The sequence below is a fragment of the Saccoglossus kowalevskii genome, chromosome 19 (assembly GCF_978046115.1).
Source record: "Saccoglossus kowalevskii chromosome 19, keSacKowa6.1, whole genome shotgun sequence".
Taxonomy (NCBI): Eukaryota; Metazoa; Hemichordata; class Enteropneusta; family Harrimaniidae; genus Saccoglossus; species Saccoglossus kowalevskii.
Window position 1 is genome coordinate 9,717,363 of NC_140659.1, and position 69,082 is coordinate 9,786,444.

General features: G+C 36.2%; 1 protein-coding gene across 3 annotated transcripts; it reads right to left on the reverse strand.

The window, feature by feature from the left end:
- Positions 1 to 11,111: 11,111 nt before the first annotated feature.
- Positions 11,112 to 60,698, reverse strand: LOC102809299 (uncharacterized). Of its 3 annotated transcripts, none has more exons than XM_085493621.1 (5): positions 60,568 to 60,698; positions 24,099 to 24,209; positions 18,655 to 19,171; positions 17,414 to 17,515; positions 11,112 to 15,852 (listed from the first exon to the last, which is right to left on the reverse strand). In XM_085493621.1, exons 3-5 carry the CDS (start codon positions 19,136 to 19,138, stop codon positions 14,627 to 14,629), a joined length of 1,812 nt encoding a protein of 603 aa, XP_085349747.1. In that variant the 5' UTR covers positions 19,139 to 19,171; positions 24,099 to 24,209; positions 60,568 to 60,698; the 3' UTR covers positions 11,112 to 14,626. The 3 variants fall into 3 exon arrangements, with proteins under 3 accessions (XP_085349747.1, XP_085349748.1, XP_006817372.3); XM_085493622.1 differs by lacking the exon at positions 60,568 to 60,698 and adding an exon at positions 51,697 to 51,729; XM_006817309.3 differs by lacking the exons at positions 24,099 to 24,209; positions 60,568 to 60,698 and adding an exon at positions 23,417 to 23,518.
- Between the last annotated feature and the right edge of the window lie 8,384 nt (positions 60,699 to 69,082).

Genomic DNA, 69,082 nt, shown 5'->3' on the forward strand with positions numbered 1-69,082 from the left:
AGACCGACTCAACCTAGAAAGCCACACCTGTTGCAACGTACGATCTGCTTTAACCCTACATGTTAGTAGCGTGTGTTTGTCCAAGGTTAACCTAAGTGTGTATCTAATTAGATGATTAGATCGGCCAACATATACACTGCCTGGACAGTATAGATTGATGGAGGTGACGGACGAGCTGTTAAGTATTATCTAGTGATCATGTTATATGTATAAGTTATGCTATCATAGTTAGTCCCTTGGAAAATAAAGTACGCTGAGCGGCTTTCAGAATTAACTTCCTAGTATAAGAGTGGCACAGCGGGAGATGTATTCAATGCCGTACAAAGAAACACGGGGAATCAGAATTGCTAGCGCTGTCTCCCATAATATAGGTGACAGGCAATCATTATCTGGTAATTATCATGCCCAACAGTTTGCTGAATGCGACGTGTGTTCTCACCTATCTATATATGTGTGACAGTGTATTACACAATGATGATGCAAATATATGTGTCTTAATAAAATAACAAAAACTATTTTCTTAAACAGGTATTTAATATTTTGTGTAAAATAATACTGTACATTATATTCAAGTATTATTTTGTTTACGTTAATGTCATAAGATACACCCCGTTCCCATCGTGTTCCAAGTGCAGTCGAAAAGGAATCCCTCGCTGACGTCAGTGCATGCTTTCAAGAATATAATTTGCCATTACAAGTGCTCGCATGATGTTTACACTAGAAGAAAAAAACTCGGTTAATGTATATTTATTTTGATAGCTGCTATCTGGTCATTTGTGACAAAAATATCCATGACGCAAATTGCACTGTACTGATCTCACCGACGGAGGAGCGAGATTAAAATCGTGGGGGTACCTAACTACGGGATCATTCGTGGAATAGTTGAAAATAGGATTTCCAGAAAAAAAGACGGAATTGCTAAAGGCATATGAAAATGACGGAGGTCAAATAAAATATGATAAAAGTGGAGACTATGTGTGTGACTGTTATAATAGCATATTTATCGACAAATAACGACTGAAGTATGAATAGGCGTGTGCTAGCTACTCAGAACAACCACGCGTAAGAGACTCGGTGCCGTCTTTTGTGTCAAAATACCAATCCATGTTTATTGTCAGTTCTGTGCAGTAGAATTACAAATAATTGAGTTAATAACATTTTATATGTGTGCTCAGGATGTAATGTTAGTCAAGGTAAAAGTTTACCTTTTCTATTTTAACGATGCGTGATGTCTGAAAAGTATTCTACGGTGTGTATTATTAAAATCTAATGTACATTGTCGAGTTCACGTATCCTTGAAAACGTTCTGTGAATTCGTGATAAAAATAAAAGAATAAGGGTAATATTAAAGGGTGGTGGTCGTCGCGGCAGATATGTGCGAGATATGGGTCTCATATGAACAAAGATGCCGACTTTGACTGTTGCGTAGACCGAGTACAAATTGATACGTTACCAAGTTGTAACTAGGTAATTACTTTCGTGATTGGATGGTACTGGCGCCCAGGTCAAAAATCGTATTTGTGATTTCCATTAGAAGGTGCATTGGATTGTGGGAAAAATCAATGTGTAACCTCCGCCCCTTTAACGTAGTGTACAGCTCATGTATGTGCGGGTTGTCTAATATATATTATCTGTGTGATGATAAGAATGCATTTAATGGTTCAGACGACTGTAACACACCATTAGGTTATCTACATTAATTACTCAACTTATTAAGAATTGTAGCCAGGGTAATTCACATCTAATACGAGAAAACACGTGTTGCATGTTGATGACAATATTGTTTTGCACATTGTAAAATATTTTTCCAGCATTACGTGCTAGGGTTTAATAGTTGAAAATGTCATAAACGCAGATCTAAGATATATCAACTTTGTAATAGTATGACAGGTGTTATCGACTGCGAAGGTGCCATATACGAAGTAGATTGCCAAAATATAATCTCTGCAGAGCTGGAAGTTCAGACGGCAAAACTCTTTTTTTCTGAATGCTTTGAACGATGTGTGTATATGATTAAACGAAAGGAATTAACACTGCTCAAAGTCGATGTCTTTGACGTGACGAATAAAAACATGAAAACATCCAACAATACGTTTGAAGAAGAAAATCAACACGATTATTTTATGAATTTCAATAATCAGTACTTGACGTTGTGCAAATCAAAACAAAATATGACCTTTTCGTGATGACATTTCAAAGCCATACATTAACATAAAAACGAAAATTACTGCACCATAAGACGAAGTACTTGCAAAACAAAATATTGAAAGAACCTTATGGGTTTTTTTTAATTATTTTAGAACGTTTTATCTTTTCCTTGAAGTTCGATGTGGTAAATGCGTAAACGAACGCGACAACGTGGTCACAGATGAGAATAAATCGTACTTACCTGTTTTGTATCTTTCTGTGTGTCAATTTATAAACTCAGTTCAGTTAAACGACCAGACTTAGAAAGTGATGCACATTGGTGACAAGGTCGTCGTTGCGTTGTCACGGTGTTGTCGACATGAAGTTGTTGTCGGGGTATGACGGATCTTGTAGTTTTATCAGAAACTTGTGATCCTGTAATTAGAAACTTTTCACATCATCTTTATTTGATTTAAATCTTAAATGTCAACCATGAAATTTAATTGTTTGATTACCTACTCAACAAACCACAAAACCACGAGAGCATTTTGAAACTAATCTAAGATCTGCCTTATGCAGCTATAAAAACGGGAGCTAAATATTCCGCAACAGGGATCTCAGATGAGATGAGATCATAGATCACTAATAAGTTGTGATGGTCATGAGGCAGCCAACCCACCATGGATTAAGTTAAGTTAAGACAGTGTATAACTAAGTAAATACAGAATGCCTGCTTATAAATAGATAACAAGGAATTGCTTATTTAACGTCAATCTTACACAACAGTAATTAGGAAAGGTTTATTCACAAGATACTTCTACTTATTTTTTTTTTTTGCCTTCGAATCTATCTTGGCTTTCAAGTAATCATTACACATTTGGAATTAAATATGTGCTATGAAATTATTTGTTGTAAAATGCCCTAAAAAAGTTTTCTAAATGTGTAGATTTACTAGATCTGTCATCAGAGATGTTGCCTGTACAATGATTGAAATTATTTGGATCATGGGGGCATGGGTGCTTAATGGAAACACGTCTAGTGCGCCTTCAATTTTTTAACCTAAGACACTAGGATTTGTGTTTATTTTAATCCTCTTTAATGTTGGTATTTGTACTCTCTAACATCTTACACACATCTATATTGTTCCCAAATTCCTAAAAATCAAACTAACGGTTTAGAAAACGACGAGCTGTTAAAATGAAAGAAAATAGCACGAACAGTCTGAAAACAAACCACGATTGTGAAGGAACAGTATGATTCCAGTCCAGAGTCATGGAGTCGTCATCTTCGCTTTAGGCGAATAGACTCCGAGGGAGTAATTGAAAGTAACATGTTTAGATCTCAAAAAATGATGCTTTAGTATTGAAGCGCGGTACACGTCGCACAGTGACTACATGTCTAGTAAATCTTAATAGCACACCGCGTCATCCCTATATACCGACAACCAATGCACACGTACAATATAAACTATTTTGCATGTCATCACGGTTACCGCAAAACATTTTTAACGATGAATAGCCACGGTGAGTCTGGTGAATATTCTGTAAAGTTACTTGCAGAAGGCAAGAATGACTACCGTATAAATCAATACATTCAGATACGTGCCTCCGGTGAGTGTCGAATATATGTGCAAAAGCCTCGAGGTAGGTTTCACGGAGAATAGTATAATCACGGTTAATGTAATGGGAATGACAGAAATGGTGAATGTAAATTTGATAGAACGTGAAATGACAGTGAAACTACAATTATTAAAAGCCGATATCATAGGATTTGTTCAGCCGAATGCTAGCGCGTACCGGCGTCTATATGGTTATCATTAGATAATGCAGTTTGGGAAAAATGAACATATACAAACATATGCACCACATCTTTTTAATTAAAATAGACTGTATTGCACGATAGAATAATACATATTATTCTCCCTGGCTGTCTCATAACTGGTTAACATGCCCGCACAGCATCAGACTGTCTGCCCAACTGTGAAAAACAAGAGTTCACAGAAAAACAGTTCACCCTAAATGATTGGCTCGCGTTGACAGATTACGCATGTCTGACAGGGACGTACAACCGACGGGCTTGAGCGCTGTTTATTGCTTCGATGAACGTACATTTATTTATCTTTGTTGCAATTAAAAGCGGATTTCCGAGTGATCACTAGAATGTTCTGTTATGGGGCTTGTAAATGATATGTGCTCCTGTTGTGTTTCTAACATCGTTGTGACTAGCGTTTGATTTTAATACCAAAGTATTCAAACAGACGCTGCATACGTTACAAGAGACTCATGTCGAACTCGACGCGGGACGACGACTGTGTCATTTTAACTAAAGCAAATACTGATAATGAGAAGGTGTTGTTTGAATTTACATTCATCCAAGTGTTAACAGTGTGAATGTGGAACCCGTCAGTGATACAACCTTGGTGGCGGTGCGCCACCTAAATATACCAAACCAATCTGCTAAATAAAGTCGTCAAAATAAAAAATACCTTTAGCCGACACACATCTATACACATGTACCCGTATTTGCAGTGGGGCAAAGATCGTAAAATGGTCGAAGGTCAATAACTTTTTACTTGGGTTGTCTGAACATGAGATTACTTGTGCGTATGAAACAAGTTAGGCCGGTTGCATAACAAAGAAATAATACGATTCACACGAATCCTTTCAATGTTTCACCTTGATCGTCAGAAGTAAAATAATAGTATCAAAAAATAAAACAAGTCTGAATAGTTCGACAACTGATTAATTATAATATTTGTATCATTTGATAAGGTGATGTTTGTGATATTCGTTTTATTAGCCTGAGTATTCTGGAACATCAGTAGATATTTAATAAACGTGTTGCTATGCCAACAAACAATCAACTCCACGTGAACCTAAAATTACCAAGTACAAGGTGATGATGACGTCACTATGTCTCAGAGCACAATATTCCAATGGTCGTCCATTGTTTCAATTCGTTTTAGCAGCAGAATGAGTTGTTAAATTTCTACAAAACCACCACACAATTCATACAAATAACTGACAACGGTCAGACTGTTGTCACTGCAATTTATACATTTATTTGTCAAATGCATAATAATCGTGAGATTCGCAAACCATTTTAAACAAACTTCTTATAAATTTACATACTTCGCTAACTCACTCACTCAATCAAACGTTACCAGTTTCAAGTATTGCGTGGTTACGTCCAGTCACTGACGGTGCGTACACAGCGTCGTGGATGATTACAATCTACACTACAGGGTGATCGATGTTATACTCAATAGCCATCCCGCAATGTAAACACACATGAAATGCCAAAGACCGAACTTCTTCCTTGGCCACAGGAATTACTTAATCTGTAAAAAATCTCTAGAGACTCTCAACGATAATCATCAGTAAGTATCAACATCGGCAAACACCGGAATTCTGTTCATAATACCGCCGCCATTTTGAAATTTAGGGATGGAAAAACCTCGTGGAAATTGTCAGGGAGGCAAATCGTGTCTCAACCCGAGTAAACAAATGCAAGAATAAAAGAATAGGACCAAATATAACCGACAATATATTCACGATGAAACTTATTTCTAGCTAAATTAGCAGTAGACAAAGTGAGATAGGTCATGTTATATTTTGTAAAAAAAATGAAAGTGATGATTAACGAGTTACAACTTATTTCAGACATATCAAAAGGTTACATAGCATGCTACTGTAACAACCAATATATATTCTGAAAGCTTAGATATAGGCGAATGCGGTGATTTATATGCTGTACCAAAGTTATTTGAAGTGACGGCCAATATCGCTATTGTCGTTTTTTTACTATTCCGTCGCGCGAATTGTTCGGTGAATTGCGTAACGTGCTCGTAACGCTGTCGGCTAGTGGACTACGTCTTGGTTTGCCTTGCCTGCATTTGTTTTCTACCTACAGCCAAATATCTACAGACATACTACCGACAATCCGTTGAACAGTTTTTGAAATGCTGTATTTGAAAAAAAATAAAACTTTTACATTGTCAAAAACAAATTCTCTCTAAAAATGCTCACTCCAGATTGAATATTGATCCGGAAACCTCGAAAATCGTAAAACCTTCTTTAACTTGTTTCATGGTAACGAATGTATTATCACCACGGAATGAAGATGTCATCTACATTTTCCAATCGTGTTTTTTTTTAGAATCTGATATTCTGATCTGATCTACTCAATGATGCGAATAATGAACGCAACTACGTGACTGTATATATGTCATGCACTACAGTACGTGTATACTACATAATACGTAACATTTTCTGCCTCTCTACGTTCTCTTGATTTCACCACACAGAATCTCTGTAATAACCATCCTACAGGCTAGTACTAATACTACACCTTACATGGTACTGACGCTCTCGTCTAATACTATTTCACCTTGGCGCATGTATCCCCTAAATTTCACCACTGTTATACCATGTAGTGTAGAAACAGAGCGTTTCAAAACATTGTTTCAAAACAACGATTAAGATACATAGGATCACTTAACAATGCAATTGTTTTATAACGCGCAATTATTTGGGCACTCAAGGAAATGAAATCTGCAGTTTCAATTTAATTTGCATCAACTGAGGGCGCCGTCTACTCCATCTGCAGTGACAACACTAGCTGTTAACTAGCGCTGCTTAGTCGTTGTTTAAGTCCACATATGAATAACATTCATTGCATTCATGAACAACATTCCATTATCAGAAGTTGTATTTATACTTCGCCATCGCGGAACTTTTGGATTGTATATTCTGACCATATTTATACAGGGTATAAAGTTAACAACGTCATTAGAGTTCTTAGAATTTGTTTACTGAAAATCAATTGACTCAAGATTTCATTGGTTGACGATACTCATCAAAATTGAACTGAAGTATACTGCAATTATTTGTAGCGTAACTCCATCTAGCAATATGCACTGTTCAAACTTGATTTAAGTGCTAGGTTTTCCTTGACCTCCTTCGTTAAATATGTCGCACGTTACAATAATATCGTTTATCGTATGTAATTAATAGCTTGTCATGTTTTTCTCGCAAATTCTATCGGCGAGTATGCCCAATATTCACTGCGTACTTTCCAATTTTTCCAATCAAATTCTTCCTTCTTTCACTTTGTGGACTTCCTCTTACAACTTTATAAATTAAATTGTCATTGACGTTGTTGAATAACATCACGGGCATTGCCGACAAAGGAAGATTGGACTACCGCTTACAGCGTGCCGTAATTTGCGGTGTTTTACGGGGTATGTTCATCCAACCATATTAGGAAATACGAATTCCAAATATTGAACGATTACGCGCGTAAGCGTCTTCTAATAATAAAAACAAACACCGTTGCCGCACAAAGAAGTTCGCTAATTCTGTTCTAAACTTTTTGGATTTCGGCATTCCCATGGCGTATCCTTGGAAGGATAATAATAAGGTTATTACGAGAATACCTCAAAATATGCACTCAGACACTGCGCGTTGGTCGACACTAATGGAATGACCATTTATTATTTCTAAGGGGGTCGGGCAATTCTCGGTACTCTTTCAAAAAAATCAATGGACCCCAATGTATATATGTATATGTATATATATTCATGTATTTTTATTGATCTTTTACATGTATATGAAGCAACAAAAATACTTGTGAAAATTATTTAGTGAGAGGATGAGTGGAGAACTTCCGTCTGTCTAATTTGTGGATAAAATGTTTTACTATAAAAAGTAGAGATAATACTGTCGCCTCGAAAAAGCATTTTGATAAATAAACACTACTACAAGCAATCCACTGTGCACTGCTTTTCGGCAGATTTCATTTCTGTGAAGTAAAAATATACAAATTGACATATTTTGAAATTTATAGTAACAGTTCTGCTCACTTGCCTGAATAAAGTCCATGTTATAAATTAGAACATTCTCTTCAATGAACAAGGTAGACTGGATACAGTCGGGAGATTATATTTATCCTGTCTCAAGTAAATTAAAGAAATACTTTTGCGAAATACCCCACTCACCGCGAACGGCGAGTGGGTAACATATTTGTTTTAATTAAAAATTACACCTCTGTTTGAAAAAACGCCCCGACTGTGGCCAGTCTATGAATAAGGTTATGCACTCAAGGCCAACAAATCTATCTTCATTTATTTTTTGATCTTTTGCTACATGGCCACCATCTTTTTTCAGGGTGAGCCATTTTAAGTATTTTTTCTGTCTGATTTGACAATACTGGACTAAGTGTTGGTTATTAGTTGTAAACAAAACTGAAAACTGAATTATAATTTGCGATGAGTTGCATGTTTCAATGAGCCTGCTTGTGAATGAATGGATGAATTTTTTATTTAATCAAAAACAAAAAACATTAAAGTTAGAAATTGTACAGGTAGTAAATATATATAAATATATAACGAATTATACTTAGAGTAATTTCCTTTTTTTGGTGTGGATTACAGATATACTAGTCGGTCCAAATTAAATATTGAAGAGATAGTTTTTAACTTTGCTTTGAATATATGTCTCTTAGTGATGGTTTTAATTGCATCAGGCAATGAGTTCCAATGTTTTGTTGCAGAGTATTTAAGACTGTGTTGGTTGAGTGTGAGATTCAGTTTTGGAGTATAATAATTCAAGCTACAGGCTAAGTGGGATGGATAATTATGGGATAATGGGTCTAAGTAATTGTAAATATCATGTACAAAATATTTATAACTGAGATCAAAGACAAATAAAAAAAAATTCTAGTATTCTTAGTTTTTGGAAAAGAGGAGCAGCATGAGAAAATGGTGAGGCGTACTATTTTTTTTCTGTAAGAGATATACCGGTATTGGTTGAAGTAGAGTTGCATATGTATTATCCCAGATTTCGAGGCAATATGTAATGTGTGGAAGAAGTAAGGAGTTGTATAAGAGAATAAGGATATGTCTAGATACAAAATGACGTAGTTGTGAAATCAAACCATTTTTTGGTGCAATAATTCAATGTCAATGTGAGCTTTCCATGACATATTTGTCGTCCAAACCTGGTTACTACAGTCTGTTCTAACATATCACTATCATCACTGTCACTACTTTCATCTTCTTCACTGCTGCTGCCTATTTCCTGGTCCACAATGTCATCATCATCCACAGAGTCATCAGATTCGGATGTCTGTAGAGTAGGTGGTAGTGATGATATTGGTACTAGCAACAGTAGTGGGTGCCACTTTTGTTGGTGGTAATGAAGATTTTGTTACTGGTGATAGCAGTGGGGCTGATGCTTGTGGTGTAGGTGGCAGTGATGATGTTGGTAGGTTCACATGTAGTAGCAGCAGGTCTGGTGTAGGTGACAGTGATGACGTTGGTAGTGGGTCAAATACCTCTTTTCAGTGGGACTGTGGTGTAGGTGGTAGTGATGATGTTGGTAGGTCCACATGTAGTGGCAGCAAATCTGGTGTAGGTGGCAGTGGTAACGATGGTAGTGGGTCAAATACCTCTTTTCAGTTGGGCAGTGGTGTAGGTGGTAGTGATGATATTGTCATCGTAGTGGGTCTAATACCACTTGTGTTGGTGGCAATGAGGATGTTGCTCCTGGTGATGGTCTGTTGCCAGTGGTTTAGGTGGCAGTGTAGATGGATTGTCAGTTTTAAATAGACCCGTTTTGCAATAATGGATACTTCTTTTAATTATATTTACACATATTTTAAACACAAGAGATTTGCATGTACTAACATTTCATGTTTACTTTTGTTATATATATTATTTTACAAATACTTTCTATATGTATATTTTTATTTTATTGCATTTAAATATATTTAGTTTATTTATTTTGTGTTCAATAAAATAAGTGTAAAGTAACAAAAATGTGTCTAAATCTTTAAGAGAAAAATATTCGCCCCCATTCAGCCTTGATCAAAATCACTGCCCCCCCCCCCGCTCTGTGGCTTTGGGAAATATGCTGGGAAACCCCCCTGTTTTTCCCGACCTCTCAAGAATAATAAATGGTCATTCCCTAATGTCGTTTTCATGTATGATTACAAATGATACCTTGTTATCTCAACGACCCATCGCTCTAATTAATCATTTTCACCCGCCAGAGCCAGTTTTTTTGCCCAAATTGTTTCCCGTAAAAGGGTCGTGGTTTGCGATGATGTGATTAGATTGCGGTCTCAAAGATCCACGAGACTTGCTTTCGTCCTTCAAATAGTGTTAAATCCCCTCCCGCCATCGCGTCCACGTAAGATAGTATTTGGAATAGAGGACGCGATGACAGGAAAAAATGAAACATCATCACAGGGTAAAAAGCTATGCTATCTGCAACTGTAAATATTTTTTGAATTAAAATATTGCCACAGATTTTACCGAAGTATTATCAAATATACTCAAGCTTATACAAGTGTCTACAATGATGACAATAGGTCATTGAACTTTTGTGTATTAAATGGTCATAATTTCTTTAATTAATTATTAAATTATCTGCCTAACTATAATTTGTGCCACCCGCATCATCAACACATTGAGTGCCCAGCTAGTTACAAAGAACTGTAAATTGTGCCCTCTACGACAGAGACGTCTTTGTAAGGATATGAAAGCCGTTCATGACGTCACTAATCCCAACCGCGGGATGGCGTCACATTTTTTTTCTATTTGCCACGGAAGAATATGGGCATTCAGCATTATTATTTTAACAAGGTAAGCATAATGGAACTAATGGGAGAAATAATACGAGTAGCTAGTATACGTTACTCTGTGCTAACTTTGTAAATCAAGTATGTGGGTTCAAATGAAATTGTGTCATAAACTGTTTATTGTCACCTCTATTAAAGCAGGGAAGTCGTCACCTGCGCATGCGTCAGTTGGTCATAGCGTGTCATTGTTTACAAACAAGCGTCTACCCATGAGTCTCTGTGTTTTTAGCGTGTGTTGTTATCGTCGCTTGGGACTCAATTCCCGCGCGTGCGCAGGTGACGACCCTCCCGCTGTAAGATGATCGAATAAAACAACATTAAAAAATACGAGTTCAATTCAGTTGTACATATCAACATTTCATTTAATCTTCGAATTGATTAAAAATGATTCAGAAAACAGTAGTATTGCATATAAGTGTGTGCTCTCTCTCAAATACAAATCCAAGAATACTTCTCCAGTGACACTTCGAGCAAAATTGTTTTAATTAACGTGTTAACTTCGTAAATTTAATACAATACTGATATTTTGTAAGTTTGTTAGGGTGAGTGTACGAATCACGACAAGGTAATGGAATCACTATGTAGTTAAATGAATTTACATTTGCTTGTTCTGGTACGTTTGCATCTTCTCATGATACCCAAATGGTTATATTGTGCACTTTTGAGACCGCCTCTCATAGCTATGAGAATGTCTTAAAGAAACATATCATTTCATTTGAGCAGTTTGGTTCTCTGTTGTTGTCATAAAACACGGAATAAAAGTTCAACACAACAAATAAAAACACTTCTGTTGAGAAGAATTCCCTATAATTCAACAGAAGAGGGCGTTGTAGTGCCTCCAGTCGTTTGTCAATATTATGAAAATACTTTTTAGTTACAATTTTTTGGTATCCCATCTTATGGCACATCGTTCATTGAAAAGAATACGGACCATTTCTCCAAAATGATTTTGTTTTATCAGAAAAAAAAATTATAAAACTGAACTTGATGTAAACCTATCTTGAATATAGCGCCATCTACTATAGAAATATGGAAAATAGTTGTCAAAAGGAGCAATTATTTGTTTATTATTATTGTATTTCTACACATAGTGTTTCACTATTATGTCGTATTATCTTTAATTGTGTTTTGTTTATTTAACGCATTGTTGTATCTGGGCCTGGGACCGTGTTTTACACATATGTTCTCAATTCCCGAAACAATACGTTCAGGACAATACCGCATTTCAGATTGTTAGTAATCTTTGATCATTCCCTATATTTTACGGAAAGTACAAAAAGTAACTTGCAATTGGCGTTCGTGAGTTTTCCGCGCTGGATTCTGCTGGATCGAGTAATTATGCGTATAGACAAGACAACCTATAAACCCATCATGCATCGCGGTTTCAAATAATGTGTTTTAGCTATGACGTAATATATAAAATATACGTTATATATGCGTACAAAACGTGACATGCTACAGGCAATACAGGAAGAAACACATGCTGTGTGTACGTCGCCGACAAATCTTAATGTTAATGTTTCGTATTGAATTCATATTTTCATAAGGAAGATCATCTTCAAATCATTGAATTATTAATCCGAATTCAGTGAGTTACGGCGCCAGAAGAAATCTCTATGGGCTTTCAGTTGCATCATGCAATGTAGACTGTCGCGTGGTGCATGTCATTGTACTATTTTGTTAACAAATTCACTGTAGTATCACGTTATTAAAAAACAATGTATTTTACGTGCATTGTATACGTCGCTATGGGACCATATCGAGCACGACGTTTCACGACGACCTTTGAGGCTGATCAGTACAGTTTCATCAACGCCATTTAGTGTATTTAATGGTATTCTATCGATTTTCAAAACAAATATTAACTACAATTCGAATGTATTGTCGTATAATGACAAATCCGAACGAGGACTAACAAGATCAAGTATAAAATAAATCTATTCTGTACTTGAATTCGAAGATAACCTTTGTGTACTAAAAATTACTTAAAATATGTTGCGAATGATATTAATAGAAGATCCCATTGGGTGTACTTATGTCAAGAACATAACACATAGCATAATTGGAAAATGGAAGTCATCGTCATGAACAAACAAATCAGTGGGAGAAGCACCCACGGCAAAATAACGGTTTTTAAGAAGACGAAAATGTAAAGCTGTATGTAGGTCATACGGTGACAATGAGTTAATGAACCACATCTTCGAAAAAAAAAACTTATTTTTATTTTATTCAGACTACATAATTAATTCACATGACTTCAAGGAAGAATAGTAAAAAAAAATTATGAACAATTTAAAACATTTTTTGAAACTCGGGGAAAATTAGACAATAGGCTGGGAACTAAATTATCATAAAATATAAAATGATAACTGATTTCTTCCCCTAAACACTTTCTGACAAGAACATGGGATTTTATACAAACTTAAAGTTGTGTTGTTGGATATGTTAAACTTAGCAATATAATAACATTTAATGCATTTTTTATCCCACCATTTAACTTATAAAACTGAGGCTAAACAGCACACAACGTACTACTTGCGTAAACAGCGAAAATGAAACTGTAATAATCAACCTAGGTACCGATGTTTTTGAAACTCAAGTTTACTAATTTGGCGAAAAAAATAAATAATACTGTTCGATCTCTTGGCCAGTCCTTGTAACGTTAAATATATTTAAATTGCTATAATAATCGCGTGTGTCTCACGTAATAATAGTAATTTTATCCCAATATGGGATGATTTCAAGACAGATCGTATAACAGACTAATTGCGTAGAGCGTGGACATTAGTCGCCGATTGTAGACGATTACTTGATTGTGTTACATTACTTTATAATGTGATAGGTTATCTTAAAATTACATCGGACAGAAAAAGAGTTGGGTTGGAAAGATATTGAGATAGAAATATTACCAGAGTGGATTATAGATTAGAATCTTACGTCGAAAGAAGTTGTTTTAGTAGGATTGTATATTTTTAAGAAGAAAAAAAATACAGTTATGCATTAGAGACCACCGGTATTGTTTGCAATGGCTCGTCATATAAAATTCTATCCAAGCATTGCTACCCGGGAAAGAGCATACTGATTATATGTCATTTGGAAATAAACAAGTTTTCAGTCGTACAATAATGTGCGGTAGGAATCTGACTGCGATACCAGGGGGCTCTAAGATAGGACTATATGCAGGCACATTTAATAGTATTCATGATTGACACGCTTTGCAGAATAATTATTCGAATGGTGACGCGTCAGTTCCTCTTATAGTCTATTTAAATGTATGTGCTAGTTATTGCCGATTGGATATTCAAGGATCTCACTTTGCCATATATGGGTTTACTTCCATATATGAATATGGTTATATAGATATAATACCATATATGGTCATAATCAGATATACCCCAGACCTTTTGTTCTGGTGATATCACCGAGAATATGGGTTCGTTGTAAATCAGACAAAGCGATGCATATTAAAGTGTAAATAAGGCGCGAATAACAAAGTATTATAAAAATGGTTTAACAAATATACCATTTGGCGTATCAACACAGTCCGCATCCAGATATTAACCGTCGTTATCGTCGTTATTGGTAAGAGGGAACAGCTAGCATGTGTGTTACAATAAACTACAATAAACGTTAGTACTGTAATTTTATGTGAATCACAGTCTCTGGGAGTACCCGGATGCATATGACGGATCAAAACGATTATTTTAAGTATTTTTTTATATTGCGAACGTATAAATACGTCGTTTTAGCGACGTAATGCAGTACCAACGTGATCCACAGGATACTAAAATTTCCGACAGTTAGAATACCTGCCCGAGTTTTTTCCCCAAACTCAGAAAAAAAACTACGTCATTCGCTATAGCTGTGGTGAACTGCTTGGCGTTTCCATTCGTACAATCGCAAATTTCCCAGGAAGCCGGAGAGAAGAACCTCGCTTCGGTGTACGCTTTGACGCTGCAAATTGGCCGGCCCTGCCTCGCCTTCGACTCGAAAACCTACGTCGTAGCGATCGCCCTCTAACATACAAAGACCTATAGACTTTGACGTTTTTCCATTGGCGCGTTTTGTAGTATTCAGTGAGTTGTCCAAGACGAGAAAGACTGTTTAAAATGGCAGTTGATGCTAATGAGATACACATGGATGTCAATGCCAGGCCTAATATGGCATAGGCGATCGATAATGTCAAAATTGTGCCTTTGTTTTCAGGTATGACATCCCCGAAGCCGATTGTACTTAGCGAAATAAAACAGAAATAAAAAGACTCGAAAAAAGACCAATTCTCAATCAGAGAAAAAACGAAGCCCCCGAGACAAAGATAGATAATTAATATTACAATTGCTAGCCATATCGGAAAATGAAACGTCGCAATCTCGCTCTCTTTAACCCCAGACTTGCCAGTCGACTCGTTTGCAACGATGACATCAGATTTTTTACCACGTGACATCGTTATTCTTTTTTGGTTCTGTGCAATTGGCTCTGGAACGAGGATGACATTTGTTCGTTGCGACGATTTGCTGCTTTCAGATATGTTATCCTGCGATTCGCCAATGGCGTTCCTGTCAACTACCTCGAGAAACTGTCCACTCGGACGCCTGGAACCGCAGTAACTTTCATTGACAGTGGAATTGCTATCTGCGTCCTTTTCAATGACATCCCGCGTGCCTTGTGGGTTATTCATATTGAGTTTCATTGCTGTTATTTGGGCATCTCTGTCGGATCTCAAGTCGGGCTCACTTCGGCTGATATCGGAAGTCACTGAACTTTTCATGAGTCGGTCCCAAACACGTGCTGATAACACGGTATCATTCATTTGCCGAATGTCTGGACCCCGACTGACGTCACGGCGTGGGACGTCATCATAGCTGCTTCCTGCCATCTTCTCGTCACGTGAGTCGGTGACGTCATTAGGTACTACTGAATATTTAGATGGGTATCGCTCCTTCGTCATTTTATTCCCCAAGTCCTCAACCATAATAGTGGGCATTCTTCGATTCCCCCTTTCTTTGCGTCTTTCTTTCCGCTTCTCTATTTTGCGTGTGACAATTATTGCTGCTATTTTGCCCCATCTTGCAAGTAAGCCACCTAAGAAAGAAAAATGATCATTTCTTTGGTTAGAATTAGAGTTAAAATTCTATGCAGTTTAGTGTGCCTGAGGGAGACGTCGGACATGCTGGCACCGCGCAATCCCTTGTGAACCGAACTGGGCATTGAGAACCGTTACTTTCACCGGAAACCGCGACAGATTTGAATGAGCTGAACAGCTCTCACCTACGTGATATTTTACCCTTTCAGGTAAAGTCACAAAATCTATTGAATTTACTCACAATGATTCCAAATTGGTTGAATGTAGTGCGTGAAATGAGGGCAAATGTGCCTGATTTTTGCAGTCATCAGTAACATGCGGTGTTACTACAATGAACTGGCGGAAGTGATGTCATGGGCACGAAAAACATGCAGCCATTATTGCCCAACTGCCCCGATCGCGATCAGGCTTTCGTTTTTGTGTTGTTTCCTGCTGGCGTAGATTGCGTCAACCAGCAGTAGCGACTGGAACACATATTTGGCTATACATGTAGACTGCGAAAAGGTACAGGATTTAAGTTCTAATATGTGTCCAATGCCGCGTTTCTTGCGTGTTTACGGGAAGAATTCAAAAAAGGGCGACGTGACATCTTCAAAGGTTTGAACTTTGAAGTGCATGTAAAACGCTTACTACGCGATGTGGATAGTTTACAAATATTGAGCACAAAATAAGAATTTTAATGAAAAGCTTTTGTCTCACAGTTTCTGTCTACTCTCATCGCATTTCATAACGAGGCTCCTCATTAATCCTAATTTGCATGTAACTATGATTGAAAAAAATAGCATAAATAAAAAACCAGGGATATATGATTTCAGTTGCATTTCGTGTTGCGACGATGAATCCTCATAGTCACAAACCAAGGCGCCGTGGACAAAATGGCCGATTGGAAGAACACCACTCGGTGGGGGGGGTGGCTGATAATGAAAAGCCTATGATTATTAAAGTTTGCAATGACTTTGAATTCACCAGTTGAAAGCTTGCATATCAAAAGTACAATGGGGGTATTTGAAATTGAGTTGTTCACACAATAATTAATTGTGTTCAAGTGTAGATATGATATTTTAGAAATTTATATTTTCTTGCCAGTTACGTGGGTAAATACGAAAAATTAAAAAAAAAAAGGTGTTCTGTAATTGGCAAGTGGCATTGGCATTCATGGTTGAAATTGTTGAAGTCAAAAACCGCACTAACAATCTTCAAAGCGATATTCAAAGGGGAAATGACAGGTAAATGACGGTCTTCGTGATCTGTTTATTTTAATGTCCGCTGCAAATCAAGTGATACCTGTTCAACAGTTTTCTTTTAAAGAGCAAATGAATATGTTGTGTTTTTGTTTATGTTAAAGCGGGGCAGTCGTCCGCAGCGCATGCGTCAAGTGGCCATAGCGTGTCATTGTTTACAAACAAGCGTCTAACCATGAGTCTTTGCGTTTTTAGCGTGTGTGTTGTTATCGTCGCGTGGGGCTCAATTCCCGCGCGTGCGCAGGTGACTCTCCCGCTTTAAATGTGTATTGTTAGTAATTAAGTAATGTCAAATAATACATTAGTTATTGTTACTCACCAACGTCACTCAGCACCAATAGAGTAATTGGAATGCCCATGAAGGCGTAACATATACATAGTATACGTCCAATGGTAGTCACAGGAGCAATATTACCGTAACCTGATATCAAAACAGGAAACAAACCATGAGCTGTGAATTACTAATATTCAATGGAATTCATTTCACATTCACATAAAATTATTTACATTAATAATATATGCATGAGGTCGTGATGTTGTATTTAGTGTGTCAATGGGCATATGAGAATTTCCATATTTTATAGGAAAAAAAAACCTGCTTCTGGTCCAAAGTTTCTTTTAAAATCTAAGCGTTGATGCGTTTTTTTCGGCAGGTACATTTCTTTCTGTTTTCCTTGTTTCATATAAAAATATAAAAATCCGAACGCGGCATTTGCAACTGATGCGTGACCACAAACATACCTATTTTTTTTTTTTTTTTTTTTTGAATACCAACAACTCAAAACATGCAACAAATTGCCAGTGGCTAATAAATAAACTACGTAACATGGCGTACTTTTCTATAAATAACTACCAGTTGCAGCAAGTGAATGAGAGCGCCGCCAGTGTTGATGTTTCGAAACGCGCTATGCACATGGCTTATTTGCATATTCGACGTTGTTCGAACTGTGGCCTAAAACCATTGTCGGTTAAGACATGTATGTTCAATTCGCCTGACCGTTCCTAATTTTAAAAGTTTACTATCATGCTTTCATGCCCTGCTACAAGATGATCGACACGCAGAAATAAACAATGTATTTTACACGCGTTGTGTACGTCGCTGTGGGACCCGTATCGAGCAGGACGCGACGCGATCCGTATCGAACAGAACGCGGTGCGACGCCTCGGACTGTAGCGCTTTAAATTACTAACTTTATAAATTGGTTACGAACTAAATATATTTGATTTATCTTAGTTCATTTACTAGGTTTCCCGCAACCCTTAGCGTCTTCTAGAAATGCACCATGTACAGATAGAGAATCACTAACATCAGAACACAGATAATTGTTTTAGGGTAGCATTTAGAAATACACTTTGCCAAATGTATCCGAAAATAAACTTGCGAAGGGACTAACAACAAATCGTAAATTATTTACGCATTTATGATTAAAAGTATCCTCGACTGATTTATACGACACTGCGTAGTGACCTCAAGATTTGTTTCTCGTTACAATAAAATGCACCTTTTAATCTGTCCTAGCGTGTTTAAGTAAATAGCGCCACCATTGTCAGAATACTTACCTATTGTTGTTATTGTTGCCGAGGAGAAGAACACAGCACCGGTGAACGTCCAATGATGTTCATTTTCACTTAATGAAATACGACTGTTCAATATTGCCTCTTCCCACTCGCCTAAATAATACTGTATTAAAACGGTTCCGTTTGTTTGATTTGTTGCCGATATACCCCATAGCGTCTTCACGAGTACTTGCCTCATTTCGGTCAGTCGCTGACGTTCCTGTCTCTCGCGGGGTGCCTCGATAGTTTGAAAAATGAAAGCCCCAATGACAACGTACGTGAAAAATAAAAGTACGAGTCCAACATGCGATGATATGACGTGGATCCACTGACGAGGATGGCATTTTGTTTTTAGTTCTTCTTTAGTAAACGTTCGATGTCTAGAAGGAGTAGTTGTTTGCCGCTCAGTATCAATATTCATATTATTAAGCACATTCGCGTGTCGTGGAACAGACAGTCCGATTTTCATATTTCCTAGAGTTGCCATAGTTATAAGTTAAATCCTTATCATTAACGTCACCTGAAAAAAAGAAAACAGCGTGAGCGAGACAGTTTGGCTGTGATGTGATATAAATATTCACCATCTCAGTTTAACAAAAACTATTGCACGTTATGCCACACTTCAAGCCTTAAAGGAAACATCAATCCAAACAACATAATGACCTCTGAAGAAAAAGCTTCACAAATGTAAGAGCATGCAATTTACAGTTTTTTTATATCACTCTTCATTCTCTAGTATTCAACTTTTCATCAATATTATGTAGTCAGCCATCGTGATTTTCAAGCAAAAAATATGGGTAAAGTACGACATCATATAATCTGTTGTCAGAAAATGATTTCATCTATAACTTCACAAGTTGAACTTCAAATTGGCTGAAAGTTTGGAAATTGGTAACAAAAATGTGCTGGTGCCACCCATGTTTATAAAATAGTTGTATGGAAACTGAACTGAAAAATTTATTTTTATGTTTTTCTACCAAATGCTCAAATTTCCTTATATTGTATACAACTAACCAATGTGAGTAGGTTATATGGGTGATATATTATATGTTGACCACAAAAAGGGGACAAAAAAGTGTCATTCTATATTTCACGACTAAAATATAGATTTTTATTTTTTTTACGTTTTTAGCAATATCTTTACTTTATGTGTATTTGTAATATTCTAATTTCCATTACTATAATTATATACATGAGTAATATGCACAACGAAAATTTTAATTAATTCGCATCAGTATTTCTCATGACATAGATGAAATAATTTTCTCAATTTCTGATGACAGATTCTATGATGTCATACTTTACCCATAATCCTTTGCTTGAGAATCAAAATGCCTGACTACATAATACTGATGTAAAGTTGAATATCTAGAGATTGAAAAGTGATATGAAAAAACTGTAAATTGCATTCTCCTACATTTGTAGAGCTTTTTCTTTAGAGGTCATTATGTTGTTTGGATTGATGTTTCCTTTAACGGACAAATCTACATCCGGGGTTTACGTCCAAACATACAACGAATACAGCATTGTCGTAGCAGAAACAATCTATACTTTAACTATGAACTATATAAACAAGATTGAATTATATAACCCATACGGTGTGACATTTGGTAAAGATGTGACGTATGTAAGCTAACAACGTACTTAGGAACGGATGCATGCCCTCTGACTAGAGGGACGCACCTGTATAATGACGACATAACCGGATTAGGTTATGAGTAATCACGCGCGGATTTAGGAGGAGGCGCGCCAACTCCTAACCCCCACCCCGCCAAGAAATTACAAATCAATTGACAAACCCAGCCCACGTCAATAGAAGCGCCCCCTATCGAATTTCTGGATCCGGCAGTGGTAACGCGTATACGAGTAAGGAACGCGGCGCACCTCATCTATATCCGCCCCTGGCACAGTCATTATGCCGTTTTAGTGCAGTTTGTGTTCACGGTGTGTAAAACAAGTGAATCGGAATATTGATATTCCAGTCCTGTACTCGTATTTATTATAATGATGTCATCAATGAACTTATAACTATTTGTATTAGTTTCACGAATAGCCATCAATGTTGAATTGGATTTAATTTAATTTACTTGTTTGATAACTCATTTTATTTATAGGTCTGTCGCAAAGCCTTTACAAATTGGGTTGCAACTATCGGAAACGTGGCAAGATAAAAATTAGACGAGACAAATGCAGAGGTCAGGTTATAGCAAGCATGTACATACCGCAGAGACTCGCGAGTACCTCATATAAAACATGACCCGGGGTCACCTCTCAATATTACCCGTAACAAAATGTCAAACACAGCATGATAAAACATAATTACATATGCTGGCCCTGAGAGCGAACATGCTTTCACTTACTCCAGAGGGTGGACATCCACTTAAAACATGTTTCCCGAGGCCGTGCGCGAACAGGATTTTATTATTGACGTGATCCGTACTCCCGCAGGGGCGTCTGTTACTGCCACTATGCTAATTACATGTACGCACTGGGTACCAAAAAAACGTACGCCGACCCAATATAAGATGCCGAGGCGCCAGGTCCATGTACTGTATAATGACTTGGGACGCTGGTAATGATGATTATCGATATTTTAGAACGGCAAACCGCGACAATTTGTTACATATCGCTATTTTATGGAGATAGCTGTCGCGATAATTACATCATTTATTTGTATGACAAGGTCTTAAGAATCCTTGTTTTTGTTACGAGAATACATGTACGGATCATGAGTTGAATACGATTTTACATAAACGTGGTTTAAACCGCTAACGGTGTAGAAACACATGTATTGTTTGTTTTGTAATTATGCTTCAGACGTCAGTTCGATTTCCGACTATAGACAAGCAGGAATGGCAATGAAGCAATAAAAATAGAATACTTGTAGTTCCTAACGATTTGAATATAGTTTCAGTATTGCAATTAATGTGGGTGTCAATGTAGTTTCGACACTTAAATCGTAAACTCTCACTCAGTAGACACTAAGCACGTTTTGACTTCGACTGCCCTCAATAACAATCTCGCCTCCGGTACGTGTAATCATTACAAATCAATCGAATATAAACAACCAAATACAATTTCGTAACAAGTGTACGCACTATATTAGAGCGTAGTAAAAAAAATATCAATCAGGTTACTTCACTAACAGAACATCGTGATCCCGGAAAAATCATTAAATCGGATTATTTATTGTCTCTTTGTATGATTCAATCACCTTATAATGGCACCCTGCGAATTTCAATCTAGACGAACATGCTTAATCTGTTGTCAATTAGTATGACTTGACAGATTACTGATCTAATATAATATGCATAAAACGTGCATGCCCCGCTTGGTTTTTTATACTTCCATGTTTACACACACTTACCGCCAAGTGCCAACACTGTGGATATACACATTTCTTGGCGGACTGTCGCCAGGCAATCTGAATACGGTTCTATTTGTAATCCTTGTACGCCCTATAAGTATACCACACACAGGGGCGCAATTTCATGTTTGACATCATACACAACAAAAAAGGTGAAAGATTCTACTCTCAATAATGCTTTTGTATCACCCTGGGATGTCTGTGAGTGTAACGGCAACGTGGCGATGAGAAGCGTGGGATAGTAGATATAACCCCATACGTGCTGACATGTCGTCTGCTACTCAGACGAGCATCACATTAAATCACTCGTACATAATGGCGGATACTTGCCCCACTCTTGACATTATCTGATTTATTTTACATAATTCTTATTCGCGTTTCCAGTCATACCATTGCTTCTAGAAGGGCCAAAGGCTAGATTACTCTGAGAAAAAGAAGTGCAAACCGTTGGTTCATGTCTTCCAATATGGCTACACTTACATCGCGTAGACCAGGTCGGGCAAGGGACGTCATTGGATTCACCGCAAGGAATTGTGGGTGGTGTCATGCACTCAGATCCAACGAAATCTCGCGAGATACGACTTCATAAACATCACTTCACATGATTATGGATGAAAATGATAACCAAAATGGTTTGTTAGGGATGGACCATTTCCCGCTCACTGTGAGATTCCGCGCTATGCGTAAAATCAAACGTCAAAACCAGGGGATAGTGTCGCAGTGATGTCAAAACATCGCGTGGGATTCGACAAACGCGAATGTATTAGGGATGTACTTCTACCCTTAGTAATGTCCTATACACATTTAATGATGTTAATTGTTTATGAATTTTGAAATTGAGCAATAAAAATAAGAAATTCAAGTTCAAAACAAATTCGATTTTTTGCGACAAACGTTCGGTCCGCGTTATTCACGCAATGTGCGAGATATCGCGAGATCATTGTGAATTAACAGTTTGCTCCAGACTTGCATAGCTCGTTAAGCGTGGCGTTATTCAACCTTGTGTACGCATGCGCGTGTAACTATTGACTCAAAATAGACACGCCGACGCCCTGAATAATGCATCATGCGACGTGTTGTTTGACGGAGTGCTCTACATTTCATGATTTCAAAAACAAAACAGCTGATACCGATCAAATACATTACCAGCGCAAGCGCTAGTATGGCGTCAAGTGCTCCATGTTTACGTGCAATCAGGCTCCGGGTCGCAGTCTTGTGGATAAGACCTATTATAAATGCATATTCATTAGGCTTATCTATCACTGCCCTCTAGGCTGCGTGTATAAGTTACGTGGCAAATGATGAAAATGTGAATTGCACCGTCGGAGATAAAGCAAACAAGAACATGTGTACTACACAACCACCACCACTACTACCACCACGCAACATCCAACCTACCCTTGTGACATGTTGTTGTGACCGGGCTCGCTAGGTTGATCCGTCCAGTAGCCTCACGTCCATAAATATAGGTTTTCAAGTTTACGTGTTGGCACCTTACAAAATTGAGGCTGAATGATATTGAACAATTTTATAGTGAGCTAATTTCGATGTCTGTGTTTGCCTGACAGAAACAAGAACATAAAACTGGTGGACGACGATTACAGAAACAGGTTTGTTTTTTTCGAACACAAAGAAAAAAATGAACACAAAGAAAAAAATATATTTGTGATATTGTTTACCTAACGAAAACTTAGAAATATAACTGGTGATCACCGATTACTGAATGGAGTTATTTTCAAACACTAGCAAAAATAAACACAAACAAATCATATATTTGATTTAAATTTGCTGAGCTGGCACGAAGATGAAACTGTTGAATGTCGTTTACAAAAAGTAATAGTGGAATATATGTTACAATATTGCTAAATGTTAACCGGCACACACATAGCATCAGTGGATTCATTGAAAATGCGCTTCTCTCGGGAAACTGTATTTGTCTTATATCCACCACCTCAACATAAATCAAACACTGGGTATCACGGAGATTGTGGACACCGAGTCTACAGCCCGGAGATTGCAAGTTACTGTACTTGCACCAAAAGTGTAGGCTTTGGCGTTATGACTGCTATATTGTACTTACTCATATCAGATCTGCACTGCCTTCTCTAGCTCAATACATATCGTAGTCGCGCCTGGTGCGGTTGCAACGTCTCTGGGAAGTTCTGTTCGCAAACCAGACCCATTATGGTGGCTGGAGATAAGAATAAAATCACACATCGTGAGTTGTTGTTAATCGGGCGTATCCGAGAGCAAAGGTCTTGGATATTTCCAAGAAAAAAATGGATTGAGTTTTCCACATCCCGTATCCTTTCAATGGCGTTTATGTTTCCATTGCACTCATGCAAGAATATAAATTCATGCACCGGATATGATGATGTCATAATAGCGGATATGACGATGTCGCAGCGTACTTCCAGTCTGAAACATACACGTGTTTTGAGACTGGAAACACAAATTAAACAAAATCCCACATGCTATGCTATTTCAGTTGATGTATGTCGCCCTTAGCCTTTATAAAATCACGAACGCCAGCGTATATGTAATAAGTTATCAGCTGAAAGTAGCGAGAACATAGCTATTCTAACAGACATGTTGAAAGTTGTATAACTCCCCGTACGGACACTTTTTCTCTGTGCATGCATGTGTGTATGCTAATTTCATACTTTGTTATCGGTTGAGTTAATCGGACAACGTCTTGAAAAATCTACCAGAGGCGCTAATCAATTCGAGCACTGGATTTATTTTAACTGGTGTCCTGGAAGATTATGTGAGACGACTGACCGCTGATTGGCAGTAGTAGTGTCAATACGTCACTTCCGCAAATCCTAGGATCCGGGTTTTCCAGCCTTCAAGACTTCAAAGTAGTTAACCATAGATTAGAACAATAATTAATACCTACACGCAGATAATTACAAGGATAAAGTTATGTTCCGAAAAACAGGGCAGTGAGTAAGTGAGTGATCATAGTGAGCATTCATTGGTTCATTGGGTACTAAGTTACTCGATTCGATTCACCGAGTGAACACATCCCTTTTCTTTTAAACAACCATGAATGACTATACCCCCAATACCAAATATTAAAGGGCGGTGGTCGTCTTGCCGCGTCCTGATCGATATGGGACTTACAGTGACGTACACAACGCGTGTAAAATACACCGCCCTTTAAGTAACGCAAACTTGACACCTTCGCAGGAATGGAACACGAAAATCAAAACAATATGTAGATGATACAGAATATACAAAAATTATACAAAAATTAAAACAATATATATGTGATATAGTCTACGAAAATATCTCGAGCGGAGTATAACATAGTAAAACTATCGTAAGCTTTGCCTCCTCGTCAGGTTTAATAAAATAGTATTCATTTATACACCCTGGATTGTGTATAGTTTTAAAAATCCAAAAAATTATTTTAGAAGTACTTTCTATTAAATTCAACGTGAATTCATATGAAATTATGTTTGTTTTAGTGACTAGACACTACCTTGATTTCTATCCAAAGCTGACTAGTTGCAGCCTGAGTGCTCTAATATTTGTGGCAGGTCCAGCTGATTTTTACATTTTTCATTTGAGATATGATCTACATATAATACAAAGCAGGAAAGCAACTTAAACTATATGCACTACTGGCAAGTAATGGATACGCCTGAGACTTCACGATTATAATAGAAATTATTTCGTGATTGACCACATATTATTGAACAGGAATTCAAAAAAAAACATCTCATTAATTGTATATGTCGCAACAGAATCAACATTCCAATTACAAACACAGTTTAGACTAACATTATCTAGATTTCTAATGTGTGAGTCATACTCAATGATTACATGTACGACGCCAGCAGCTGAGTCCGACAGCTCTTACGAATATCAAATAGTCTAAGCTCAGAACTCCGCATAAACTATACGTAACTGTAACTGAAATGCAATGCAATGAGACCGGAATGTGCTGCATTTTATTCTAAATTCACTAGTCTAAGAGTGCATCGGGGAATTACTATTATTTCTTTAGAGTTGTTACATTGTTGCAATTTGAAGAATAAAAATGTTTTCTTCGTAAACACAAGGCAACTCACTGAAGATATTATAGCGACACACTAACTTGTTTTATTTCGATGATGAGTTCAAGCGTTATGTATAAAATTCACTAACCCCTTTGTGCATCGAGAATACAGAGACGCAATAAAATTAATTAATTAGCCAAACTTTAAATAGACAGAAGCTGCGTTTTTCTCATTTATTTTCATATTTGATAATCTATGCAGTCCTGAGCCGAAATTACCTTTGTAATACCAAATGAGTAAACACATTGTGATATGATATGTAACATGATATGCATTTATAACAGGTATATAACCGCATTCAAAGAGCTGGAAAATGAATTCTTGGTAGACAGTTAAATTATTTCCATATGTTTACGGGCTGCATGCATATGCATAGCGATAAATCCTAACATTTTACAACCCACCCCCATCCTCAATCTGTATTCATTTGGTTTCACAAAGGTCAAAGGTCAGTATTACATGGACTAAAATTTATGAGAAAATTGACAAAAGAAAACGCAGCGTGTGCCCATTTAATACATTCCCCTTGTAAATTATAAACGCGATCGAAAACACGGGAGACACTTGTAGTTCTGGATGAAATTCGTTTATTTACGTATCTCCATTTTTGTTGGATTGCCCCCGCGAAGGAACTTGAAATTCATAAGCCGATTGAACGTGATTAATCACTAGCTCTGTCAATTTCCTTCATCGATGACAACCAATTCCCAATTGCATACACACCACAGTTGTGATACGCGAAATTGTGGCCCAATACTCGCGGTTAAAATCCATCACGACGTGTTCAATTATTCAGACGGAACGTCTCCGATTGATCAATTTTATTCCTGAGGACGTATGGGAATTGTACCCTCGCTAAACAATACGAGTTGTCAGCAGTTAATCTTTGAACAGCTCGCAACATTATTAGATCTGTACACTATTCCAATGAGATCATCAATACCATGTAATGCCAGTTGTAATATGCCTAAATGATAGTGTGAAACATGAAGATAAATTCCCATTGCTTATACTATTTTTTTGGAACTTGAACCGGACAACCCAGAAGAGGCTGAATGGAAATCCGTCAATTAGATTAAACTTGACATCGCAGGGGAATAAACTAAATGCTTTTGAAAACCATCTGATCGTATCGCTATCTACATCCTGTTTTTTGCTTCTTAGAAACGTTAGATACACACGAGTTAATCCTTTTTGAAAATAATTTATATAACGCATTAGCGGTGCATACACGTGGTCTGCCTGTAACAGATTGGTGAATGCAATACAATATAACCATGACTTAAAATCATATACATAAACGACTGATTCACGTGGGCGGGCCATACATTCTAAAGACGTGATAGATTGTCTACGCAATATTTAATGGGGTCATTGACTCCTAGCTGGATGCATAGTCAATAATCCCAATAGTAGTGCAGTTCGGTACAGCACATTAATATGGTTTTAGGACAGGTTATAGTGGCGTAGTGGTGATTACGATTGCTTGCGTACGTACGTTGTTGTCAGTTTAAATCTTGTTGTTTCGTGTTTATATATTCGTAATATGCCTGTAAATTGTAAAACTGCAAATAGTCGGCTTCAAACATCGCCCTCAGCCTGTGTACACTTGTCATAGTTAAATCGACAAGTATATTTTTTAAATCAGCCTTATTAATAAAACCATAATTCAGTTGTAAATTTGGACATTCGATTGAGTATCGGGCATGTTCTTGATAAGCAAATGTAGATCATATATATCATTACAAAACATAGTTAAACCCTGGTGACCTTGCTCTTTGTTATATAACATTATTCCCTTATCATATTTTTTTTCAACATGAATATGCATTATCATAGTTAATTTTGAATTCGAACAAGTTTTGGGATTGAAACAGCAGTGGGGAAGCAGTCTACCAAAAGTGCTTGATTGATGTTAATAACTTACAAAACATTGGTGCCTAATGTGTTTAATTATTTCAAGAGATATAATTTCCAGTTGACTGAGCTAGCTAGCTGAAAAGCGAATCATAAAATTATCAAACAAACTGGTGGTGATCAGTTTAATAAATTGCATTGTTTGTTTTCAGGTGTGTGTTTTCAAAATTTTTCTCGTTTTTGAAATTATTCATTTTTGTTTTATTAATTTATATCAAGTTTGATTATTTTCATAATTATTTCTAGTGTGCTTGTATGTTTATTTTTGTTTTATTTTTCGGTGTTTTTCATTTGTAATTTTTTTTTTTATTTCCCGCATTTCCCAGTCTCATATTCTTTAAATATTATTTTTTATATTATAGTTTTTTAAATGTTATTTCTAGATATATATATTATTTTGATTTTGAGGATAAGGCTATGAAATTCTGTTTTTTTTTTATTATTCTGTATGATAGAATATTTTTGCAACGCTTAGCGTGCCGTACATATTTCCTCTGGGACCAGTGACCTTTGAATGAGTATCATCAGTAATCAGTCGATTCAAAAATTGATCTTCTGATTTTGACGACTACTTTCTCGATTTTTGGATGATATTTTCACACAGGACATCTGTCGTTCCCACTAAGGGAAGATTTCATACTGATGAATTAGGCGAACAAGTTTGGTACACTTTGGAATAGGATTAGTAAAGTTATTGTGTACACATTATTAACAACGACGACAACAACGACGACGACAGACATTTTACCCTCAATATACATTTTCCTTTCATCTTTGATGATACGGGGAAGGTACAGCACTTTAGGCTATGTTATGCAAATTGCCAAAAGTTTACGCCCACTCCATTGTGTCATTGACTAGTAAACTGAGCCCAGAATAAGTAAACATCTGCAGGTATAAAAGTAATCCAATAAATACATACATACATATATATATATATATATTACTGTTTCAGCTTCAGCAAATTTATTTAATTCGACAATTCGACAATTGCACAATTAGATATTATTCGCAAAAAAACGAGGACGACACTTTTAGAAACAATGTTTCTGACAACGCATGTCTTTTTTGACAATGGGAGGGTTACATTTGTTAATGATACTGTAGTTTTTGCTAATAAGATAGAAATTGAATGAAACATGTGATGCTTTGACTTGGTTGCTATGGGCATTGACATGGCTAAGTTGGTAATTGCATTTATGCATAATAATGAAGTCAAATGACACTCCCACATCGAAACTCCCAAAATCCCCAATTCCAACTAATTTTTGTGTTTTATAAAACTAACTTATCATTTTCTAAAAAAAGTCTGATTTCATGGTAAAACCAATATTTGTACGATAATATATAAATATATATTTAAAACAGATACTGTTTGATCTGATCATATAATTTGACACTCATTTTGTCCGCTAAACTTAAAACGTCTTTAAAATAATACAAGGCATATACACCCTACTATATAGCCATAACAACCGGGACCCATTACAATTAAATTATTATCATTTCATACCTATGCTTAACTTTCCTAAAACGAGATTGTCATGAAATAACTAAGATGATTGCTTCTCTTTTGAATATTGTCGATGAACAGCTTTGGAGATTTCTTTAAGCATACCAGTACGTCACGCAGATGTGATTTACCCCATTTCCTGTTCAATACATGTACACATCGTGTCCATTTCTTATCACAAGATCAGTGGAAAACACAAATAGTAAAAGAGATGGGCAATTGCAAGACAATTCGAAACAAATGTTTGGCACTACTTTTCTACAAAGGCGTGGAAGGATACTTTGCTCAGTGGTCCACATAGTATAACACCACAGATGACAAACTGGATGTCATCACCATACACGTGACCTAATGCCAAACCAATATTTCAAATTTACTTATCATGTTTGTAATGACGATCTTGTTTGAAACGTATTATGCAAGTTATGTGGGGCTGTATTATATTATTTCTATTGGGCCCACGGGGGCGATTAAATATACACGAGTTTCCCAGGGTACCTACTCTAAAAAAAAACCAGCATGACAATAATTGTCCGTGATGCTAATCGAATCTGATTTAATAACTACGTCATTATAATACCCCGGGTCACATTTAGTATATCTCACAACTGTAGTTGTCATGTAGTATGTTTTGCAGTGGTTGAAATTTACTTCCAAACGTTGATTTGTCCACTCACTGTATTGGGCAAGCTACATACTAGGATTCACAGCATATAAAACGCTTCGTAATCGACATAACTGCGATTTCCGACCAATGATGCTTCAAAGTTTACGTATTGGGTGAAAAACGTCAAGCAAGATAACTTATAACACGATAACTTACATTCTACAGTATCACATGGAAATGTCGAAATAATATCACATGGACGTATACCAGATATATCACCTGATTTGTGCATAGTTTCACGTCAAATCCTCTTCTCAAATTTCTTTATATTTTCGTCCATAAAAAACAATAATGAACAAAATGATTCTTTGCATTCATATCTATCAGCAAAATGAATGTATTTTTTTAGAATAGGATTCACGTTTCACGTGATAACGAAGTAGATTTATGAATAGCAAGGTAGACGATACCCTCTGGTAAAATAACAACATTAATATATTTAATATACCGACAATGTAGCGTCTCCTAGTATTGATAGATTAGGAAGACTACAATTTGCTTTTACTGCTAACTATAATCGATTAACTGGCACTCCGATCGTTTTATCTGGATCAATAGTTTTGCGTATCAGTCTATTGACGTTACGTTCTTGACCACGCGGTACTCAGGGATGCACATTAACAGCTTGTGACTTGGCAATACGTTTTTTTAAATAACTATTTTTAATGTGTTAAAATGCTAATGTTTCTGTTACACGGCGGTAGACATTCACCAGCGCGTGGTTTAGTGTAAAGTCACATATACGAACCTCGCCGTTTCTAATAGCACCAACCTCAACTTGGCATTGCACGGGATTAATTTCTCCGATGTATCGAAAACTTAATTCTTATACAGTATGTAAAAATCCAACGACAGAATTTGTCCCAAAGTTAGTACGATGTCACCAATGTGTTCCTAAAACCGTAAATACAGTGACCCCCTCCCCTCCAAGAAAAATCTGCAAAATTGTATTTGAGGAGCGGTGTTCAAATATGCAAATCATGCAAAACGGAAATCACGATTTCGATTTATTTATGGCAACAACAACAACTGCGAAACGGATACAAGGGATAAATAGGATCTCTAGTTCGGGACCGGCGGATATCGAAATGATTAAATTCGTTATTATTAAGCATCAGAACACATGACTATTAATACATTCGTTTAATAAATTCAATATCGCAAGCTCATTGGAAAACCTTTATATATTAATACAAGTGTGTACAATTTTAATATACCAGTTTCTTGAAGAAGAAACAACAACAAATAGTCGCTGAGCAACATCGTACATATGCTTACATCCCAATCGTAACGATAACGCTGATACAAGGCAATTAGTGCAGACTTTTATTTCTGTAAACTCAAATGACTGGCTTCCAAACAACAATCATAAATACTTCAATCAGTATATCATCGGGAGTGATTCCACGAGATTTAATGGTGGTCAGACGTGGGACGCAATGTTTAAGACAATATTTGTTCGTGAACCTAAAAGCCGTTCATATGTGTAGGTAAATATTTATAGAGAAAATGTACATGAGAATTGACGAGAAACGCGATTGCAATCACCACAAGCAACATCACAATCATACAATCCATCAAATTATCTAGATGACGGAGGAGTTACATGTTTTTATGTCAATATCATTACATTTGTTCGAAAAACATCCTTAAGTCCGATTCGCAATGTATGCTCCTTTGAATATAATACGACAACCTTCTTTTCCTTTTTGCAATTAGTAATCTATTATCTATATTCAGGAAACTGGTATATTAAGATATATTTACGAGTGACCTTGGCTTTTTAACTTGTAGTGAAGCGACGAGTCAAAATACCATGATCACGAGTAAAAAAACGTTATCACGGAGCTGTCGTATACCATACATGGTTTTACGATATATATATGCTGTGGGACATATACAGGTGACTTCGCAGCAGATTTCGTTTCTATGGAAACTAGATTCTAGATGAACTAGATGTGTTGAAATGTACTGCAAATGACGTCCGCCCTTAGTTGAATTATTTGAATCATGTCATAGTTCAAGAGATGGGACCGTGATATTGTGTACGCTCAATTTAAAACAAGCCACACACTTGTGATGACCGAATCCAAATTTGACGTTTATTAAATTATTTTAGTAATGATTTTGAAAAGTGTTAAATTGATCTGAAACAAAGCAAGTCTGTATTGCACGTCGGTGTGCAGTTTGGATATATCTGTGCTAATAATTGAATGATTTGCTGAAAGTGTGATATAAAATAAAACATAACTTTCAAATGTGATGTGAACGCCAGATAAAGCTTGCTAAGTATACCAAATATAAAATCGTCGATTAATGATTGTTAACAGTTGTAAGAACAATAAAAAAACGTTTCGTGATCGAGTTAAACGTACTACATAAGTAAGAAATATGTTTCCTATTTGACGGGTCGTATAATATGGGAATCGTTTTTAATGTAATTTCAATATTTACTAAAGTATGTCGATTTCTTGTCGTATTCATGAGTGGTCTTGGTATTTTGATAAAACGGAAAACGTGAAGGCAGTTATCTAAGCTACTACTGTCTCATCTACAAAGACGATTTCGCAGTACACATCGCCGACAAACAAATATTGGACTTGGAAACCGGTTGTACTGTATACTTTCAATGTATTAGTAAGTTTGCATATCCATGACATAGTATGAATTAAATGCTTTGAATAAGTTCTATTTTAAAAATAAAGTTGTACGCACGTCAATTTGAGCAATGAAATGTATGGATAAATTTGTGTGAAAATCTGTGCACTGTTTGATTTCTTGTGCAACAAATTGACACGTTTTCTGTTAGATTAATCGGATTCAGTTGATCGATGTACGCTGCGAAGGAAATAAACATCACATGATGTATGCAGTTGTCAGTCAGTATAAAGATTCAAATGATTTTGTTTTAATTATTAATATATTGATCATTTATATTATTGAAAATTACCGTTGTTGATCAATCACATAACTATCTGACACGGTGGTGTTAGTGTCATTAAGTATGGCGTCATGTAAATATGATGGCGCGGTGTTGTTTCTGCTTCTTCTCTTAACAAATGAGCAACGCCCAGCTATGTCGAGCGCTGAAAAAGACGTGGCTAAAACATAGCATATAATAACGTAAGCAATCACTGTAGTAACAAGAAACCTCCGTTATTTCAATGAGATCTTCATCACATTCCACTAAATATGAAAAGAGGCGATATCGATATTGAAATCGAAGACAACATCAAATTATTCAAAATAAGTTCTGGAGTGAAATCAATTGCCACGAGATAATGAAAGATTACATCACTCTGCCGTGGTTGTCATTCACTGATAAACCTCGTGGCGATGATAAGGATGAAGTGTGCGCTGAATAGATATTCTAACGCGCGGTCAACACAACTATGTAGCTACGTGCACTGAAGTGTTATAATTTAATTATTAGTGATTATTATAAGCGACGTTCGCTTTAGTGAGATTCATGCGCTGTATTTACTGTAAGTCATTGAATACGTCATGAAATCCATCCAATAATACATTTTCATTGGTTCACCGATCAATTACGCATTCAGGCTGCACTTGATTTTTTTTTACAGTTACTGTGAATCTCAAATGGCGGGAATGTGTACGTCACGTGTATTTCAAATATAATGGTGTTGAACTATTGGAGAAGGTATATACACTGAACACGTATTCGAAAAAAACTGCACTTACTATGCCTTCATAATGGGTATTCTTCTAAGAGTGCGATTACGGCATGTTGTAGTTACGGTGTCGTTGGCTGTTATCGTAATGCGCTGTTATTTCAGTATACCAGCTCTGTCCGCGGCGCCATTCTTTGATATTGTTTGAGATAACGCATCTTAAAAACTGATGCATAGATTACACACAATTTTAGTAATTGATTTCATCACCAATGTGGTTTTTTTTGTCAATCAGGGTTTATTCATTTTACCGTCGCCTCACAATTATACCTTGGCAGAATCCTCACTATAATCTATGCGACGCGTTTCCACGGGAAATCAAACGCGTGTTTTTGTCAGTTAAGCCATATGATATAAAACGGCGAAATTCTATTAGTTTTAATTTGTAATTGACGCGTCGTATTGTTACAGTAACGCTGAATGATGAATCAAGTATCTTAGAGCGCTAAGTCATCATTTGTAATTTTACATTTAGTTGGAATACATCGTTTTCTAACAAGATCACGCGCGAACTGGTAAGGGCGGCAATGGAAGGTCGGCTCGAGGGAAATCGGGCGCCAAATTATAGAATTGAGTCACCGTCTCGACCACTGTATTGACTGTTTCTAAACTACCTGCCAATTACATACTGTAGAATTAATAATAATGACTGGGATTAATTTTAACGGGGTTTATGTTTATTTGTTCAGTTATATTTGCATATGTACAGAGTTGTAATTTTGCGGAATAATAATCAACATTTAACAATCAACTATTTGAACGCCGTATTTTTCCCGCCAATTTTGTAGTGTAACAGTTTGCACATTCTTATATTCTTTCGTGAATACTACGACATTGTGTGAAATTGTTTTCTATTTTTATTTTTTGTTTGTTTGTTTGGGGGTATTGGCAAGTGAATTCAGAAATACATTAAAAATATTTCACAATGAAAAACGGTGAGTCTTGTTGTAGTGTTCTTTGTTCATTTTTGACTAAATTAATACACTTTCCCACTCGCTGAAAGTCCACAGATTAACATTTTTGAAAAGTTTTTATTTTTGTGATAGGTTTCATTCAACGTTACAGCACGTTTACCGAGAGTTTACATCTCGAATTCATTAATGATATGCAAATCCACGTAACCGTTACCTTGTTTGGCTATGCGATGGATCACGCACGGGAACAATTCACGCTTACGTAACATTGATGAAAACTGTTTCATCTTGGTAATTGACGATAACGGTAAACGTACAATGAAAGTGACAAATGCGCATTCTGTGATTTACAATATCGACAGTCTCACTGCAGCCTTATATCGAGAATTGAGTTCATCAGATTCACTGCGTGAGTATATCTTGATGCGCCGTCGTGCGTGTCATTACGGTAATAAAGTAGATGAACAAACCGACAACATAGAGATCACGAACCATAAACACGGTATTCCTGAAATGATTACGTTTGGGTTCAGGTAGGGTTAGCGTTGTAGCTAGTTACGGGCATAGTCGAAACTATTTACCATAAAACGCCTGCAACGTAGGCTTTATGTTGGAATCAATAGCGCTGTATTGGCATTGGTAACATTAAGATTTTATTCTTTTACAAAACATTAAGCATCTATTTAATGTCCAGTTGATTTTTACGTTAATGATCGGCACAAAAGTATATGCAAATTAACTGTTCGGCTCAACTAGCAGATATTATGTTCCGTAAATAAGGTGTTTTAGAACTAGATATAATTCAGAAAATATACAAAACAAATACACCACAGTGAATATAATCCCCATGACGTCCAGAAAATGTGTAATGCACACAGCGTACAGAAGTGGAAATGAATCCATAGTAGTGTGTATGTAACACAAATATCAATAATAGGACATAGACCAGGGCATTATCTCGCATGTATTAGCATTGGTCTGAATAATCAGTTTGTGCATAAAAGGTATAATACATTGAACTTGGGGAAGAAATGTACAAATCGTTCAATAAGCTCAGTGCGATGGGATAAACGTAGACAACTAAAACCATCATGTTATTGCGAATTTTCAATCAATACTGTACCTGTGTTCGGCTTTATTTTGTTACATTTACCAGTCCCCTAGTGTTACACGTGTATATAATCTTTATCCGTGGAAACTGGTCCAATTGCTATGTTTAGCACGACACGGCACTAATACACTAAACCTCGCACGGTGAATTCAATTAGCATACTCAGGCACAACGGAGCAGAGTAAATGGTACGACAGTGCAGACATCGGCACGACACAATGACATTCCTTTCTCACAAGGGTAATAACTCGTTGCCTGTTTCAGAACAGTGTAAAATAGGATGGATTTTAGCATATCAATATAATCGAAGGATAAATCAATAATCATTGTGAGTAACCTTATTATGGTTTCCCGGTGACGTATTGAAGATATATCGTTGCAATTGGTCATCGATTAACACATCCATTACCCATGTAACTTTGATTCGGTTGGCACGACTCAACCGACTCAATTTCTAAAATTGCTTTTATGCAAATTGGCTACTAAAGATTATAACCTTACCTGGACGGTATAGCGATTGACTGTATTATGTATTAACAGATAAGCGATTTCTTGATATAGGTCATACAGTAGTTAATATTTGGTAATAGTTGTCCTATAAATGAAATAAAGCGGGTGTCGTCACCTGCGCATGCGTCAGATGGCCATAGTGTGTCATTGTTTACAAACAAGCGATCACCCATGAGCCTTTGCATTTTAAGTACGCGTTGTTATCGTCGATTGGGACTCAATTCCCGCGCGTGCGCAGGTGATGATCCCTCCGCTTTAAATGTTTCGGACAATAACGCTTCATCTATTGCCGTAAGATGTACATTGGACCAATCATATAGTATTGACTGTTGTGAAATTTAGAACTCGTCGTAGGTGGCTTATGTGTCGACATTTACTACACCTTATTGCTTAGCTGTTCGTTTGGGATTGTTAATTCGGCGTGATGAATAGCTGGTCGATTTGCAATGGCAAGGCACTTGCCGTGATCGTATAGTCTAGTTGTCTGTTTCTTTAGGAAGCAATTGGTCAGACATTTGCCGAAGCTATAACAGAATCGCCCTGCGCATAGTGAATCTGCACCCCGTACATGTACATGTGTTGTGACTGTCGGTGATAGCAATTGAAACTGGCCGGTAGGTGTTTTACTTACACTGACCTACGTATGACGTCAATTAATAAAGTGTGTGTCCATTTAGTAAACCAAATTTCCTACATTTTACAAGTCACGTGACATACTTCCTACGTCATGCTGTATCTAATATGTACTTATGGATGATCGCCGACGTTCTTTTGCGAACATATACATCCTGGTCGGCTTAACGAAATTACATTCACTAGCCGAATCACACAGACCCAATACCATCTGTTAAAAAAAAAATATGAACACATGTAACCTTTGAAACGTTGGTTGTCAGTCTCAAAATTAATTAAAATTTCGTCTGATCGATAATATGCTTTAAAATTATTGCATTCTTGCCAATGATAATTTGGAGTCAGATGTAGAGCGATGTTTCTACATCTTTCACAAAGATGGCGAATCTCACAGGTATTTTTTACCGTGGTTATAATAAACACATTTACAGTGAGCATGAAAGCAACGTCAAGTCAATGGACTTTGTTTTAATGTTATTATCAAATGGAAATTTTCGGGCAAAACAACTACTTGACACTATTATCGATGTACGCTTCTAGAAACGTTCTGACAGTAAGCACACAGTCGTATTGTATACTCCAGTATGATGTCTATGACTTCAAGGCCAGTAATAAATTCATAATACTCGATCAAATACTGAATTAATTCCATTAATGCACAAATCATGTAGTCACAAAACTGTATGACGCACGAATGTTAAAAATTCGGAGGTGGGACCATGTAGCAAAACTGTTATAAAAACATTCGGAGAATATTTTTGCTTGATTGTTAGATGGCTTGAATATTATGTCTCGATAATTTCCAGTAAACTGCATGTAATTAAATAGATAACGTCATTGTGTGAAATGACGTATTATCCGATGAAATGTGACAAAGTACGAATTGTATGCAGCATGATTATTTCGGAGAGTATGACACAGCAAGTAATTGAGTGGATTTAAATTACTTCCTTCGAACATTTATGCCAACTTAAAACAATTCACAGTGAAAATGGACAGCCTCCCACTAAAAATGAATGATATGTTGCCACGTAACATATTAGGGAAACAATATGACATTACAATTGACCAACGGAAAACAGTGTGTAAATTTCGTTTTCGTGTACACATATATAATGCAGAACGGAAACATGTCATTGAATTACTGAGCCTATTATCTGTAAATATTTATAATGTACTATTATAAGAGTGACGTGTTTTGTGTACATGTCAAATGACACGAGTTGAGTTCAACCGTAATACACACGATCTTCATTAAGTAAAAATGTCAAAACAATTACCAACGAGATCGACATCCATTTACGCTGCATCGTCCATCATCAGCTGACAAGGCCACACATGTGGTTGTGGCAATGTGTTTGATGAGATTGCACAATCAGGGCAGCAATCGCCGCTGGTTACATTCAGAAGTGGAGCCCTAATGGCTGACTCCTTACGTCATACTTTGTTTATCCAGCGGGCTGACGTAAAGTTCGAAATCACTGACCAAGCTGTGTAAGCAAGTAATGCCTTCGTAATACCCTGTTATAAACATTGCACGTGTGTTATTCAACTGCACAGAATGAGATTGAGAGTTGAATTGAATCGAACATTACTTACTCGGAAATGGCTACCAAGATCTCGTTGAAAGTGAAAGAGCCACGCGACTTGACCCCCCCCCCCGCCAACTGATTACTGTTATTTGATCTACTGTTCCGCTGCCCTATGTAACCAACGTATTTAGAACAATGGGCGCATAGAAAGAAACACTACTTGGAAAGGGAATAAGTTTCATGTCTCTTTCTAAATCCACTGATCTGCATACATATAGATTTAGTAAGTAAGGTGCATTATCGAATCAACTTTAGTAATCCCTTACATCCATCAGTGGATGTTGAAGATTGAAGGCCGTTACCTCGTATTCCACATTCCTTGAGACATTATTGTTGTTTAGTTTGAACAGGACATTAGTATTATATCAAAACAAATCTCTGCGTTTTAAATATTTGGCGGGTAAATGTAAATCGGTTAAAATACTTCACTTGCAACATATTAAGTTTGAAGTCCCGCGGAAAACACTCGAATTGAATTAGGTATATAATGGAATTAATCCAATTATATATTCACCGAATTCTCGCTCTCAGCATGTTGCACTATTAAAGGTAGGATAAAGTATGAACATCGTCACGACATAACAGACAACATCTTTGCTAATGGTTGCACTTGGCACTCACAGAAACTATAATGAGATTTACAATTAGTGTAAAGAGCCGAATAATACTTTAATCCACTTAATAAAACAATTCGATTTTAAATCCTTTTTATTTGTTATCTTATCACGCGGGTTGCTGCTATTTTATTTGTAAGGAGTCTTCTTTCCAGAGTGAATGAATGAATTCTAGACTTGTAACATGTTTCATATTATTCATAATGTTAATTAGGGTCGGGTGTTGCAACCGTGAGATTTTTAAGCACGAGTCTCAAGTTTTTGTTTTTCAAATGCATTGTCATTAAAAAAAATTGACAACCCACATTATATACATTTTCCAATAGGTGATTTCACAGTCATTGTTATAAAAAAAACATTCGTTGCTTACCTCATTTTAATTAAGCGAAACTTTAGCAATATTGAATAATTAACGTCAGTAGTTTAAATTAGTCGTCTGGCGTCTGGTTATTTTCGTTACTATAGTAACATTTTGTTTTTTTACTTGTTAGTACAAACGAGTAGAAGCTATACCTATTCTATCAGTATGTATAGAAGTACAAACCATCCTATAACAAATGTACAGTGGTAATGGCATTTAAAGAGCCACAGTTGTCACGCATCGCACGTACGAATTTCTTGTAAACAAACAAGTAGTTTACACGCGCTGAACATGGTGCATGGAACCCACATCGAACACTACATAACCATACATACGACTATAGAAAGTCAATGTTCATTGGCGTGTGCGTGCACAATGATTTCACAGTAGTTTTCCACAACAATTTACTGGCAAAACAATGCGAAAAAATGTATTACCGATTCGTATATATTATATATTATTTTATTTTGAGTCTGAACATTATGATTAAAAAATACCAAACAGCAACAAAAAAACTTTACACCTGTTTTGTGGACCTTAGGAAGTCTGGAGAGATGGACTGTTATACAAACTACAGAAATACAACATATGTGAATTATTATATAATGTGATAAAAGAATAAAAGACATGTACAGAAACTTTTCATTTCAAGTTAAACTGGATGGGAGATTACACCTATTTTTGAAATAGAAAGTTGCGTAAAACAAGGTTACCCATTGAGCCCAACATTTTTCAATATTTTTATCAACAACATATTAACAGAACTTGAAGACTCAACTGACATCCCTGAACTCAACAGCCAGTCTATATCAAACCTATTATATGCAGATGACATAGCGCTCACATCCAAATCAGGACTACAAGTCAGTATTAATATTCTACAGCTGTAATACCCACAGAAGTGGGGACTAAGAGTGAACACAGAGAAAACCAAAGTTAAGATATTCACCAAAAATAGATTGAAGATACGCTACTTCCCTATGCTGTGAAAATATAACACTGAGCAAGAACAATCAATTCACATACCTAGGAATCGCATTTAATGTAACCGTGACATTTAAATAGAACCATGATAAAAACAATGTAATTTCTAACCGACAAAGCCAGAAAGAAGCATAGAAGACATAAACAACAGACAACACAACAATATAACACTGAAAACAACATTTTGTGAGTCATTATGAATCAGAGATTTGTAGTATAAATCCAAAACATGAAGAGTGAGACCGTATTTGTATTAAAATATCATCTAAAATTCTGTCGTGATTTACTGAATGTTAATAACAAATGCAGCAACATTGGTAGCAGAATGGAAACTGATAGATTACCGTTGTTATTAATTATTCACAATAGCTGGAATTCCATGACATATCAAGAGAACAATAAAAAAATAACTGGAATGAGACCAAAAATAAGGCAAACACTAAACTACGCACATACATACTTATAAATAATACTATTACACTTGTTCAACTTATTAAAAAATTATCAAGATATTAAAACATTAGCAAAACTAAATCTAAGCTGCATAGCCTGGAAATTGAGGTTGGGAGACGTACACGTCCCAGAACACCAGCTGATGAAAGAATTTGAAAAATATGTAAAACAGAAGACAAAATACATTTCATGATACACTGTCAAAAATATACAAATGAAAGGCAGGAACTTTATGAATAATTCAACATAATGTACAATATCCTCTCAACACAAAATTTTTAAGATTTTAAGCACGACAAAGCCATCTCTGCTTTGACATGTTGTCATACACATAAACAATGCTTTTACTAAAATACTGGCACTAACTTGTAGTAAAGTTACTGTTTATTTATACCATATCAACATGAAATAAATTCACACGTGTATGTAATCATATTCGGGGGAATGTCAGTAATACATTCGCTAAGCTGCGAAACGGATGCGAAATCACCCCGACTGGTTTATTTTGGAGGAAATTCATTGCTATTAAATATTCATGAATGCACATATTATAATGAGGTGGGCGCGTAAATACGTGCATAATGAGGTCAACACGGTAAAGGTCACACTGCAGACCGAAAATGGCGGCACGTTGAAATTCGAGTTTGTCGTAGTCGTCGTAAATAGACTTAGAATGTAGCATAGAAACTGTAAAACGTAGGTTTTAATGTAGTTTCAAGATGAAGTGACATTCATCACAATGTGTAAAAAAGTAACTCGTACTAGTCGTAGAATTGAAAAAAAATCTGCTGCTACAATCAGCCGACGTCTTCTCAGTCAGAGGTCAGTTGAAGAGACGTTGTGATTGGCTTAGATGATTGTCAATTAGAACACGCATTAACATAATTACCCGTTGAAAAGTCGACGGGTTCCTGCAGTGTCGATAGAGAGCCATTCAAAATAAACCAGTGATTTCGCAGTTACACCATATTTTTTTATTTTATTTAAACTACAAAAACAAATTAATCGCCCGAGTGCGCCAGTCTAGGATGCGAGTTGCCCAATGCTGACTGCAAACATGCAAATATATATGTTTACCTTTTGCAGTGAAATCGATTATCCAATTAATTGATATACAGCCTTGAAGTTTAGTAAATGCGTCATATATTGAAATATTAAGAATGACATATTGTGTCGTAGTATGACCGGGTATGTTTTATTGAACGTATACTTGTGTCCCTCAGTGTGGGAATAGTTATAATTGTGAGTTTCTATCAATCGTACACTTTGAGCCGGTTTAACAAAGATGTCATACATACATACATACCAATTTATATAGAAGAAAATATTTGGTTCAACATATAGTGATTACTTATTCATTATTCGACTTATAACTGAATGCAATGCGGTTTATTGCATTTTTTTCAGCAAACTATGACAGACAGATGAAATACTCTCCATGCACTCCGCCAACGTTCGCATATATATTTAAACACATTTTCGAACCATATAACACTGTATTTATTTATTTTAAATGCTACACCACATACATTTCCGTCACATTGTAAATGTGGGGAAACTGTTTGTTTTTTTTTCATTTTGCTAAGAGTTTTCAAATTAGTTATATTGGTGTGTTCATTTGCCTTAAAATTGTATTGCTAGCAATTGCAACCATTAGTACTAAAGGCATTCTATGTTATACATATTCAACGTATAAGTGTATTTATAAATAAAAGGCATAATTTTTTTATCATAAATCCGAAAGCTGTGCAAACAGGAACGTAGAAAATGTTGGAAGTAGTTATTTTACAACCATCATTTACGTCACTAATAAATCGAGAACTGTACAATTGTCGCAATTTTAAATTATAATATTTTCTCATTTTCATTTGTCATGTCATGTTTCATTTTCATTTAGACATACAATATAGTATATCATGATAGTATTATCAAAGTTAAGACTGGGAAACTGTATGGCGACTGTCACACGCAACGTAATATTACCGTAATTGGTATAGTACAGGTGTGATGGTTCAAATACCAAAATGGCAACAGTAACAAAAAGACTTCCCTGGCGGCGATGATAAAATACGAACACGGAGCCAACAGATGAGGTTCCAACTGGTACTGGTATTATTATACTCTGCAAACATCAAGTACAATAACGCGGTAAAACTCCACTACTCCAATAACTAGATACTTAAACTCCAATACAATTCAACGAGATCTCCGATCTGATCTCAGTGCTGAACAACTCCCCTATATATACCCACACTGTCTATAAATAGACCATTACATCAGCATACATAATGAGTCTGGAATTTACTACAAATTCTAGAATGTTCCATTACCTTCTATTGCCTTCTACAGTGTTCTATTACCTATTCAACCAGCTTCTAAAAATTCCACCCAGACACAGTACGGTTCTAGAACATTCTCAGTCACACGGAAGTGGTAAACAAGTCGTATGCGACAGCGACATATCTAATATAAATGCAATCTTGTCATCAGTCCGTATTCACTTTACATAACATATACTACTTTCCTAAAAATTATACTTAAGACAGCATACAAATATTAATTGATATTTTTACAGAGTTTGTACTAAGAGGCGTATCTCATTAATTTAATTTGTTGAAGTAAATTTTAAGCCCAAAATATATGTACATACATATATGTCTTATAACAAGTACCAGTCAGTATTACTGCAGGTTGGATGATGAAAGAAGCCATAAAAGAGTCTAGCATTTCCCATGAGTGAACAATTGAAATAGACGGAGATAACCTATATATTCAATATTCATTAAAGAATTCTCAGAATTTACAATACAAGCAAAGGTGTACCCAAGAGAAAAGACATTCGTGCATAACCTACAGTCAAACCTCCATCATATTTTCTTATTAACGTACTGTTGCATATAAAAGCATTTTATGTATATTCCAATAAAATAACATTACATATGCGATGTGGTAGTATCATATGTTCAATATTTGTTTTCTCAAATGTGATTTAAATTATGTATGCACTGCCAATGTCATAGCATGATACAGCGAGTAGAAAGATGGATTCGATTCGATGCACACTTGTTCTGTGATATCTCTAAGCAAAACACTAACGTGAATAAGGCATACCGTATACCTATTTTCATCGTTGCTATAAGCTACAGATAATGCAATGGCACACATAATCGAACAACTGAATAATTAAAAACGCGATATGAACATTGTTAATTGACGGTCAAGATCAGTACTTAAATAACATTCTGTTGAATACAGAATACTTTTATGGACATGTACATTGATGGAAAATTGTTCGTCAATCAAAATAGAATTTGTATTCAGCAATTTAACATCAACGTACAACAGGTAGGCTCAATCGATATGTGCTTATCCAATGACACCTTGATTAATTCAGAATCAAGCCAACGTTCCTAGTAACTGCGTGAATTATAAATAATGAAACATGTATATTAATAACGTGCTTGATCACAACTAATCACTGCATTATGAATTGTATATTTTTATTGTTCATTTTCAATGTAATCTTTGACAGATAATTGTTATAGATACATACGCAATAACTGTCATGATAAAGACAGGTGAGCATGACGTTAATCTGGTCCCTGCTACATTAAACCAATATATAAATTGGAATAAGTCCGTTCGTAAAACAGAAATACAAAAAAGATTAATCTCCGTATGTAGCAATTAAATTAAAAGCCCAGCAATCGAAAAATGTCAATTATCGAACGCGCATTGAAGACGTTTCAGACTAATCACTATAATTAATCTCGTACTGTGATACATACAGACTAGATAGTTATCAAAAGAAAAGTCGATTACTTGACCATACTGAGTGACTGAGTGTACGTGAACGAGAAAACATATACTTGAGTTTTAGCATTACGTGTTAGGTGAGAAACTCGACTATTAACACAGGAGAGTCGGGGGATGTTAATATATTTTCCTAATAGGTTTCAATTTGTGTATTTTGCCAAAATGTATAACAATTACTCCTTGTCATTGCATTTTTCATTCTCATTCGACTAGAATAAGTATAACATATTGTGACATTTATTATCGTGATAATAGTGTCAACGGAAATATACAGAAAGCTACAGGCGATAAAAGGTTGAAATATTGTGATATTCATACGTCAATACCACTAGTACTAAATTAATGTGAATATCAGTTACAAATTAACGGAGCCATATATGGCTCTTCAAATCGTTTATTAAATGTGACATGCATATTTCGAATAAACATATACCCTATATTAGTGACGAAAGCATGAATTCATACCCCTATCACAACACATTGTTTAATGTCAAAGTATTAGTGGAGGTGATATTTTCTCTGTGGCAGTTATTCGTCGTTGTATCTTCACGCCATCTCAAAAGGTTGTTTTTCGTGTTCGTTTTTCATGACGTCAAGGCAAAAAAAAGACACGACATCAATTCGATATAATGGAAATCGAAGCCGCAGTGGAAGACAGGCGTTTTGATGCAATTATTTAAATCAAGTGATATTTACCAGTTATATGTCGTGTTTATTTTATATGCCTCATATTAATGTTTTGTTCTTTCACTATCAAATTTGAACTTTCAACCTAATATCTACATGAATAATAAACTCTTTAAGTTGTTTTTTGAATAACATATGTAAAAATTCCGCTAATGTTGGTATATGTTAATAGATTAACCACAATGTTGTCTAAACTATAATTTCTATGTATTTCTGTTAATTTGTTGTTGTAAAAAAGAGGATTTTTGGTATAATTATTATTTTAAATCTACTTTTCTGTTTTCCAGCGTATTTAATACATGTGTATAATTATCTGTTATTAGGAAATGAAGAATAATTGTGATGTATAAATTAATTACCCGTCATGCAACATGAACGCAATGTTCTTGTATATGAGATGACGTGGGTTATATGCCACATCGAACGGAACATTAGTAAATCTGCCAGATGATAAGGTCAAATGAGATTTCAATGTAACCGTTTGATATTATCCAAGTATGTCAATCAGTCAGTAACTCATTTTCAGTTTTGAGAAACATGTGATTTCATATTTACTGATATTTTGACAGCCGATCATCATCCATTCGTTCGTACATTTCGATATATCTGAATTAATAAATAGTGTTATAATAATATACAATGTCACATTCAGATTTTGACACATTTTAGTGTTGGTAATAAAGGATATGGAATAATGACGAATAAAGTAATGCGTTGATAGTAATTGCTCTGGGCACAAAAAGAAAACGGAAATAGAAAATCTATTTGAGGCTGTTTTATGTTAATTTATTGTTGGTATAGTTTTATATTTGCAGCACTGAGATAGAAAATTACAACTGTACATATTATTTCGTTATTATTTATCACAGACTATTTCCCCAGATATACAAGTATGCAAATTATTTAATAGAAACTTGAGAATATAGATCTGTCCGGTATTCTCTGATACGCGTCAATCATGGATGTGCGTTAATAGCTACGATGGAATTAAGTTACTATTATTTGATATCGCTATTCATTATTTTCGCTATAATGAAAATATTGTTTCAGCGAAACTTGTCATTCTTACGGGGTTCAAAAAGGTTAGTGAGAGGTTTGTGGGATGCTATATACTTGCTTTTATCCTTCAGCTTATGAAGCAGGATTGAAGATTGAAGACCAGAGTTCGTCACTGTGTAGGGTACTTTCCATTTACTCATGTGCTAGTACACGACGTGTTGACGCTTGGATGTGACATAAAAATCACTTGTTATTCACTTAGCATTCAGTTGTACATGATTATGCTGATAAATATCGTTGCTTTTGGTTGAAGATTTTTAAAGAAATTCGCACGGCTGACACTGTCTGTCATGTTCTTACTTCATATATTACTGAGGGAGAGTGGAAATTACTTGCGATGATTGGGAAAAAGGTCTTAATCCCTTGTGACACATTGGTTGCCCTTTATTTGCAGATACCCGAGGCATTGGCAGTTTGAGCCGGGGCTATGTCCGCTTCTGCAAGCAGCAAAGACTTGGATTACGACAAATCTAACTACAACCATGTTAACGTTTGTAACAAAACAAGGAGTGTTAACAATTTTCGAGCACATGAGGGGGGCTAAAATAACATACCTTATCATGGATCAACAATCAAAAGTCGCAAATTCATATTACAAGTACATGAGCATGGTACAATTACATAGATAATGTATATACAATGATAAATAGAATCAAGGGCAAGCAACCAAGAGTCAATGTCACATCACATCATGTTACCTTATTTAGATAGAAGCTTATTATACCTTTAGAGAAAAAACTTTGTATGTTAACTAAAGGCTAGTCGTACTCAAAAAATCCTAACCTAGTGAATGAAGTAGGGAATGCATACCCCGTATCTAAAAGAAAGTAAAATATTACTGTAAAGGTGTGGAAAGTTGATTTAAAGTGAAATTAATTTAGTTATACAGTCTGCTATGCTCTTAATTAAAAGTCAAGGGCACAGATCTAAGTATGAAATAGGAGAAGGAGCAGATTATGTAGTCTTGAAACAAATACAAACTAGTTTTTTTTTTATTTTGATTATGCTGGAGAGGCTTGTTCCTTTTTTATTAGTCAATAGGGGAAAACTTGTACAGAAAAGCGTTTTGTCAAAAGTACTTTTATAATAAACATTGATTGAAAAATGTATCAAATCCCAGCTCGTAAATTAATATAAAAATCAATATTACTTTTATTTATGACTTTCAGACATTTTTTTTAATTTACCAGGAATTATAATCCTCGACATTATATATAGTTTTAACAATCCCGAATATAAATGACTTGTAGTGTTTTTGTCTACTATCATCTACAGCATTGTAAATTCATATTATTTATTATGATGTTAAAAAGTGTCGTACACTACATATATTTCAAATTGAAACAAATGTGTAATAATACACTTTATGGATTTTCAATAACAATTTTTTTAGCTAATCTATAAATATGATATGTTTACACAGTTAGTTGGTTTTTCGAATTGACTTGCATTGAACAACTCTGAAAATATTGTATTTTTCGTCAAACTTCGAATTTAAACAGGAAATTATTAATTCTGAAGCCATTTGGAAGTAAAATTGAATGAGGGTTGTGGTTATCTACACATTCGTATAACTAATATGATTTGCATTTAGACTAGCAAATATCAGAGGTGGCTAATCCAAAGCTGAACATCTAAAACAAATTATTCTATCTGTACCTGTGATGCCTTTAACTAATTCAATGTATAACTGTTACGACATTATAACAATAACACTTGTACATAGAGCCAAAATGTTTGACCGTTTTCTGTTTAAGGTAGCGAGACTATTATTTGTGTTTAAAATTACGATTTTCATATTTATTTATTAATTGATGAAATGCACTATAAACTTTCACCTGATAAAGTCAACGTAACCTAGAATGTCATTGTAAGTTGGTTACAATGTAGATTTTTTGAAGGGAAGCAAGGCAGCTTCAGTAGTGTTTTGTAAAATCAACAACACAGGTTTAATTTGTGTGCCTATAAGTTTCAAAGATTAACTCAAGACAAAGCAATGTTAGGATGTGTTATCAGTAGCTATCTGACACACGATGAGGGTTTCCAAACATTTGAGTGGTTTGTCTCCGCCCCTGTTTATTTCACAGATTAGACATTTGCATATGAATGTGTCAGACACAAGGTCACACAGCCACTGAAAAAAATCATTGATTTTGGTGTTTTCATCTGTCGATTTTATCGAACTATAGCTATCCCATTCCTTGTATTTTTTGGTTTCCAATAGCCTTACACATTTGGATGCCCCTACACATGTTAAAACAGACTTTGATGGGAAAACAAATCGCTTGTGCAGATAAACAAGCTTGAAAATCTTTGCTGTGACTTCATCAACGTTTTCTAGAAGTTTATGTTTTTCAAAATACAAGGTCTTTAACAAAAAATAACGTATACTAATTGTCGTCGGATTAACACCAAATTTTCACAGCTTTAAGGTGACAATGAGAGGAACTTGAATGTGTCCAGACAAACTATTTCATGGATTATTTACCAATGTGTTGTTGTTTGAGTTGGGGGCAATGCGACTAAAACAGAAATTAAAATTCAGGACACTACTTTTCAAAACGCGTTGCTTGAATAAAACTAACCAGACACATTCAATGTACCAGGCTATTGAACAACTAGGAAAAGTGAAAAAAAAACTTCTTATCACCAGCATAAATGCGTAATTATTTCTTTTACAAAAAAAAGTAATTTTTCACTTTTGATTAAGTAACGCACCGTAGAATGCAGATATGGGCATGGCGAACACACCTTTGAAAAGCTTGAAGTCTGGCGATTCGAAAAATATATACTTTCCCGGGTCTATTTGTAGTCATTTGGTCACAATTAGAAGATGAAAACAAGTATGCAAATAATAGTCCCGCTACCTTAACTGGCAATACACTGGGTTCATCTCTGATGTCAGTTCTCAGTGTTAATACATATGCCACAATGCCTCCTTCTCGAATAAATTCAAGCATAATATTAAATTACGTCAACGAATTTCAACTTTCCATCAACATGGAAAAAGGTTTTCAGATGTGCAACATGTTTTATTACTTACTAAAAGTAATACTATGTCCCATTCATACAATTTAGAATATGTGCGTGTCGTTTATAGATATATTGTATAAAGAGTATCTGGGAATTGTGGTCACAAATCAGTGCTGCAAGTAGCAATGGCTAAACGTTAATAAAAAACGGATATATTTAGCACACGAACTCGTTTGATAGCTTTTCGTGCAACATTATACTACATCCTTATAAACACTATGTACACAGGCAGTAAATAGATTCTAGACATAAATAATAAATGTGATTATTGTGTGAGATTAAGGAAACTCAATCTTAACAAGGAAGTGGTGTTTCAGTCCAAGTATGCAAATAATGCAAACAGGATTAATTTCCGCCAAATACGGGAAGAAATGCTGAGATGCGTGGACTATTTATTATTACAAATTATTTTATTGACATGCTCCCTACAACTGACAATGTGAAGTTTTAATTCACTTTGTTTTGCAGATCGGATTAAGAACGTTCAAGTGACAGACATACTCCAATAATCCCTGCTGTGCGGTCACTCTTTATGATGTACCCCTGTCGCCCAATGTGTAGCTGACATTTTGTGCATATTTAAACTTAGTTCGAATACAGGCAAAATAATCATGCCATCGCAGTACTGCAGCTAATGATGCCTTGTTAACAACCCCCTGGTGACTCTGATTTTGGAAAATATTTGTACGCTGACGTTAGAGTGTGATAACTTGTAAAATAGACTCGATCAAGCAAAGTTTTCAGTATGTACAACAATCTGGGTTTTTATTATATTTCATAACGATTTTTCAAAACTAACACATAAAAATCACGTACCATTTTACGCTAAAGTAATGATTATTTGGTTAGTTGGTGTTTGGCCGTCGAATATTATGAGTAATGTTCACGTACAAGAAGTCTGGTAGCGGTGTGTCCGAAAAGGGAATGCGCTGTGCCATATCCCGTCTATTTGATTGTACTTTTGCGGAATTTCTCTTTTATAGCGGAACACGGACGCGCACGCAATCGGTAGCGGCGCTGTTAAATATTGATAACTTACGCCTTTATCTATTTATCCCATACGTGCCAAATCGACAAAGAAATTAAATACAGATAAAATGGCGCAGCATTCAGTTTGTGTGTGTATACTTATTACGTATATTATGTTTAATTATTATTTTACAAATATCTAGTTACCCATGGAACCAAGGGCGTTACATTTACATTATTCCACAAATCTTTGAAAACAGAATGTATCACTGAAGTAACACTTTTGCATAACGGCCCTAGTTAGACTAGCATATATTAGAGATCGCTAATCCAAAGTTGAACATGTAAAATTAATTCATGTACGTGATGCCTTCATTGTTTGAATGCATAACTTGCCTTGATTGCCATAAACTTATAATATTGACACTTGCACATAGAGCCAAGGTGTTTGTCAGTCAAATCATTGTCATTGTCAAGTTCAATAATGTTAGATATTTAAATGACCAAACACCGAGTCAATATCGCAAACCTTCACAACTCACCACAGAGCATAAACTCCGAGTACTATATAGCATACACACTTACCAGGTCCCCCTTTGTAGCTGCAGTATTACATGAGAACCTTGCCAATGAATGGTTTAAACAGAACTCTGATATATATCCCCTATTGTCATTCTACGTGATAATTGACCTACGCCTTCTTATCGAATAAAAAGTAGTTGCAGCGAATCTGTAACATCCCAACTACAAACGACTATTATGACTATTTGTTGAAGTTAGTGACTATACACACGGGCATGTATTAAAAGTTCAACCCAAAAGGACCCCATGGAAAACTATTATTAGGCTTAGGCTCTACCATCTGAGACCAACTATTATACTTTTGCTAATTAAAAATTAAAACGTAATTGATCATTATACAAGAATTCCTATGATACATATCCAAAAATGTCTTTTTTTCCACCTCCAATGAAAGTGAGGTTCGAATCCACGAATCAGTCGTGAGAGGTAGAACGTCAAAGCACATAATTATTCCACCTATGAACACTGCAAATAAACATATACGCAATAAACAATAAATCCTACCTGTGTGACGATCCGCCAACGAAATGAGGGATTCGTTGCTCATGGAGTCACTCTCCGTAAAGATATCGTTCGTATTCGTGATAACAATTCGTGTGTGTAATTCTGACTTCAGAAATCGATTGACGACCAAGATAATGTTATCACTTTTCCGTCAATTATTTGCTATATCGAACGTCATACAAAACAGAGATAGGTAATATGTGAATGATCCATGGTGTGTTATGAACTGATCTAGCTATGCATTGCAATTGTCGTTCACCCACAGAACTAAATAATTCAAGTCCTTCCAATATTGAATGCATACGATGTCCGAATATAAAGATAGAAAATGTTTGCATTTACACTTTTGTTAGACATAGTTACGAAAGCCAGGGGGAAGTATAAGACCATTGAGCCACACAGCCAAGAAATGGTATCAATGATTTGTCCGAGCTAATATTATTACCATATATTTGTACGATATGATAACACATTTAAATTTATATGAAGGTCGATCTATCGAAAATACGAGCAATATGTAAAACAATGACGCTTTCAAAACTCAGCTCAAAAGAGTTCAGCTTTACACTATCTTTACATCAACGTATAAAATGATCATAAATAAAATGTTTCAGAGGAGCAAAATGTCTTTTTACTTGTCAATGTACTTAAAAGGTATTATTATACATCTGTCACCGTAAACATACCGTAAAGTTACAGCGTGCGTAGTTTTGCGGTATTTTACGGGGTATTTTTATTCTACCATATAAGGAAATGCAAATTCCAAATATGGAATGAACACGCGCGTAAGAGTCCTCTAATAATAAAAACAAACATGGCTGCAACTAGGGTTTGACCGGACTCCACACAAGAAGTTTGCTGATTCTGTGCTAAACTTTTTGCATTTTTGGCATTTCCATGGTGTATCCTTGGAAGGAAAAGATGTATAATAATAAGGTTATTACAAGGATAACTCAAAGTATGCACTCAGACAGTACGCCGCGCATCGGTCGATACTCTCGCTGTACTGTCTTCGTGCATACTTTGAAGTATCCTCGTAATAACCTAATATTATTGGTAAAATTGTGCACATACATTAGACCACGTTTTCCCGACAGTGGTTTACGATCTAATTTCGAGTTAATTCACACCATTCTGTAGACATATGTGCGTCACCAGGGACAATAGTGAAACTGAATCGTTTAACCAATCAAGTCGCGATTTACGGGATGATTAGTATAGTGTGATTCCATCAAATCATATTTGTCGTTGTTGCCTTTACTCTGTATGGTATGTCTATTTCACTTATATTTCAAGAACCAAACATAACATTATCTGACCTACATGATATTTGCCATTTTTCATAATGCTTTCATATTAACTAGTTTGCATAAATTACGCAACATTCAGCTATTTCACGCATGTCTAATAAAACATCAGAGTTCAACGAAACTTTGTACTTAGGTGCTCCTGGAGTAGTATTTAAATTGTATTTAAAGTTAAAATCAGTGCATATTAATAACAAATTTCCAATTTATCAGATTTAAATTTACCTTTGTGCATATGTACTCTGTGATAAGTGCCAAACTGTGAACTACGGATGTACAATCACATTTAATCCTGCTATAGACGAAAAATAACTTATATATCGCATTTCAGTTGTCCGATTAATGATGCGCGTGGAATACATTGCGAGGAATAATGAGATATATGATTCGACGTTCAAGCGATTAGTACCATAACGAGTAATATGAGTATTATTGCCGCCTGCCCTCTGTGCTAAATATACCGCATATGTATGCGCAATCATTTAGGGGATATTACATTACGTGGGATTTTCTTTCAGAGTATCGTGTGACACAGTTTATACGGCAAAGCTACGGGAATATCAGTTGGGATACTAATATATAGCTTTGATCGGCGATGCTATGAGCATGGTTAGTGCGCGGTGGATATAAAGTATACCGTGGAAAGAAGCAGGGAGAATGTAACTAGAGGGTTAACATTCCAGCGAAATATGATCGGATATAGCATGGTAGATCTCGTAGCTTTATTTGTAACCGTTTTTGGTCGCGTTTATCATGGCGCGGTGAGCTGTGTGTTTGCTTACAATGGCGAGGCGCTCTGCCGTGACGTGGTTGTGGGATCAAATCTCGTGTTTAGTGAGTTTACATGTTCGTAATACCCATGTAATCATAGTGCATTCCTAATGTTAGGCAAACGAGCAGTCGGTGGATAATTAGTAAGCAAGACATGCATTTTTGAAGATTCCGGTCTGCCAGGCAGAACAAACACATTAGATCCAGTCGGCATTGGGTGTTCTATTAAGCGTGTTTCTCTAGTACACCTAGCTAGTGATCTAGAAAATGGGTCAATTATTTGGACCACTGCCCTGTAAACATTGACCTTTGTTTGACCTACTGATGCACATGAAAGCTTGTATAATGTAAACGTATTTATGTACCCCTTTGGTAATGGCGTATATATATATATATATATAGAACACGTCCCTATTAAGGCAGTCGTGTGCCATTAACACAGATGATCAGATTTCCTTGACTTTTACAATGTTTTTTTTTATGAAACACGCGGATATAAAAATTATTTTTGTTTTGCATTATCTACAAAAATATTTTTAGTGTTTAAACAAAAACAACTACAAGGCTTTAAGGTTTAATTCCCAGGTATATTTAAATGATATATGCTAGTTATTTATAGCCTTAGTTACAATTTATCCATGTAATCTTTATAAAAAGCAGCTGAGGGAACACGTGTTGAAATTGTTTTATATACAAATGCCGTCTGTATGTATATACATATGAAGTGTAAAAGTATCCTTCGGCCCAAAATGCCTGTTCACTCAGACAATAAATGTATGTATTAATCCGTAACATGCAAATTTTCAATAAAACTGTGTAAAGAATTATTCATTCTCGTGCACGCTGAATGATATCACTCTCATTAATTAATTGTTTGGTAGACACGTATACGTGACCTCAGGGAATTACGTTTGCGCACCAACCATTTCTAAAAGACAAAGCACCTGTCGATCGCTATCTCCAATATATTGTGTGTATTTATAGTTTTCAATTAATTTGTAAAACCTGCCGTTTTGAACCAGTGGTCCTGAGCGGAAAAAAAAAACTCTCATTTAATTTCCCTATATTGATCCGATGAACTACTATTAATTAATTTTCATTCACCGGAAAGTACATACTGAAATATATTTACATACATGTATGTGAATTATCCGAACTCTTTCAAAGGTTTTTCGATCATTTCCGAAATCCTCTCGATTTGAAAAAATAGAACATTGCGAAATCATGATACTAATACGTGGGACATGAAGATGGTGTTACAGGTGCAAACAGAGCGACAAATCCGCATATTGTCGATTTCGCTTGTGGATTACATAAGTGGCATGACTCGAAGTTTGCTCCTTACCGGTACTAAACTGACACGAGAGCATGTACGATAAATCATACTTTGGCGAAAGGTTGAGTGTTTTATCAGTACTTTCATATCATGGTAGCGTCATTATTAATTCATTTTCTGTTGTATGTTAAGAAGGGCTTTTAAAAACAAACTCGACTCGTTATGAATAATGTATAGACTGCAGTGCAGGCTGATTACAGTGAAAACCATCCGACACGTAGATATGTGGCTCCAGTGGGAATTGTGAATCACGTGACTGCCTCGTCCCCGGCATTGATAATTTATATATTTTAATTGAATGCGCGGTCCTTAGTTGCATATATATAAAGACACGCGTGTGTATTATGTGTGACACAGCTGTGCTAAGCCTTGTAAGCCGATTGAAATAGGGCCATGACTTGATGAATACACTAAATCGCGCCCTCAAGCAGCGAAGCGCTCCTGGACGTAAATGGGTGAAAGTGCGACTTATAAGACAGGTGTATTGTAGATACTAAATTGTTTTAAGATTATTTCAAGTAATTGAAGTCATTTCATTGACGTTCCCAGCAACTGGGGAAGTGTTAACGGGCATAAAAAAACAGCTAGCCGTTTGTAATATTGTGTCACTTTAGGAATGGGATTCATTTATGATAACTATAGTCTTTCTGAATGTCAAGTGCGAGATGTCCCTTTAATGTCGGAATGACATTGGTCGACTATTTAAACTATGATACCAGAATTAAAACTAACTAGATTCGAAAGTGGCGGTGTAACTTATCTACTTTTGCAGTCTCACCACTACTATGTACATGTATTTGGCTGACCTGGTGTCATTGTTTTTAAGCATTTGACTACTGTGATGATATTAAAGCGGGAGGGTCGTCATGTGCGCACGCGCGGGAATGGATAGACGCTTGTTTGTAAACAATGACACGCTATGGCCACCTGACGCATGCGTAGGTGACGACTCCCCCGCTTTAATATTAGAGGTTTTGTGTGACAAAACGAAAATATTGCGCTTTAATACGAGTGAAGTTCGATTTGTTTTCACGAATATACGCAACACCGCAGTAAAACCCCGGGTTATTTGTGACACTTTATGTTTACCACAAGAAAGCCGCCGTAGTATTCAGTAGTTTGCCACGGCAAATGCACCAATCAGAGCGCCTCCCTTTCATTCCGGGGCAACAACACAATCTACTTTTTCGTGGTATTCACTAAAAATATTGAAATCCTAGTTTTTTTGTTTTGTCAGTATGTTATGAGTGTAGCGGAAACAAATACTATTGAGGGCGAGAATTTTTCGCAGGAGATGGGTGAAAACATCGAATGGGACTGATATGTTAAACATATAAATGTAATTGACTCGAGAATTGGGCCGCTCACTTGTTTTGTTTGTCAGAAAATCAAATCAATACCATTACCTATCCATCTTCCAATACTGGTGTAGCCTAATGTACTGTTTTTGTGACATTTTGTTTGGGAAATAATGGCTGCAGCGACGATTGTTTTTTCCCCTCTGCATGGAAATGAACTACTAACAGCACTCGAGGTGTGAGGAACAGTTTTTTTGTTTTTTTTTATTTTAAAATGAAATCAAAAATATCTAGTTGACATGCACGTTCAAGCATCAAAAATCGTTGCTTTAGTGTACGCCATAAGATATCAAATGAATACATAACCAACTTACAAATATATTAGTTGAATAAAACTAGTCACATGACTCCATATCAATGCGATCGATATTCCTCAGTCTCGAATTTAACAGCAACAGAAGTTCTCACTTATTTAAAGGCACTTGATTAATGACGTGTTAAATTATTTATTTCCATATAACTGAATGTGTGACCTTTAATGCCGTTCGTGGGTATTTCGATCTATTTTGTTGGGAGACAATGTCATCAAAATATTTTTTTTACAAGCGTGAAGCTAAATTATTGATTTCGATATATGCTATATATTTTTTAACATACAAACAATACAATGAAATGACAGAAAAGAAATTTCCAAGAAATTTAATAATCCAACAAAAGGCATTATTTCATAGAAAATAAATAATATTTCCCAGAATTACCTAATAATTTATTACAATCAGCATTACCTATCATATAATAAAAACGATACTATTTCTTTACTGTATGTCATCCGCCGATGTTTTCAGATAATATGAGATCTTTTCTTGCAACGAATGTTAAACATCGCTGTTTTCATAGTTTTTTGACCATTATTTTGTCAGTTAACATAAAATAAAGCCATTGTGTGGAAGTCATGGAAATCTGAATACCCGTTTTAATAGTCATAAACGACCTTAAATACGGCCATGTGAGATTAATTAATAACACGACTTGGTGGTTAATGATGTGTAGTCGGCGTCGACGGAATCGGTAAACCTCAAAGTTTGCGCACAAGATATTTAAAGATATGTCGATGTGTCGGACCACCTGCTTAAATTATTGATATGCCTATCCACGTCGATATTCTGAAACATATAAGTGATATGAAGTGTGTTCCAATAAACTAAGTCACACGTGACAGGCTATGAAACGTACCAGTGGTTTATTGCCGAGTGGGTATTTCGATGTTTTGCCGGAAAGCTGGTCACGTGATTAGAGATAGTATATTAGACTCGTTTAGTTTTAACTGCATGGCATTGCATAAATAGTTAATACATACATATACACACATGAATAATTAATATCAGATGTGTGATTGATACAGCTTATTATACTAGCCCAGTCGTGGTCATTTTATAAAAGAGTTTGTAGAATCTTTCATCGGACAAAGATTTTAAACTAGCAGCTTATTTTCTCATATGGATATATTAGTTGTTAAAATGTTGTTCGTTGTTTTCGTATTAAAATACACATTGGGATGTAATCGTTGTTTTGGTTTCACGCATAATAGTTTTATGGTCACGCGCCGTGAATTTCTAGTACGTATAATTATTTCAAAGCGCATGCTCAGTAACGTTGTTTCGTTATTACATTACTATTTAAACAACGTACGCATTGTTTGATATTGATCAACGTTATTGATACTCGGAGTTCGAAATCGTATTTTGATCAATATGTAGCAATTATCACAAACGTGTGCATTACAACATTATTATCTATAATGGTCGTGCCCTGTAGCGACAAATTAAATATGTCACTTCGAAATGGCGTAGAAAGTATGAAAAATGTTACCCAAAGCGGTTTGTCTGTGTAGTTATCCATCATTTAGATCCCGCTGAACTTGTTTTATTGACGGACGACACAGATCTTGATTATCATATAGCGATGATTTGAACATACGTCACGAAAGCTATCATCGATAGGGGGCATCATTGCCGGGTTGAACCATGCGATGCGTTCATGAAAGAAATCAGGATATAGTTTTAGGACGGATATAGTTATAGACTGGACGTATAGTAGATTAATCCCCCAAATCATCAAAATAACAAAACAAAAACATCATGTAATAAGATATAGGTCGTAGCTAGGTGTATGAGGCACCGCCTTGATGTATTCTGCGTCGGTATGAAATGAAACTCGTTGCGAAGCACGTGTACTGGTAGCGTGTCGACCGTAATGAACACTGCCAAATAGCAATCTATATTTAAATACATTTATAGACCGGGTTATAAAATATAGCTGGTAGGGCAAGATATATGATATCTGCGTGTCTGTAAAATCGTCACAATTTCATTTGTAAGTATGTTTTGTACATCCAACATTTACAGGCTGTTATATGCAATCAGGTGACGCAGCGGGAGTTAATTTGAAATGTCACAACCTAGAACGCGGTCGTACATTTTAACAGCCGATGTAAAACATGCACCCAGACATATCTCTGTGAAATGACTGTTGAATGTTTCTCCGGGGAACGGTATGATACGAGCGCAGTAAGACCGCCCAGTTTGGTTGTATCTTCCCGGCCAGCATTCTATGATGTGACGTGAGCGAAGCAAGACCGCCCTGTTTGAGTGATATCTTCTAACAGCCTGCGATGTGCTAGGCAGATTGACAGAGAGTCTGTGTGCATGAAGGGTAGACCAGTGCATGCCTCGGGTTTTCAATGTCATGACAATTCTATAAATATACACATTTTATCATCAAGATATTGGTTACGCCAATCGTTCATCAATAGCTCTTGTGAAATTGTGTGTCAAATTAAATTTAAAATTAATTTTAAAAGAATAATACATTCTAGAGAAGATTGACACATATTTCCCAGGCACATGCATACAATTTGACAAGTAATCCCGGCAACGCATTTTGCCATGGTATTGTGGTGTGAATTATGATACGTTAAACCATCAGCAAGCATTAAACAATAGATGCCGCTACTGATTAAATATGTTTTTCACTCAACGTCATCAGTTGCTCTGTCTCCAGGAACCTCCTTTGTAATTCTGATCTAGGTGAAACCCTTTAAGAAAACTACTTTATTTGCAAGAAATGATATTTCTAAACTATGGCGCATACACGCCGCGTAGGCGAGAGAAACACCCACACATGAAAGTAGTCATGCTCAATAGATCTGTATGGTCATATATAGTCACTAGAACTCAGTTTTAAATTTACATTCCTGTTGCAAGAACAGTAAGATTGACTATTCAAACCACCAACACAAGGTAAAAGAGAGAGTATATTAATAACAATTCATGGGTGCTCGTCAATTTGAAAAAAAAGACGAGAGATCTCTTCATCGGCGTGCTTATTCGGTGTTATTGGTGACGTGCAAACTACGATCGTGACGAGGAAGGAACACGAACGTTGTTTCATGTATTGTACTCTAAACCGAAAATACAATACATTAAAAACGTTAAACAAATAGGTCACGTTTATTTTTCGAAGTAGGGGGCTCAGAATTGCAGGTACCTCCATTTCTCTGTTATTTACACCAAGACGGATGACGTCACTACCACCATCGACAATTAAATAAATAAATACATCTTTACCCATCTACTTATTCTGCCAATCCCTATTTTAGGTATAACACAGTCGTTATCAGTAGCTAATAAGGTATCAAACTAGAGAACTTATAAGGTATAGAGTTACATTGAACATTTTTCAATGAAATTGGTTTCAATGTGCAGTGGTGTGCGGTTTACAAATCGACTGTATACCTTCAGGTTCGAAGCATAGACGATTAGAACACGTGCCAGATGGTATGATCGCATTCACTATCCGTGTGTACAGTGTACACTTGTGAAAATGGGTCATATGACAAGAATCATGTAAATTGCACTTATAGACTACGTTATTTATATTGAAGCATTCTTGAATCGTAGCATCATTGCAGGGCAAGAATGTTATGCAGTTAGAAACCATGTGGCGGAATAGTAATGAGGCCATCGAAGGTTGAAAACGTAAACCAAACTCAGGAATATTGTGATAAACATTGACGCTGTGCTCGCCTGGGTTACAATAATACGAACGTCTTTTATCATAATATTTTGCGCTTTGTTACACTAACAGAAGTCATACTCACGTAGAATGTCCACTGCTCCACTCATGTGGACATCTTTTTGTTCTCCTATTGTAGCCCCACTCTAAGATTCCAACGGAAATTAAAACGTGGTTCGGGCACAACGATGCAACGCATGTTATGAATCTGGATTACGCGGTACAAGCGTACTCCCTATCACAGCGACAAAAAACGAAGCTCGACGGACGACGTCATACATTTCACAATCACGAAAATGAGTCTCTTTGTTTTAACTCCAGCTAGTGATTGATTGTATTTGTTGTCTCAAACATACTTTCCCAACTTGCGTCACTGGAAAGGTTGTATGACCTGTGACCGAGTAACTGGGTGAAATTACGGTCAATGTAATTGAACAGATGAATAATGTTCTATAAACACATATGTAGGCACTAAATTATATTTCTCTTCCAACAGATAATCGTCCAAATACACGCGTCTGTCCCTTTTCAGGTAATAACCGATAGCCGGAACAGATGTACGCGTAAAAGGAACTTCAAAAGACAGTGCATTTCATATTAATCGTTTCGAAGAGCTGGCGCACCGGAAATTAAAACGGTAACAATTGAAGAACAAATTTCCCTGGCTGATTGTTTATGCTGAGCGTACAACGAGTTTGGACTACGCCGAATATTACAAACGTGTGCACCCCCTCCTCTTTCCTCCTTTTATTTCAAGTCTTAATTTTGGAAACGCACTCAATACAGAGGCTCTATGGAGGGCGCTCCGGAGTACACGTTTTTTTATGCCCAGTTTCAGTACTGAAATGTATATTTGGAAAACAATCATTATAATATTCTTTTTTTAATGGCCGATGGTCGTCGCGCCGCCATGTGCGTCATTTGTGTTGATAAACATTGGTTCTTCTACAATTCAATACGCTCTTCTAATGGAAATCACGAGTACGAGTTTGGACCTGGGAACAACGTGCAAGAAGTACCTTCCAATCACCAAAGAAAATGCATAGTTAAAGCTTGGTAACGTCTCAGTTTGTATTGCGCTACAGACAAAGTCGCCATATATGTTCATATGAGACCCATATCTCGCGCGTGCGTGGCGCGACGACCACCGCCCTTTAACTATTAGTATTTTAATGTTGTGGGAATTTACCGATACCCGGAAAAAATTGTTGACCTTGTCATTCGATCCGAGGGCAATCAAAAATGTCATCAATTTTTAATTCTAGTTCAAAACACGAAGACATCACGTGGTTAGGTGAAAGACAATCGCAGTGTAGTCAATTACAGCAAATGATTAACCACACATGGGGGCGTGTAATGATAGTTCCCGAAGTATAAATGTATAAACCAACCGCGTCTACTGACAGGAGTAAATTAAATCGAACGCGTTCTGGTCTCATCAACAACCTTCAGTGTTGCGGTCAATCACCTCACTACGCACGGCCATTTTGCTGTAGTTGTTACATCTGAAAACGTACTACAAAAAGTGGGAAAAAATGCATGTGTCATCCGAACTATTTATTAATGTCAGACTTAATTAAAAACGTAAATACGAACCATTTTATCGCGGACTATGTTTTGCAAAGTAATGTTATTGTAGTGAAATGGCGCACGTAAAAGGGGTTTCCTAACATTTTCGTTCATCTTGTATTCTGGTGAATATTTCAATACCATTTCTTCGATTTTCCGCGTCTAACAGCAATATGACACAAAGGTTATAGTAAGTTCATAAAGTTGGTCATTTATCATATAATCTAATGTCTTGATAACTTTGAAAAAACTACTAAAAGTTTCCTAGCGTGAACCATGCATGTTTTAATTTAATTACTAAGAACATTTATTTCCGATTTAGGGCTTAAGACGTTTTATTAAAATGATTAAATTAACCAGGTGACTTGAACGTAACTTTGTTAACCGACAGGGCCTTGTAGTTCGAACATATTCGAATGTGCAAATTAGTTCTATGCAAAGCTTGTGCAGTGATGATAAGTAACGCGTATCGAACTCTGAGTTCGATCAACAACTACATTGTTCAAGAGAAGAGCGAAGTTCAAGCAGCACACATAAGGGCAAACGCCGTGGTCTTTGCGCCGCGTCCTGTTCGATATGGGACTCATAGCGACGTATACAACGCGTGTAAAATACATTGTTTGTTTACATAAAATTCGAACACGCGCTGCGTGACGATCACCACCCTTTGAAGATCAAGCGTAAAAGGTAACATCGTCTTTTTTCTCGCGATCTCAACCTCCTTACTAATTTTGGCTCGCTGTTCAATGTTCTGAGAAAGGAATTAAATAAATGCGGCGCTCCACTCCACTAAAGAATAGATCCGTTCAGATTCATACATATTATGGGATGCCGTGGGCGTCGCAAAAAAAATTACACATACTAGTAGTTTACTGGTCAGTTTAAATGTATCGCGCAAGAAATTCCCCACAATCACAAGATCTCGGATGATTGACAGTGTTTACGTCGACTGAATTTTCATTTGAAGAAGGGGGGTCGTCACCTGCGCATGAGTCAGATGGCTAGAGCGTGTCAAACAAGCGTCTACCCATGAGCCTTTGCGTTTTTAGCGTGTGTTGTTATCATCGCTTGGGACTCAATTCCCGCGCGTGCGCAGGTGACGACCCTCCCGCTTCAAACTAATCAAATCTAAGACCAATAGCTGACAATGTGATATAGTAAGAGTCGTAACTAGGCGTCACTGGAGTGGCGCATGCGAGAGGGACGCTGTATAGACTATAGTCTTTATTTTAGTATGCACAATAACTATGATTTTAAAGTGCCGTGGTCGTCGCGCAGCGCGTGTTCGAATTTCATGTAAATAAACAATGTATTTTACACGCGTTGTATACGTCGCTATGAGTCTCATAACGAACACGACGCGGCGCGACGACTGCCACCCTTTAATATTCGTTTTGCAAAGATAATACATTAGTTTATTATTATTAAATCATGATTACAGGATAAAAAGTTGGAAAATTAAAAAAAATAAACAATATATACTAAACAAACAAACTAAACAAACAAAAGATACAAAAATATAAAAAAAAACTTGGCTTATAATTTGTATGATGCTCTAGAATAGCTGTGGCGTATACATAAGTTTACGGTTCAGAACATAAAACTTCGAACATAAATGCCTGTCTGATGATAAAAGCGCTACACTAATCCAATTATCAACTTTAGTAAGAGGGGTATAGAGTGAAAAAACAAACATGTTTCGTCTAAGAATGTCAAATGTATGAACATTGGATTATACAAACATACCACGTGACTAGCACTACAACCCCGGGGCCGGGAATCCCAGGAATAAACACAATTCATTATCATAAATACTTTTACTATTATGATGAAACCAAAGCTGTGAACATGTTACAACAAAATGTTCGGAACAATGTAATTTTAGCATTACTACTGCGGCTAGAACATTTTCGAAGCAATATATTGGCTCTGCCGTAGAATGATCGAATCTGTCGTTTTATGTTCTCGTCGTTCATGCAATTATATCAGTAACGACATATCCTAGATAAACGTGCTTATGCACAATTTTAAGCTTAAAGTCACCAAGGTACACGGGTGGAATTACACTCTTTCGAGAATTAAAGTACATAAGTCAGACTTCTTAGGATGGCAGATAATATAAAAGACCCAGCCATATTCATAGGAAGCATTAACGAGGGTTCAGATTCATTTGGTTTTAATTCGTTTTACGTACTACAAATTCTCTTTTTACAGTCAATCATAATCTTATATCCAGAGAAACTAATAAAAATACCCAAATTGTTTATATCTAACGGTATTTGTACTATACCAGGCTCAATGTTACACTGATCGAAATCTGGCGCATTGTGCCGTGAATCAACTAAGATATTATTTGTTTTACCTGCAATAAATCCTGTCATGCATTGCTATTCGAATTCTGATTCGGGAGAGGGCTGAACACAAGTTTCATACGTCATTGCGCTTTAAATTACGCGAAAATCACCTCTGACACAGGCAACCTAAAATGTTGTGGTCAATTACCTCACTACGTATGCTCATTTTCCCGACTCGTTTACATAAAACGCAAATAGCTATAGGAAGGAGATTGTCCAAAAAGCTTAATCCCAGCCGATTCTACGGAGCTGATTAGGATGTTCGGCGACTGACAAGGATACTTAGCGAAAATTACAGCACAGATATAAAATGTCAAAGAGTTCAAACACCGTGGCAATTTTGCCGGCATTATAACTTCAAATAACAGACAATTGTGATAATTAGTCAGGGTTTAAAGTAAAAAAAAAATACTACATTATCCAAAATTTCAGTGATTACTGTGTTATGTGTGTCAGAGCCCGGAGCAACGTATGATTCTTTGGAGTTGGAGTTCACTTGACGTCATTACTTTAGAGTGGCGGTGACGTAATGCAGTTTGCATGCTGCTATTTCAATGTCTGCTTTGGTTTTCACATCACGTAGTTACTGACTGTCTACCATTCAAAACCATATGCACAGCAGTAATATAAAGTCTGGTTTACACAATCAGAATTACCTGACCAAACTGTATTCGATTTACCTGAACGGTGTATTTAATATATGATCCGATTTTATTGATCTTTAAAAAAAAAGCTTTATCTGACGCCAGAGATCAAGTAGTTTGATTAGACATCCGATTCTGCCGTGTTTTTGTTTTTTTCATGAATTGTAGACAATTGCTGATTTCTTAAAAGCATTTCTCGTTTCAACGGATGACCGATAAATTACGTTGAAAGTTTCATCCCAGGTACCTGTCACATTTCGCTTTTAATGATTATTAGACTTTTCTGTTTTGTTCACCAAATACTAGTACTACTTTTTATATGATGAAAAAAACAATAATCAATACCGTTACCAATGACGATTTTGTTGCAATAATGCAGAAACTGGACAGGATAATTCATGCTCATCTACAATTTATCTTTGAGGACACTTGTCAATGAATGTATTTTTAGTCAGTTATAATTACAAATGTCACTGAATATGTCCTGAAATTTGAGAGAAAATGCACAAAGTTAATGTTTCGTGGGGCACTTAATAAACTTCTAAACCAGACATTGTACGATTTCTAGCGTATGTGGGTAGACACATCATTGTCTCTTGTCTCGTGGCAATTCGGCGCTCTAGATTAAAGGGCGGGAGTCGTCGCGCCACGCATGCGCGAGATATACGGGTCTCATATAAACAAAGATGGTGGCGACTTTGACTGTTGCGCAGATTGACAAGTACAAACTGAGACGCTACCAAGCTTTAATTTGTTATTTTTTAGCTGATTTTAAGGCGTCGAAGGAGTCACATGTATGTATTTATTCTGCCGTAGTTCACAAAGCACGTACGTAATGGCTGATTGTACATCTTTCAAAACCATATGTACGACAGTAACAATGTAGACATGAATTACAGACAGTTGTTTATTTCATCTTAAGAGTATTGCACATTTCTAACTAGTATTCGTCTTGTACGTTTCACTTCGCGTAACTGTCACCTTTCATAGAAGGTTATTGGACTTTTCTGCCTACTTCAGTAATGCTACTCTCACGCTATTCATATAACATAATCAATACCTTTTTCCCAACAGCTCTGTTGAAATCACGCAGAAATGTGACGGGGAGACCCTGGCTTATCTTTTGACAAGTAAATTTAATAATCAGCGTTTGGGAGGGAGTCATTTGTCCATTCTCTAATTAGATGGGATTTTTTTTTGCGTGAAAAATAAATAAATTTTGAATGGAAAATACACAAATTTCAAATCGATTGAAATTATTAAATATGTCGATGAGTATGTCAATATATCTTGCACATCAGTCGATATAATCATTTCAATCCGGAATCTCCACAGAAAAAGATTCATTACTACTACCGCCTGTGAGGTTATGCCCTTGTCGGCGCCGGTTTTTTACCTCCGCCAGGAAGATTATGTTTATGTCGTCGTTAATTTGCCAAGTCGGCCAAGCACGTTATGCTCTTGTCGTTTACCTTTGAAACAAGGATATCTTGATCATGTTACCATGGAGACAGAAATATTGTGGAGCGGTTCGCAATCGCCAGAAAGTTACCAATCAATTATATTTTGGGAGAGATCTAACACTGGTTAGCTAGTTTCAACAACCATCCTTCATTGCAAAGTATTCAACAAGCTACGGGAGAAATGTTCATGAATTTGTTAGGAGCGGTTGTCCTCCACATAAGCAACAATCGATAATATTTTGGGAAAGATGTATACCCAGTTGCGGTGGAGATTTTGTTGAGGATTCTTCACCACTGCCAGATCGGATCATTGGTCTATCTTTTCACACGCAAACTCGATACATGTGATTACGTATATTTTAGTTTCCATGGGCGGAGATATACGCAATAATGGCCGATGTTATAATTCATTAATTATACAATTTTGGTTAAATTTGTGGGATTTTTGTGGAAAGGAATTTACTTGCGAGTAGAGGTTTACAGTAGTGTGTGATACTGTAAAGCTATGACATCATAAAAAGCTTTAATAGTGATTTCAGATATTGAGTATTTAAACACGCAATAATGGACAGCGTGGCGTCTGCTGTCCTGGTCAATCAATGGGAACGCGGCATTTCAATAATTTGCAGCCCATGGTAATACCCTTTCAACGACAACAGTAAAAATTTCAGAACAGCTACTTTAAAGTTTGCAGCGGAGAATTATGACCATAATAACACCATATGGTATCTACAAGAAATCATCTGCGATGTAATACTGTCACTGATTGGCTAATCGCGCTGCCAATCACGTGGCTGTTTATAAATCTCCACATCTAGCAACCTCTTGGATGCATTAGGCATCGTTCACTCTGTGTTATCCCTCATTATGGTAGATAGTATGAGTCAGCATTTTCGCTCATTGTGAAATATGCCATTGGTCTGCGATATCACTCGTTACGATATGTGACATAGCGATGTCGTTCTTTGCGATATCGCGATATATGGCACGAGTCAGCACTACGACTCATTGCAATATATGTATCAAGAGTGCGATATCATTCATCACGATATGTGTCATAACGATGTGTAGCTCGAATATGCGATATCACTCATCGCGATATATGGTATGATATCACTTTCTATGATAAATGGTACGAGTCAGCAATATCGCTCAGTGCTATATTGGGTATCATTCATTGCGATATATGCAATGAGTCAACCATACAAGATATCTGTGTATGTACGAAGCCGTTTCTGCAATTATACCACTCATTGCGATGTATGTGACGAGTCTGCGATGACAGTCATTTATGCCAGTCATTTATGCCAAACTGTATTTCGCTTGCATGCACATGAGCAAAACGGTTGTGTTGAAAATATTCTGTCTTCATCTTTCCTTGTCTATTCTTCAGGTGAGTGTGAGAATTTAGTACACAAATTATCAAGATACTGAATTCTACGTAACTATTTATTCAGGCGTACAGAGATATGATATAAAATATTGACTTTCAACTTGAAATCAGTCAATATGGGAAGACACGCGTCATTATCTCCAGTGATCTTCTAAATTCAGAAAAAAAAAAACACGTGGTTCTTGCAACAAGAGTGTTGAAACACGATATTCGGTTGTCATGGAAACTTGAACATAACACTTTGCGAATCACTGTATTCCAAAAAGTACGAAGTAGCGTTGAATATTGAATCGGGTTAATTCATGTTTCCTGGTTGAACTACCGTCGTAGCCTCGTTCGCAAACTACATTATCTGTAACTCATCAACACGGCCCTCGGGCTTCGTACATACACAGATATCTTGGATTACTGCGAATTAGCATATTGTGTTCAGTTTCAGGAAAGTACCCTACTAGAAAAAAAAATGGGAGAGAAAAAGAATAAAATTCTAATTGACAGTGTCCTATTTTGTCCGGGATTTCTATTCCCACACGACTTTATACTTATTTCATTTATACAAATCGGATAGCAGACTCGGCTTAAAAAATGGTTAGGTGTTATAATAGTCGCGATGATGATCACCACGACTAGTGCGCCGCTATGGGATTCTGTGCGGCGAACGTTATAATATGGTTGGCGTCTAAGATTTCGCTGCAAGCGATTGTGATGTGCTCTGGGTTCAGTCTCATTTGGAAATAATAGAAAATAGAGACGTATACTTCATCTTTCTTGGAAAACAATCTTGTCAACGACTTACATGTGCTGTCGTGATACAGGTCTGGTCGATAATCATTTCGTCTTCGTGAGTACGAGGTTGAAAAGCACTTATTCATAACTAGATCAATATATTCGACGTATGAGAAATTGATTCCGGTAGCTTCTCAAGGTGCCATACATTTTCCCTGTAGCGTTTCATTTGAGTGTGTGTGTGTCTGTCGTCACGACAACACTTAAAAATAAATAACATAAGGGTAGCAATATATATGTACATATATATGAAATGCGCTCATTGTTAAATACAACTTCTCAAACAGTGTAGTGTGATGTTCTAATTCAAATGTTTTTTTATGAATTCATTTTAACGTAAATGAGTATTTAGTGTAGTTCTACCATAGCCAAATGAACCAATACTAAATCG

Bases quoted from the DNA above. Each gene is read 5' to 3' on its own strand.
- LOC102809299 (XM_085493621.1), bottom strand. From the start codon at position 19,138: ATGGCAACTCTAGGAAATATGAAAATCGGACTGTCTGTTCCACGACAC. The intron at 17,516-18,654 runs GTAAGTATTCTG...TTTTGATATCAG, and splicing joins GGCAACAATAACAACAATAG to GTTACGGTAATATTGCTCCT. The intron at 15,853-17,413 runs GTGAGTAACAAT...TTTCTTTCTTAG, and splicing joins ATTGGTGCTGAGTGACGTTG to GTGGCTTACTTGCAAGATGG.